Consider the following 72,089-nt stretch of genomic DNA (forward strand, 5'->3'; position numbering starts at 1 on the left):
GCACCTTTCAAGCTCTCTCCTGCAATCTCCACATTTTGAAGGTTTGGAATACGAGGCTCAGAGAAATTGCCGTCTGCTGTATGTTTGATGACCTGCCTTGCCCACCTTGTCATTTCGTTACTCTGATAAGCCTCTAAGTGTGACTGTTGTTTCTGTTACAATTTCTATTAATAACAGCTCTTGGGCTTCCCTGGTGGCACAGTGGTTAGGAATTCGCCTGCCAATGCAGGGGACACGGGTTCGAGCCCTGGTCCAGGAAGATCCCACATGCCACAGAGCAACTAAGCCTGTGCGCCACAACTACTGAGCCTGAGCTCTAGATCCCGCGAGACACAACTACTGAAGCCCGCGCGCCTAGAGCCCATGCTCCCAACAAGAGAAACCACCGCAATGAGAAGCCCGCACACCACAACAAAGAGTAGCCCCTGCTCGCCACAACCAGAGAAAAGCCCACTTGCAGCAATGAAGACCCAATGCAGCCAAAAATAAAATAAATTAAATAAATTAATAAAAAAAAAGATTTTAAATGCCAAAAAAAAAAAAAAAAGCTCGTTAGTTTGTTTACTGACTCTGAAAGCTGCTAGTTTACATTTACTACACATGTGGAGGGAGTATGGAGAGGCAGGAGGAATTGTCCACGAACAGTTGTGAGAAGAGAGGGGAGAAACATTACTTCCGTAAACTGGTTTTGAGGACTTTCTCCCAAAGCTTTGAAAAGACAGGACTGCCACTTGGGGAAAAGTTACTGTCTAAAGCAAAAAGAGGTGAAGCAAAAAGAGGTGAGGTCTTCATCCTCTCAGAAGCGATTTTCAAACTGTCCTTCACTACCTGTAAGCAGGGCACAAAAACAACATAGGGTTCCTAACCAGGATGTATTAACAATAGAATGGAATGGGTTGGAATGGAATGGAGTAGAATAATGTGAGTCATGATCCAAAATGTTTGAAAGCCACTGACCAATAAATACTTTTTTTCAAAGTAAAGGAAAACTGGGACTTCCCTGGTGGTCCAGTGGGTAAGACTCCATGCTCCCAATGCACGGGACCCGGGTTCGATCCCTGGCTGGGGAAATAGATCCCGCATGCATGCCACAACTAAGAAGTCCGCATGATGCAACGAAGATCCCAAGTGCTGTAACTAAGACCTGGCACAGCCAAAATACATACATACATACATACATACAATAAATATTTTTTAAAAAGCATCCTTTAAAAAAAATAAAGCGAGCTTCCCTGGTGGCGCAGTGGTTGGGAGTCCGCCTGCCAATGCAGGGGACACGGGTTCGTGCCCCGGTCTGGGAAGATCCCACATGCCGCGGAGCGGCTGGGCCCGTGAGCCATGGCCGTTGGCCCTGCGCGTCCGGAGCCTGTGCTCCGCAACGGGAGAGGCCACAGCAGTGAGAGGCCCGCGTACCGCAAAAAAATAAATAAATAAATAAAGGAAAACCTTTCAAAGTCAGCTGATAAATTACAGAATCCTATCAAAAGAAGAAAAGATAATAACATTTATTTATATATATCTAGAAACTTTCTTTACTTCCCAACAGGTCTCTCCACCTAGCTCCTACACTCAGTCTCAACCTTGTCTTTCAACCTCTTAAATATTCTCCAAAGACTTTCCCTTGGCCATCTCTCTGTACAATGCCTATTAGCAAAGCCAGGCTATACCACAATTTCTGTCTTCGCGCAGACAACTCTTAACTGTTGTAGCATTTGCCACTTTTTATGGGGCAAATACTCCAACCAGAGCCAATTTCAAGCTACTCACACAACTTCACTGAACACAAAATTGAAAAGAAATGCACATTCGCATACATTACATAGTATTTCCATCATGCAGAGGTAATAGAGATAAACTCAAAAGCATATTTAACAGTGAAGTGTAGTAAAATAATTAGGAAATGATGAGTTTTTAATATTTATTATCTTTCAAAATCTATTTAATTGTAGGTTTATGTAATTTAGCATTTAATAATGTCCGTATCTAAGGACTGGCTCCCAAAGCTTTGCCCCAGGACACCGCTGTCCCAGCTCGACCTCTCCCACAGGCTCTGATCCCACACTCTCTACCACCTGCTCAACAGCTCTACCCGGATCTCTTCCAAAAGAAACCACAAACTTAACATACCGAAATCTAAACTCACTTTCCTCTTTGAATCTCCTTAGCACTCACTTCTCTTCCCCTCTTGACTTCCCTATTTCTATTAATGGTGCCTCCAAATAGCCATCCAATCAGTTGTTACAGTCTTGAAGGTTCTGCCTCTGCAGTGTTCTTAGGATCTGCCCCCTCCTTTCCATTTTAAATAGGGTTACTGTCCTAGTCCGGCCCAATTAGCTGACCGACCTCTTCTCCTACCCCTTTTTCTCACTCCAATCTATTTGTGACACTGTTAGATTAACCTTCCAAATGCACCGCTCTGATAATGTAGATCTTCCATTCAACACATACACTCTGACCTGGCCTTCAAAACTCTCCTTGCTCCAGGAAATCTGGACACCTCCTTATTCTCTGTGCTTGGAATACACCTTGTGGTTCCCGATCATGTGCTTTTGCTCACACTTTTCCCTTCCTCTGGAATGTCCTTCCCACATCACACACACAAAAAAACCCTCATACCTTTTATTTAAGACAAAGTTCAAATGGCAATGACAATATGTGGTTTGGTTGTCACAGGAATACACATATAAGTTTATGAAGATCTGGAGGTTGAAAACAAACAGGAAATGCCAAACCCAGTAATCCTTTAAGGATAAAATTTTTTTGGTCACCATCCTGTATGGAGGATCTATGACACATATTGCACTAAGCACTTCCCCATTGTTATTACTAAAAGGTTTGCTGTGAGCCAACATGAGGTTTATCTCAAACCTATGGATTTCAATTATACATGCTACAGCTGTCATTCATTAACTGAAATGATCAAGAATTGTCTGTACTTTAACCATTTGGTGTTTACTGTAATTATTTCCCTCTTAATGCTCTGAACCAAATTGGCTTGAGGGGGTGGGAAAAGGTGGGTGGTTAGAGACATGGGGCCCCTGGGGCCTGGTCTGTCACCACCATTGGTCCTCATTCATCTTTGGGACACTGCTCACAGGTATTAAAGATCCACCATGTGCCCAGAATTTCTCAGCAGTCAGAAGCAAAAACGCTGGAATATACATCTTTCTTCTGTCAGCCCTTCCCCTCAGTGTTTAGAGTAAAATAAAATGCTTTAAGTGCTTACTTTCTGGAGGAGGAGATGATCATAATGATGACCAGCGTGTGATTAAGTGATTCCTTTTCTTTCAAGTTTCAAATATGAGGCAGAAGTTTAGTAGTAAAGGAAGAAGAAATAGGAGGCCACAGCCCAGCAGCCACTGGCACCAACTTTCCCATGGACCTAAGTTGTCTTGGGTTTCTGAGAGCCTGATTCCTTATTCCAGGAGAGGTGAAAGAGAATGAGGTAGGGGAAGGTGGTGAGAGGCAACAGGCAGAGGGAAAAGTGTCTTGAAGCAGCCTGACTTCACTCTAATACCGAGAGAGTCAATGACTGATTCAGAGACGGCTTCCATGAAAACTGTTTGGATACTTATTAAAAATGCAGAGTTTCCTGGGCCCTGCCACAAACCTATGGAATCGTCTAGTCTCTAGGGGGATGGCCTGGGACTGTGCATTTTTCATGGATACACTTAGTGATTCTTATTCTAAAGACTGAGGATCACTGGTTTAATGTTGTCCAACTACGGCCTGCAGGCTGGATATGGCCTTCAAGCTAAAAATGGTTTTTACATTTTTAAAGGGTTGTAAAGAAAAGAAAAAGAAAAGTAGAAGAATATGCAACACAGCCCAAAAAAAGTCTAAAACACTTGTTATCTGGCCCTTTACAGAAAAGTTTGCTGACCCCCATCTAGCACATTGCAAATAAAAGGCTGTATCTGAATTTAGATCTAACCGAGGCCTGCCACACTAAAATAACCGATGTAGCAGATCTTTAAAAAAAAAAAAAGATTTTGATACTAATGAAATATATAATGTCATCGAAAAATGCATTTGCAATAATTATAAGTGGAGGAAGGAAATGTATAAATATAGTTACAGTTCATATTCTGCAATGTCTTTGAAAATACATTTTCATCCATACAAGAATTTATAATTCCATTTGATTCTATCCTTCCACATACTTATCAGGTGGCAATATATCCCAAATTAGCCTAGTAAAATCATTGCATGCATACTCTTTATCAGACTATATTTGTCCCCATCCATATTTTTGTCACACATATGAGGGAAAAAAAATGTAAACCTAAACTCCAAAATGTCTGGGGAATGACAATATTATAAATTCTCAAAACAACATGTATGAAAATGATGCACAAAGGGAATAAAGGAAATAAAATTGAATTTGGTATTTTCTACTTAAAAGGAGTTTAAGAATCATAGACCACTTCCATCTCCTAAAAATCCTGGGAAAGAGGTGGTGAGCTCACTTTGGGAAGGGTTCAGACACTCTTACTGTGCCAAACAGGCTCAGCATTTGGGAATCATGCCAGTTAGATTCATAATAATCCCAAAGACAGATGCAGTTACTTTAAGGGTGGGTTCTAGATGTTTGTTCTAGGTTTTTTTTTAATTTGTTTATTTTTGATATGGAGAAAGAAACTTTATTATAGAAACTAGAAATAAACATTGGCTTTTAAAATATATTAACTTGCAAGTGACTTGTCTTTCAAGACTGTGAACTGAATTATCTCACAATAATTTTGTTTCAGTGTTATTTTTTTTTTCCTCAGAAAGAAAGGAATGTTAAAACCTAACTAGAAACTAACACTTTTTGATAAGGATTTAAACTATATTACAATGTTAAGAAACAAAGTTTAAAACACCAGATAAAATCTTGAAACCAAGCATGCTTCACCATTTAATAAAATTGTGACTCATTTCAGTAAGAAAATGCTTTTTTAGTAAGAAAAATGCTTTCTGAGCTAAGTTTGAACTGCCGGGGCACATGGGACACTCACAAACCCAGTCAGCAGAAGTCTCAAACTCCTATAAGATTAAAGGAAAAATAAATTAGTGTGTACAGAGAACGAAAAAAAAAAAAAATCCCCAATGGTACAAGTGTATAAACGGAAGTAAAACTAAAACTCCCCTAAAATCCCCCAATCATCAATCCTTATAAATTCAGCACTTATATTCTCCCTCTGCTTCTTCGGGAGCCCCTACTTAGATGAACACGAAGGTTTTTCGTGATTTTTATCTCGTAAAACAAAGAGTCCTAAACTATGCTCAACGTGGATACCGACCTCCGTATCACAAACTGTTGAACTTTTAAAGCCATGCAAGCACACGTGGGGTTTCCTGAGTTCTGCTGGGGGCGGGCTGTTTGGAACCCTGTGGATTTTGCAGGTGTGTAATCCAGGGCGCGCGCTGCATTCTGCATGGGCAGAGGCGTGTGGTGGGCGCCGCCTGGGCCGGGCAGGGTGGGTGGGGCCGGGCGTGTGCCCCGGTGAGAATGAAGGCATGTGACAATGCGAAGGTGGCGTGTTGGCTCCAGGATCTGGGTGGAGAGTGAAAGCTCCGCCGGGGTGCGCCATGTGTGAGCGGTGATAGCTCCAGCCCACTCGAACTTAAGTGTCTTTGGTCATCAAGTTAAATTAGACATGATCTTTATTTAAAAAAACAAAAACATAGCCAAACATCCTATGCAAACGTATGCTCCCATCCCCTACTACCTACCCCCCAATCCAACATTGCCCCATCGCCAGGGAGCTGAGTTTTAAACCCTGCATAAAATCCAATCTCAAATGCCGGAGTCCCCCCCACCCCCCCACCCCCCTTGCCGCCCCTGCGACAGTGAGGCAGAGCCCGGCGAGCTCGGTTCGGGTGCCCAGGAGCAAGCCGAGTGGGGCGACGGCGGTGCGGCCACCGAAAAGGAGGGGAGGAAGCATCAGTGGGACGTGGCGCGGCCCCGCGCGGCCCATGCCGCGGAGCGGGTTTTGCTCAGGAAAGGGCGCCGCCGCGGCCCCCGGCCGCTCCTCCCTGGCCCCGGGCTATCCGCCCGCGCGCCGCCTGGGCCTCGCAGCGCGCCAGGAGCAGCTCGGCGGCGCGAGAGCCGAAGGGGAGCGGCGGCCCCGCCGGCCGCGCAGCCCGGCGGGCGGCAGACAAGGCTACCGCGGAGGCGGTGGACAGGGCGCGTGCGCACTGCAGGGGCGCCAGATTTGGCGGGAGGGGGAGTGTCCAAAGCTCTTTGTTTGATGGCATCTCTGTTTACAGAGTTTACACTTTAATATCAACCTGTTTCCTCCTCCTCCTTCTCCTCCTCCGCGACCTCCTCCTCCTCCTCCTCCTCTTTCTCCTGAGAAACTTCGCCCCGGCGGTGCGGAGCGCCACTGCGCAGCCGGGGAGGGACGCAGGCAGGCGGCGGGCAGCGGGAGGCGGCAGCCCAGTGCGGTTCCCGCGGCTCCCAGCGGAGCCCCGCGCCCGCCGCGCCATGGCCCGGAGACCCCGGCACAGGTAACGGAGATCCCGGGCGGGCGGCCGCGGGCGGGGGCGCGCTGGGCGCCAGGCGCCGGGAGAGCAGGTGGGAAATGGTTCCCGGATCTTCTGCGGGGCTGTCAGATCCTGCGAGGACCTAGAGCCCCTGCCTTGGCAGCAGAAGCCGCTCGAGGGACTGATGAATGGAAGAGCCTATGCGAGAAATGCATTAGGACGTTGAGAAGCACGCCCTGCGGCTCATTTTGCAAGTTGCACGGGGGTACGTTCTCTCTAGGGGGAAAAAAGCACGTTCCAGCCGGGGGCAGAGCGGTGCCCACCATTCCCGGGGAGCCCACTAGGTCCCTGGCTTGATGCCGCGGGTGTCGGCGAGGGAGTCGCAGCGTAATTGCTGGATGCACTGCGATATGTTTGGACTTGGAAGTGCAGAGCATATGGCAGATATAAGGAAAATGCCGGATCGTATAGTAGCTGCAGGTAGTTCATGTAAATTTCATTCATTCTTTATGGAGGCGAAGAAGAGTGTCAGCTGACAGGCGGCTGGAAAGAAGATTGTAGGGGAGGAAAGGGTCTCTACATTTGCAACTTGTTTTAAGCCCTGGTTTTGAAGGTTCTAATCATTATTCTCTGCGAGGCTTTTACTTCTAAAGCAAACATTGCACACCCGCTCCCACGCACCCGCGACGCACATGTCAACCGCACTTGGGGAGGCTCGCCGGGTATCTTGAATGAAGTGCCCTTACATTTCGGCCGGAAGGAGGGGAATAGGGAGCGGAGGAGGAAAAGACTGGTCCGAACTGTCACTTGCTGAAGCTCCCGCTTCCACCAGTCTCTGGACTTCCCGGACTGGACGCGCCGGAGCTCCCTGCGGGTGGCCGGGTGTAGGCGCTCGCTCGGCGGCCGTCACGGTTGCCACTCAACGGAAAGGGACTGAGGCGGGCAGCACCCAAGGCCGCTGCCGCGCAACCGGGACGCAATCCCCCGGAGCTCTTCCCCTGTGCAAGAGGTCCCGGCGCGGCGCGCGCACGTGGACCCGGCCGAGGTCGCCGTTCCTCCCCGCGCCCAGCTCTGCAGCCTCAGGTCGCCCTGTCGGAGGAGGGGAGACGGGACGGACCCTCGCCAGGAGGTTTTGGGAAAAAGTCCCTGGAGGCAAAGTAAACCCACCCTCTTTTCCTCGGGTTTCTTGATTTTCTTTTACTTATTTGTTTTCGAATCAGCGATCACGGGTCCTCTTGCAGAGCTAGGAAGTTGCAAAGAGCGTGGGTGTGGGCCCCGCTGCAGCACCCTCGGCCGGGCCTGGCCGGGCGGGGAGCGGCACCAGGGCATGGCCGGGTGCCGGAGAAAAAGAGAGGCAACTTGGGGGGCCGCTGGCTCCCTAAGCTTCGTCCAGGGCCCGGCCGCGCGGGGCAGGGGTGCTGCCCCTTAAGTGGTTTCACCTTCGCCCTTGGGACTTAACAGTGGAGCAACGGAGGTCACCTATTTTTTCGAGAGCGGAAACTAGGAGGAATAGGAGAAGGAGGGAGCTGGGAAGGGGTGCTGGGAGGAGGCGCGGGGGAGGCTCCGCGCCCCGAGATCTCGACTGTCCCCGCGGGGCGGGGCCGCGCAGGTTCCCTGTGGCTCCCAGGTAGCAGAGAGGGGAGGCGGCCAGGAGGGGCGGGAGCCTTGAACCTGCTTCAGGGGGAAGAGAAACCCGGCTGCGGGCTCGAAGCCGTTTCTTGCAAGGCGAACGTCAACTCGGCAGGGATTATTAACCAGGTCAGCGAAATGAGTCTGAACCCTGTTTCTAGAATCACAGTAGCGGCCACAAGGCACTTCCTCCCGCTCCCCTCCCTTTTCCCAACCCCCAACACTTCTTTTCTTTTTCGTTTCTTTGCACGGTTTGTTTCCTTGACAGAATGTAATATTCATAGTCGTACTCTTGTAACCACACCAGGTCTAGCAGGTGGGGAGTCGGGTGCATCAAGCTTGAAATCAGCCTTTGAGAGTCTTCTGACTGTTGGGTCTGAGATCTTCTCAGAGCAGATAAAGGAAAAGTTATTTCAGCTCCTTAGTAGAAATTAATCATGCTACTTAGACGACCCGGACAATTGAGAACGAGGAAATCTCATGCAAAGCTCAAGGGCGAGACCCGCGCCTAGCCGGCTGATGGACCCAGGAGCTGACAGTGTGAGCAGCCCTGGGCTCGCCCTGCTCCCCCCATGGCCTCTTCGGGACCTGCGGAAGTTGCACACCAAGTTTTCCCCAAGACTTTGCTTTTGCACATCTCTGCTTAATTTTTAAGTCATGGAAGATGTGGAATTATCCCTTATTAGCCCTGGAAAATACCTTAGACGTAAAATCCAAGCCCTCTGTATAGGCAAGGAACTGAGGTCGTGAGAGAGAGAAAGTGATTTGTCCAAGTCACGCAGCTAGGTGGAGGCAGAACTAGCACCTTTGCCTCCAGAACCCTAGTCCTGTTTGATGTCTATTCTCTCTCACCTGGTGTAGGCTGCCCCCTATGGGCGGCTGAATTTGTTGCTTATTCCTGAGTGTTGATCTGTTGCCCAGACAGTGGTGTCCAATTACTGATTTGGAAAACCTAGTCCTCACACCAAGGGAGGGAAAGGGGGAGGTGGTGGAGGGATGAATTGGGAGATTGAGACTGACATATATACACTAGTATGTATAAAATAGATAATAAAAACCTGAAAAAAAAATATAGTCCTCAGTTCTGAAAACGTGATCTCCAGATCCACCCAAACCCCCAAAGTTGAATTCAGTTGAATCTATGACTCCACTTTCAGATTATTCTGGTTTTCTTGGTATCCCTGATATTTCACAAGGGTGCCACCTCATTTGGGGGGCTTTCCAAGGAGTTCCCTATGAACCTTTCAAAAGCTCTAGGATTATAACTTTTTTTTTTCACCTTATGATGCTTGTGCTTTTTATTAAAGGGAAACTACTGTAATTTTTAATCAGAAGTTGGTTTAGAGCCCCTTGTTGACAATGTGAAACAGGATCAGGCTCTTGTTTAAAAGGATAGGTCTAAATGAAAGATGGTTATAGATTATAAACACAGTTTAGTGGTCTTTTTTGTGGTGGCGTTTTAAGTTTGGATCACATCCTACTTGTCGCTATGCATCCTGGACCTTCAGATTGTTTCCCAAAATAATAGTTTTAAATTATAAGAACCTCAAATTCAGGATTTTGGGTAAGCATTTTTGCTTGCTTGTAAGGGATGGGTAATATATACTTGTAAGTTACTTTTGGAAGACAAAACCTGATATGAACATACATTTTCCTTTTAGAATAATGATCTGCATTATGATATTGCTTTATATCATTTTTATTGTTCTTAGTTTGATGGAATTCTCAATATTACAATGATAAATTTTAGTAAATTTTTAAAGGTAGTATAATTTTTCCTCATATCTTAAGTTTTATAAGTAAAATTATAACTAAAAGTAAACTGGCTGTAAAATGACTCTCACCTATCCATTATACGATTAATAAACATTATGTATAGAGTTACTTCAAAAGTCATCAAAATTTATAGTTTTGGTCAAGTAGGTAAAAGAAAAACCTCTTTTGAAAACAGTAATGGGTTCCTTTTAAACCCACCTGGGGGAATCCCTCAGTTTTGAATTAGGTACATTTTAAGATCTTTCAAAAACCATTCAGTCAGAGGTAGAAAAAACATGAATAAGATTCTGACTATCATGTGGCCTAATTATTCACTTGGTTACTCTGGAAACTGAGGATTGTAAACATGGCCACAAGTTGGATCAACCTGTCCTGGAGTTTTGAACTGTTTGGTATTAATGTTATTTACAAAGCAGTTTGGTCACTTGATCATTTATCCTTTCTCAGGTTCCTTTTAGATTCTCTTAATCTCCTAATCTTTAAGGGATGACTACAATTATATTGTTGGGTGCATTACTTCTTGAATTTTTTTCTCTTAATAAAACACCAGTCCCATTAGGATAACATAATTGAGGGTTTTTTTATTGTATTTGGGAAATATTACTTAAATGATGGGACATATACCAAAGGTTTTGCGAGTGTATTTATGTAAAGGACATGGGCTCTCGTTCCTTTTATTGTCCTTAACATTAAGTTTTAAACTTAAACCTTCATTGGTTGGAAGGTTGCCAATTGTGTAACTTGTCACTGGTCTAACATTAACAGCAGGTTTAAACATGCAGAGCAATAGAAAGTGCCAGGTCCTTTGCCGTATCTGTGGATACCAATAACAGCAGAACCAGTTTATAGTCCTAGAGCAACAGAGTGCCAAAAACAGTCTCGTTATGCAAGTTTTCAAAGTTTTATCTTCGTAACCTTTGAAAAGATTGTTGAGGAGTTTTGGTGTAAGTTTTGTAATCGAGTAGTTTGGATCCTCTTGTTTCAGTCCACATCTGCCCATTTTTATTTCTGCAGCATCTACAGTAGTGACGAGGATGATGAAGACATTGAGATGTGTGACCATGATTATGATGGGCTGCTTCCCAAGTCTGGAAAGCGTCACTTGGGGAAAACTAGGTGGACCAGGGAAGAGGTAACTAATCACGTAATCAAAACATGGGGAAAAACCTAGAGTGCATCCATTTATAAAAAACAAAATTTCAGCTAAACTACAGATGTTCAAACTCCTTAGCGGGCTCTCTGACTCTTATCCTAGCCTGCCTCACCACTCCCCCACATGGACACTATACCGTCCTTTTCCAGACTTTTTGCAGTTGTTTGAAGGTCCCCTCCTCACTTTGTTTTATCTGCGTTTCCTTCTGCCTATTCTGTTCTTGTCCATTTGCCCCACTAATTCTTACTACTTCTTTTTTTTGGGGGGGGGATGTTCGCGGGACTCTCACTGTTGTGGCCTCTCCCTTTGAGGAGCACAGGCTCCGGACGCACAGGCTCAGCGGCCATGGCTCACGGGCCCAGCCGCTCCGCAGCATGTGGGATCTTCCCGGACCGGGGCACGAACCTGTGTCCCCTCCATCGGCAGGCGGACTCTCAACCACTGTGCCACCAGGGAAGCCCCTTACTACTTCTTCATCACTTGTGAAGACATCACTTCTTCTGTGAAGCCATCCTTGGCTTCCCCAGACAGGTTGGATTCGTCCTCCAACCAATGGATACATGTTCTTATTTATTGTTGCTGTAACGTATATGCCCCCCCGCCCAGTAGACTGTAAGTCTGCTGAAGGCAGAGCTAAACGTCTATTCATTTTTGTGTTCCCTGAACCCAGAATCGATTGCCACAAAGTGGGATATTAACAGATGTTCCCTGAATGAATGAATGAATTGCTATTTCCAAAAACAAAACAAAAGAATAAAGCAAAACACTCACAGAACTTGTCTTGTTATAATGGGTTCATTTAACATTCTTGGTATATAATATTACACAGAGAAATATATGTGGATGTCTGTTCTGAAGGCATTCAAAAATGGATGGAGATGTGTCTCCTTCTCACCTCTCTTTGTCTGCTAGGTTATCAAATCTTGATCTCTATGGGAATGGAAAAATGCTTAGGAGGCAAAATTATTAATGTAAGAGAAAAGTTGCTTTTTCTTCAAAGTTCTTTAAAAAAATTTGCTACGAATTGTAGAAGATTTCACATTAGAATAAATGGTATTGACTCTTCTTCGGTTTCATCCTGTCCTCCTTCACTTAAACCAGAGCTCTCATTGACAGGCAGACGGGATTTCCAGTGAGGTCCATAGGAAATCCATAATTTACCTATGGAAATTGTGCACTTGGGTGATTCTCAGCGATTTAGAAGTTCTGTTTGTAACACTGGTTTCCTAATTGCTGTGACTGTGTCATAGCGAGGACTCACATTGTGTGTGAAAGTTACCTTTGCAGGAACATGAGGATTCTCTTTTGCTTGAACATGTTTAGAAAGACACTTGTGAACTGAAAGATTTCACCCTGACGTTTAGCGTCTTCTGTGTTCTAATAAGTTTGGTGTCATTTAAATTGTCAACACATTGATACAAAGGCTAAATGATTTTCTTACATCATACATGCCTTCGAGTGTAATTAAGAAAAGTGATCTTACATTTTTTTTATGTGAAAGAGGTTGAACTTACTAAACGTTAGACTAGAGCTTGAACTATTTCTTACTGAGAGTCTATCTATTGCCATAGTTCAATGTCTCTTAAGTCAAACACTGGAGTTCATTACTTTTTTCCCACAAAGTAAAATTTTAAAAGTTACCATATGTTAAACATTCAATGCGCCAGGCATTATGCTAAAGTTTTGCGTAATTAACTCATATAATCCCCAAATAACCCTGCTGACATCATCGTTTCCATTGTACAGATGACAATACTAATGTCCAGAAAAGCAAAATGATATACCCAGGTTTATACAGCTAATCAGTAGCTGAGTTAAGATTCAAACTCTGGTCTGTCTGACTCTAAATAAATCTATGCTGTAAACCAGTATATCACCTTAATATTTGTTGAATTTGGTTATTTTTGAGAGATTTTTTTTGGTGGGGGGTTGGTTCCCCTTTAACTCTAACTTGAATAGAGTTGTACAGTAAATGACTGATATCCTAGGATTACCTTTAAATGTCTTAGGATGAAAAACTAAAGAAGCTGGTGGAACAGAATGGAACAGATGACTGGAAAGTTATTGCCAATTATCTCCCGGTGAGTTAGTAATTTTTTTCTTTCTGTAAAAGGAAATCTTCTCCCAAAGATTTAAATAAGATATTGTAGGAGATGATATTAAGACATTACATATTTGCTTGTATATAAGAAGTAAGGGAGAAATGCCTTATCTGTAACTTATATTTCTTTTGTAATGCATATAATTAAAATTTCTAAATATATTTTTAAAGGATTTTTACAATGTATTTTAAACGTTTGCTTCTTATTTTATCTTTTAATTTTTTAGAATAATATAAATTAGCATTTTGATGATTTGTTGTATGGTAGATGACTAAACTCATGGCACTTCCCCCAAGTCAGCTTCTTTTAAATTTCCTATTTTTTCAATAGCCATAATTTTGGTACCCTGGTTTAAAATTTTGGCGTTCTTTTAGACTTAACATACTCCCCCATCCCCTACAATCAAGCAAGGATTAAGGAATCTGGGATTCCTTTGTTTATTCTTCTCACCGTTCCGTATGTTCGGCCCCTTTCCCTCTTCTCTGGCCAATTGCATTGCCTTCATAACTGGCTTTCCTACTTGTAGCTTTCCACTTTCCCATACATTCCAGACACCACTGACAGATGGAGCTTCATAAAATGCAGCTGTACTTTACTTTTCAAAACTAGCAACAGTAACTTCAAGTCTCACACATCAGGTAGACTGCCTGGCACATGAGGGCCTTCCCATATGCCTCAACTTACAGCCCCAGTTCTGTTTCCTACTTCCCCTCTGTAAGCAGGTTTGGTTGAATTCATTTCTGCTTTCCCTCCTGAGGGCTTCTGTCCCTGGTGATGCCACCTCCTAAAATGTTCTAGCCATCCTTCAAAGTCCATGCCAAGAGCTTTTCTGTACTCCTTCTAAGGAAACATAATTTCTCCTCCTCAGAAGATGCTCCTTTTTCCACCCCAATATCATTTTACTTTGGTCTCTTCTTGCATATGAATCAAATTCTGCCCTCTATTAGTTAATTATATATTTGTCTTTTGCTTCTTACAAGACTATAAACTCTTATAAAACAGGGCCTATCTTTATTCACCTTTGTTCTTTCTGCAATATTAACACTTGTGGTCCTAAATTGAAGCACATCTCTTAGTTTGAATGGGAATCAAGCTTGAGTCATTTAGAGTGGGTTTCCATAGAAGTCCAACATCAATATGGAATCTCTAAGAAGTCCTAATCCATGTGGGTACTTCCAAATGCAATACACTGAGGTTAAGTTTAAGTTAAATTGACAACCAGGTATACAGTACGATGAACCTTTAGTTCACATGGCAGGACTATTTCCCTGAGGAGGCAGAGCTTCTAATTTTAGATGCAACTTTGATATATTCTTTGTATGTTCTTTAGCTGTAAGTAATGGGCTCTCCAGATATGCCCTAAACTATGTTCTTGAATGTTTTCACTGCATATTGTCCGTGTGTGATTTTTATTACAGCAGTCTTCATGTGCTTATCACATCGTATCTGTATGACAGTGCACACTTTATCTTATTTGCCTAGAACCGAACAGATGTGCAGTGCCAGCACCGATGGCAGAAAGTACTAAACCCTGAGCTTATCAAGGGTCCTTGGACCAAAGAAGAAGATCAGAGAGTAAGTTCTTTCTCCGTTGGTGTGTGAATCACAATTATGAATATTCCCCAACATTGTTGACTGTTTCCCAACTTGAAGAAACAGGTAAAGTGTGCAAACAGGAAGCAGAGGACTCCATTCCCATATTTCCCATGAATGAAAGGGGATTTTTAGAAATTTTCTAAAGATCTTGTAACATGAAGAATGATTACACTGACTCATTACATAACATTAAAACATAGGTTATTTTTGTGTGTTTATCTGAAGGTGATAGAGCTTGTACAGAAATACGGTCCGAAACGTTGGTCTGTTATTGCCAAGCACTTAAAGGGGAGAATTGGAAAACAATGTAGGGAGAGGTGGCATAACCACTTGAATCCAGAAGTTAAGAAAACCTCCTGGACAGAAGAGGAAGACAGAATTATTTACCAGGCACACAAGAGACTGGGGAACAGATGGGCAGAAATCGCAAAGCTACTGCCTGGACGGTAATAATATGTCAAAAAATATATTGATTGGGAAGAATGAGGGAGTGGGTATTGAACATTCTGCTTTGAAATGTATGGTGAGTGAATTACATTTTATCGATGGTAAATGTTTCACAAGATAAACTAGATCCATAGCTTTTACAACTGGAAGAGATCTTAGAGTTTACCTGGTTGAGGACTTCCAGAATCCACCCAACAGTGAGCTTGGGCCAACTTTCCTCAGCCTCAGTTGCCCCATTTGCAAAACAGGGTATAACCTACTTTGTAGGGCCAATGCTAGTATCGAGTAAAACAAATGTCAGAGCACTTTGTAAACTACGAAACTCTAAACACATAGAAGCAAACCAAGGGTAGACAGTTTGTCTTTGGTCTGAGTTCACACAGCTGGTTAAGTGACCAGAAGGAATTTGGCTACCATTTTCCTGATACCATGTTCATTTCATTATACCACTTGGCTTAATTTTTTCTTTGGAATAAAGAAAGATTGTATTTCTAGAATTATCATACTGCTTCCAGGTTTTTAAATAATGTCATTGTTAAGCTTTCTTTTTAATGAACAAAGCACGAAAATGACCTCATTATGAGGGATATCTATGGAAGCTCATTTTTGTCCCACTTTCCCCATTTAAACAGTTTATAACGGATGTCATTTAGTTTGGAAGATACTAATTATAAATCTTACATTAAAATATTGTAGGATAGGAAATATTTTAAATATTTTTATTCTTGAGCTTCATAACCCCAAAGTGGAGAAAGGGTCATTTCAAAGAAGGCTATGGCTCTCATGGCCTATGCAGTGCTCTCTTGTGATGTTCTGAAACATTTCCTCCCTCCTGGTTCAGTATAAGCTTAGAGAATTCAAGAGGTTGATAAAAGGAGGCCTTTTCTCCCATATGGTCTGAAAGGATATGCTGTTGATTCTTCCAAAAATTTAAGGGGCAATTGAACTTCCTCTTTCTTTAGCGTACATTCCCCCACCCCCACCGAAATAGTAAAAGGGAGGCTTAAAACGGTTTTTTTGAATTGAGAAACTGTTTTCCTGAGAATTGAAAAACCTTGGTAAAAATGCTTTGCAGTTTGAAAATATATTGGGGAGTTAGCCTCTTTCCCTTCGGGATCCCATTTTGCATTTTCGCCTCTGGTTATGGTTCCATTTGCCTGGTTATGGAACCATTTGAGGTAGTTTTCAAAAGGTGGGAATTTTTTTTACTCAAAATCTCTGGCTAGTGCTATTCTAGATAAAGAGTAGACGCTGAGATGGCAGCAACGTCATTATTGCTCACCAAACTTTACTGAGTGCCTGTTGTGATGTGTAGGCCCTGCTAAGCCACACTCAAAGGAGTAATTTTCTAGAAGAGCCAGAACTTTAAGTTGTATTAGAGTCTTGTATCACAATCAGAATAAACATGAAGGGTGTTTTATTGGAAATATTCTTAACAAGGAAACAAAATGGCTAAAAGACTTCAGCATTTATAGAAAACTATATAAGTTCCATATTATGTAATTTAGAGAAACCTATAAATTTTTAATTAGGTGATAGTGGAAGCATGATTTTTAGGAGGCAGAGAAGACAGAAACAATTAAAAGGAAAAAAACACTCGTAGTGGACCAAAAGAAAGGGTCTCTGTTAGAAACAGTTTTCTGTCAATTAACTGTAATATGAATTGAAATTTTTGTTTGTAAAATGTGTATGTGATATATTTCTGTGCAGAACTGATAATGCTATCAAGAACCACTGGAATTCTACCATGCGTCGCAAGGTCGAGCAGGAAGGTTATCTGCAGGAGTCTTCTAAAGCCAGCCAGCCACCAGTGGCCACAAGTTTTCAGAAGAACAGCCATTTGATGGGTTTTGCCCATGCTCTACCTTCAGCTCAACTCCCTCCAACTGGCCAGCCCTCAGTTAACAATGACTATTCCTATTACCACGTTTCTGAAGCACAAAACGTAAGCCATTCCTCAGAATTTAGTTTAATGAGAGAGATGTTATTTTAGCTCCAGGTAATAATGATACCTTTCAGGTGCATACTTCTCAGCTTTCATGAACATGATCATGATCACGATCAATCGAGAGGGGTAGGTGTTGTTATCCCTGATGGATCCGGAAATGAGGATGTTAAGTGATTTGTCCAGGGTTACACAGCTCATAGAGATAGTACAGACTAAAACCCAAGTTGTTTGATTCTAACTTGCTGCTTCGAATCTAATTTGGGAAGTTAGCTTTTGGATGTAAATTTACTTATCAAGGTACTGCTGAAGAAGAATGGGGGTATGGAGGTGCAGTTGTATCTAATACTTTTCTCTGCTCAAATGAAAAGTGAATGTAATATTACATTTAAAGAGGAAATAGTTTGACCCTGAAATTTAACAGATGATTGTAAGTTCAATTCTGGTAGTGATCTAGCTGAAGTATCTTAATTTATTCATTCAGTAAGTGTTTACCTTCTTACTGTGAATCAGGAGCAGTTTTGTGACTGACATCTGACATCTTTTGTCTTCCTTTGAATCGGTGTGATTCTTTCTTCATTTCTTGATATTTATATTTATGGACAAAAATCTTCAAAATGGGTGGGAAAAGAAGAATAAAGAGAAAAAAATCAAGAAACTTGAATCTTAAAATCAACAATAATAAATGGTGAAACTTATCCAAGAATTCAGAGCTCATAAGCAAATTCTATGCAAAACATATTAGTAGTTTTTACTCTTCTCTGTCTGTTCCATATATTTGACTACAGACCTTCCTGACTGGTCTCAGGTGAATGAACTATCTTAAGAGGTGCTATACTCTTTCCTAAAGCTCATAATAATTCACAGAAAAATATTTTTATTTATAAACAGCTAGTGCCATCCGTTTTTACCATCAAAACTTTCATACACTCGTGAATGTATTTTAGATTATATTTTTCTTTCTGTTTTACTCTAAGGAATACTTCCTATCAGGATTGATGAGCACCTTAAATTTCTTTCGCTCTGTTGCTTTAGCTCTTTAACAATTATTAAAGGCTTGGCTAAACTTTCCAAATGGAGTTGGGTTTTATTTATTTATTTTGCTTTGTGAATTTTATCAGAAAAGCGTTTGTTTGTTTGTTTTCCTTAGTCCTAGAGCAAAACTTCAGGAAGCCAACAAGTCCCCTGAAGCACGTGTAACCATGAATGTCTCAGCCTTTGTTTGTTTTGCCTTTTTTTTAAATTTAATTTTATTTATTTTTTTATACAGCAGGCTCTTATTAGTTATCTATTTTATACATATTAGTGTATATATGTTTTGCCTTTTTGATGTAGGTCTCCAGTCACGTCCCATATCCTGTAGCGTTACATGTAAATATAGTCAATGTCCCTCAGCCAGCTGCTGCAGCCATTCAGGTAAGCCCATTTTAAGATCATTTCATGAAGAAACTCATTAGCTACTCAAGGCACAGTTCTGTTTCTTTCATCCCAACGATTATTTGCACCTGATCCACTGAAGTTAAAAGAAAAGGGGGCTGTGGGGAGGTGGGCAGAGCTCTGGCCAGCAAGCTACACTTCCGGAGTGAATTACTGCCAGAATTCTCAGGTTCTCTGATGTTAGAAGTTGAAACAATCCCTCCGTCAGCATCTCCTCTAGCCTCAGGTTTCACATCCCTCCCTTATGTCTGGGATAACATTCAGAGATTTCTACAGTGGCCAGATTCCGTTGGCGTTTGTTCCACGCCAGGGCTCTTTGGGTTCTGTGTGGTCCCTCGTGAACCTCGGGCCACGATCATTGTATTTACACTTTCCCACAAGATCTTTGTCTTTTTTTCTCCCTTAACTTTTAATTTCAGAGACACTATAACGATGAAGACCCTGAGAAAGAAAAGCGAATAAAGGAGCTAGAGTTGCTTCTAATGTCGACTGAGAATGAACTCAAAGGACAGCAGGCACTTCCAGTAAGATGTCACAGCCTACTTGATCTGGGCGGGGGATAACGCTTGACCCCAGTGCTCTTCAGTATCTTTTCCCTTATCTTCTAAATATCACACTAATCAAGACTCTGTATATCCACTAACAATGTTTAAACACTAGAGGTTGCTTGTAATAAAATGCAGTTGCTATCATGATGTGTGTTGACTAAGTTGGAAGTAGTCCTTTTGTGTTGCCATAGAAACTCAATATCCATTTGTGATTCTCATTCTTGATTTTTCTTTTCTTCAGAAGGACTGTAATCAATTCAAAGACTAGCAGAGAAAAAATGAAAATTTGCAATTTTTTTTTTTTTACAAATCTGTGTATCTGTTGGGTGCCTATTCATTCGATATTTTCTTTTTCTATTATTCTTTTAAGCTAGATTTTCATACTTTATAATTTCAAATATGATTTGATGTATGTCCAGTATATACAAGTAAAAAAAGATATATATTAAATCTCTCCATAAGCAACATAAATGTCTCTCTTTTGTTTGCACACACAAAAGCTGTGTGGACCATTACTGAATTTTGACATCTTTTCTAGTGATTGGGCAGCAAACTGGGAAAGCAGCTTGCACTTTGTAAAGTATGTAATTAACCAACAAAGAGAATAAAAGATGGGATACCCAGTAGGTATTCTGAGGAGTAGATTTCTTTTTGGTTAAATAATAAAATGATTATGTGCATATGATATTTCGACCACTTTTTAACTTTAGTTAATGTTTTGCAATTTCTCCTGTTGCGTGGTCATGCTGAAAGGAGACTTCTGTTAATTTGCTCTTCTGCTTTCCTAACCACGTTGATTTGGCAGCCCTTCACTGCATCAGTGCAATCTGTAGCATTAAAAAAGGAGTAGAAGCCACAAGAATATATGCAAATAAAAGCAACTCTAACTCTTGAATCCTCCAGCCTTTTTTGTAGGTTAGAATGAGAATAGTTCACTTCTTAATTTGCAGCAAACATTTATGATCCTATTGGAAATTATGTTAAAGTAGATTTTTAAGACATTCCATGTGAGAGTTGTACTTGGTAACATAATCCCTCTATTTGCAGTTTTAACAAAATGATGACAGTGAAGGTAATCCTATAGATGACAGGCTATACCACTATTAAAAAGCAGGGTCTTGCATTGATAGAAGGAAACATCTTGACAACTGTCTCATAGGCGCAAGTTCTGGATGATGCAACGACTTTTATCTTTCCTCTAACAGCATCTGATACCTTGTGCAACTTCATTGCTAAGTTCCTTCTCCCTTTTTCCTCCCCGCTTTTTCTTTATTCCCCCACCCCCTCCTTAGACACAGAACCACACATGCAGCTACCCTGGGTGGCACAGCACCACCATTGCCGACCACACCAGACCTCATGGAGACAGTGCACCTGTTTCCTGTTTGGAAGACCACCACTCCACTCCATCTCTGCCAGTGGATCCTGGTTCCCTACCTGAAGAAAGCGCCTCTCCAGCCAGGTGCATGATCGTCCACCAAGGCACCATTCTGGACAATGTTAAGAACCTCTTAGAATTTGCAGAAACACTTCAATTTATAGATTCTGTAAGTAGAATTTTTAAGGCAAGTTAATGTTTTTGGAAGGGGGATTAGGAAACTCCTCAAATTGTTGCCATTTTCTATGGCGAATATCATGTTACTAGCATATGTTAACGTAAACGTATGACTTTAGTTTCTGTGTATATATTTTTTCAATATCTGATTTCTTAGGCTACCCAGATAAAAAGGTAGCTTTTCACATATTTCCTTCAAAATGCATATTTTTAAAAATAGTAAAGTTAATGACCTATAAGTAGAGCTTGGGTAATAGGAATGATATTTGGATTGTTTTAAACTTGTTTTTTTGTACTTTGTTTACTCCTTTGTGTTTCCCTAAAATTGTGCTTTGCTTTTGGATAGCACATTAAGAATTATGTTCACTCGGAGCTTAAAGCCATCTTTCGATATATTTGAAGTGGTAATACGTTCATTTGTTGGCGCATGGCTTTCTCCACAAAACATTGATTACCAGTCCCAACGGATTCACTGAGACAAACCATCTCTGGTGAAACAAACTTGAATTCAGTATCACAAAAGCAGACACTCAATTCATTTCCTTTGTTTCCCAGTTGGTTAAAAAGCATTTACTGCATCCCCCATCAGACAGAGGATGAACATTGCCAAAATGTGCTATCAAAAAGTCTTCTTTTTGCTTTGAACTGCATGCAAATGATAGAGTGCCAGGAGGTCCCTGCAGCACCAGGGTAGGGCCAGCCTTGAGGCAGCATGGGAGACGCACCATGCAGTGTACCAGAACAACTGTTCATCCCGAAGCTGTTTCTCAGGAGGTCAAGCAAGTGGGCCAGGTGTTTTCTTTGCATTCAGCATCTCTTTCTCAGTGCTGTGTTTCAGGTGATGGCACACATCACGCACACACTGTCTCAAAGTTCTGCGCCTCCCACATTGTTTCAGGATCCTTCATCGCGGGGTGATCTCAGCAGTTTTGAATTCTTTGAAGAAGCAGCTTTTTCACCTAGCCAACACCACGCAGGCAAAGCCCTCCAGCTTCAGCAAAGAGAGGGCAATGTGAATAGGCCTGCAGGAGAGCCTAGCAAGAGGGCGAACAAACGCAAGTTGAGTGAGGGTTCACTTGACTTGCCCAAGCCCTTCCCTCCTGCGAGGCCCAGCACAATTCCACGGGTCATCCTTCGAAAAAAGCGGGGCCAAGCCAGCCCCATAGCCACTGGACACTCTAGTTCCTTGATATTTGCTGACGTCAGCAGTTCAACTCCCAAGCGTTCCCTTGTCAAAAGCCTACCTTTCTCCCCCTCGCAGGTAGAGCACAATTTCTGCACAGCTGCTACTAATTTTCAACAGACACCTGACCCTTAATAATCTAGAAACTAATCCTTTGGAACAAATGACTCATTACTGTTGTCTTCACTGATTTCATTCCGTTGTTGCCTCTGGCTGTTGCTAAGTCATACTGCCTCCCAGAGTGTAGGCTATCTGTAGACGGACTGATGATTTTGTCATAATTCTCTCTCTGACTTTTTGGTGATTCTAAAGAGAGTTAGTTGCCTGGGATGTGCTTTTATTTCCTTCAACACTAGAGTTTAACATTTCTATTTCTTCCTCTTCTCCCATCCCTTTAAAAACTTTAACAGATTTTCTGCCTCTTTGTTCAGTTATTGTTATGTGATTCACTGACCCAGGGGAGGAGGGAACCAAATTATGTTTAGATAACATTTGAGCTGCAACGAGAAAATTTAAAGGTTCCAGTCCATCTTTAAGTGAAAAAGTTTTGGGAGAAAATGAGGAACAAATGCTTAAGAAAAACAACATATGTTTTAATTTCAATTTCTCAACATTGGCTCTTCTGAGTCGTGCCATAATATTTTATTGGCAGTTTTTGCCAATGAATGTTATTTCGTACAGCTTTTTTAAGGCATGGAAATTATAATTTTTTATCAAAGACTTGTGTTCCTTAATTATGAAAATAATTGAAGCTAAAGGATAATTTGGCACTTTAAAACATTTTTCCAATTATGCCTGTTGAGTCTGTTATAAGAACAACTTAGGTATGAGCAAATGATATGCCCACTAAAAAAACATCTTCTTTTTTTGCTTGTATTTTCCAAACCCTGTTCTGAAGTATATTAGTTCTACAAGACTTTAATGATGTTCCAGAAAAACATCTAAATATATAGGTATATAAGTTTGGGAAACACTGAATCAAACAAAATTAAAATGGTTTCTTTACTGCAGGACCTCTCAAAGTTTTTAATATATGGATGTGCATTGTGAATTTCCAGGAGGAGATTACAATATGTGTGTTTCCCAAATTTGTTTTACCTTGGAACCATTTGAGGAACACCTATTACTTTCCCAGAACATCAGTGTTCTGAGAGATACAGCTTAAATTATTCAAGAATTTTCCACATAATGTCAACTTTATATAATAATGGTTCCTAGATCATTAAAGAGAAAAAACAAAGTATGAAAGAAAAAAATGATTACTTTCCAAAAAAAATCACTTTAACGCCTTTAATGTTAATAAGAAGTGCATCTCATTCTCTTTAATGACAAGTGTCCTTATTGAGAATGTTTTCTTAGGATTTTGCAAGTTTTTCAGCATTGACTCTAGATTTTATTTCTTGGAAATCATACTCCAAATCCCGGGTGCTGAATTGAAATTAAACACTATGTGCTTGTTAACATCATTGTTATCTCATATAATGGGCCAGTAAAACATACCTACTTGTTAACAACATGTCATTTTTAAATTGGGCTGACTAAAGAATCACTGTTTAATGTAAGTATATTTTCTTTCTTCCCATATTTAGTTCTTAAACACTTCCAATAACCATGAAAACTTAGACTTGGAAATGCCTTCTTTAACTTCCACCCCTCTCAATGGTCACAAATTGACTGTTACAACACCATTTCATAGAGAGCAGACTGTGAAAACTCAAAAGGAAAATACTATGTAAGTCCTTGTTTCAAGAAAAAAATTATTTATTTTATTTACTTATATTTAATTAATAGAATATAGTCCCCAAATGTCTGATCTATTTATATGTATGTAATTTTACTGATCCACTTTTATATACACAGTCATGTGTATCTCCACATTGAATATGCCTGTCCTGGGCATGTTAGGACTACCTAGAGGTAGAAGGTAGGAGAATAAACTAAATTACCTTTTGTAGTTCATTTCAAAATTTCCTATATATGGGCTTCCCTGGTGGCGCAGTGGTTGGGAGTCTGCCTGCCGATGCAGGGGACATGGGTTCGTGCCCCGGTCCGGGAAGATCCCATATGCTGCGGAGAGGCTGGGCCCGTGAGCCATGGCCGCTGAGCCTGCGCGTCCGGAGTCTGTGCTCCGCAACGGGAGAGGCCACAACAGTGAGAGGCCCGTGTACTGCAAAAAAAAAAAAAAAATTTCCTATATATGCAAAGGTAATTTTAAAATAACTTTTCCGTTCAGTTTTTCTGTTTGTTCAATAAGTCCTTTTCTTCTTCACCAAAAACAAGCTTTTTCAGCCTCCTTTCCTCTTTGATTATAAACTTAAGAATAAGAATGAGTATGGTTCTTTACTTAGTTCATATTTTTTTAATCTTATTTTTTCTTTTTGAAATTTATCTATAGATAGGACCTCTTTTGCCATCCCCAGGAAAATTATATGATTAGAAGCCAAGGAGTGATTAAGTAGTCATTTATAGTCAATAAAGCCTTAACCAATTCAAAGAAATGGGAGAGAACATCAATAAGAATTATAAGAAACCTTTTAAAAAAGCAATTTTATTGTTTCCAATATAAAATACACTTTAAAAGGTTAACATATGTTTTCTGTTGTGGGTAGATAAGAGATAATGAATAGATAAAATTGATTTTTAAATGACATCAGATCTTCACAATACTTATGGTCATTATAAAGGCTTAGGGGTACTACATGTGTTTTCAGAATGATTAAAGAAAGATGAGAAATATTTTAATGCTCTTAGTTTTGTGGTATGATATTTTGAAATATGTGATGTACATATTATCTTTTCCCTAACAATACCTATATGGTTCATCATCATACCCTATTCCATATCAATGAGTTTATTGTATTCAGTAGAAAAATATTAAATTTAATAGGTAGAGAAATGTAAGGGACATATGTTCTTTTATATTTAACCAAAACTTGTTTTCCTTTTAAAGTTTCAGAACTCCAGCTATCAAAAGGTCAATCCTAGAAAGCTCTCCGAGAACTCCTACACCATTCAAACATGCACTCGCAGCTCAAGAAATTAAATACGGTCCCCTGAAGATGCTAGTAAGTTCTCACAAAGTTCTTGGGGTTTAGTTGGTTTATTAGCACAGACAGAAATTTTCCTCTGATACAAATGTACCCAATCATCCCTTCAGCCTCAGACACCATCTCATCTAGTAGAAGACCTACAAGATGTGATTAAACAGGAATCTGATGAATCTGGAATTGTTGCTGAGTTTCAAGAAAATGGACCACCTTTACTGAAGAAGATCAAACAAGAGGTAAACACAAGATTCTTTGGAAGGAACAACCCTGCTGTTTTTGTCCCTTGTGGGCAGCTTGATGTGTCTGGGGCAGGGGGGGAGGCACTGTGTAACAACACCACTTTTCAGAAAAGATTTTCATGTAAGATGCAGTTACGAGGTACTGCCAAGCTGTAGGCATGCAATCTTGCATTTGGGAAGCCGAGCCACTTCTATTTCCTTCCTGTTTGAACAGAAAACATGTGAGAGAGTATAAAGGAAAGAGAAGGAAGCAGTTTTGTATTGTACTTTTTAAAATCACTGATATATAGGTGGATGGATGACTGGTTGATACATAGATATTTAATTTTTGGACATCATGGAAAATTGAAACTAATTAAATTAATAGTATCTATTTTTTTGGTCTTTTTGATTTTTTTCATTCTAATGAGTGTGGCATTGCACCTCATTGTAGTTTTTTTTAATAGCTCTTTATTGGAGTATAATTGCTTCACAATACTGCATTAGCTTCTGTTGTACACAAAAGTGAATCAGCCATATGCATACGTATGTCCCCACATCCCCTCCCTCCTGAGCCTCCCTTCCACACTCCCTATCCCACCCCTCTAGGTAATCGCAAAGCACCGAGCTGATCTCCCTGTGCTATGCTGTTGCTTCCCACTAGCTAAATGTTTTACATTGGTGTCAAGAAGCATTTCCAACAGGTTCGATACAGTGCCTCTTGAATTTATTTTCATATAAGGATAAGTGGTTGAGAGATTGGCCATAGATTTACTTTTTCTTCAGCTTTACTGAGATATAATTGACAAATAAAATTATAAAGTATTTAAAGTGTACAATGTGATGTTTTGATACATGTGTACCTTATGAAAGGATTCTCCCCCATTGAGTTAATTAACATATCCATCTCCTCACATATTTACCTTTTTTTCCAGTGAGAACATTTAAGTTCTACTCTTTTAGCAAATTTCAGTTATACAATACAGTGTTAGCAACTATAGTCACCGTATTATACATGAGATCCCCAGACCTTATTCATCTTACAGAAGTTTACTCTTGAGTTTAACAGTTTCATGGGAAGTTCTAGCTCTAGAAACAACAAAGCACTTCCTGTTTGCTTTTAGGTGGAATCTCCAACTGATAAAGCAGGAAACTTCTTCTGCTCAGACCACTGGGAAGGGGAGAGTCTGAACACTCAGCTGTTCACACAGGCGTCGCCTGTGGCAGATGTGCCCGTAAGTTATGACATGTTATGAGATGTGGGCGGCTCACAGAATTCTGTGTGTGGCATGTGGGACCACTGTGGTTTCGGCATTTAGTGCATCATACTTCTGAATATTCTCTCACATGCTTATTTTCTTATGATTATTAATGTTGAATATAAAGTGAGATTTTCTACACGTGTTGGAAATAGACTGTGTTCCATTGCAGACTTGTTTATTTTCTTATGATCTGAGTCCTTGCCAATTAAAAAATCTGCTGCATGTATATACACATTTCCATGAAAAGAGAATATTAAGTTTTACATTTTCTTTTAACTTACTTATTTGTCTTCTAAATGTAGTATAGGGTTTCCCCTGCTATCTGAAAGTAGAGCATTCCTATGATACCTTTAGTAGGCCAAAATGACGTAAAGCAAAGAAGCAGTTTACCTTCGGACATATCTTGCTAACAGGTGCAAAAATTAAATAAAATTTAAAAAAAAACAAAGAAACAAATGTAACAAATAGAAGCAGACTCACAGATACAGAGAACAAACTAGTGGCTGCCGGAGGGGAGAGGGGTGGGGAGAGGGATGAAATAGGTGAACCGGATTAAGAGGTACGGACTCCCAGTTATAAAGTAGATGTCACAGGGACGTAATGTATAGCACAGATAAGATAGTATTTTTTAATAACTGTGTATGATATGTGATCTATAAAAATATCAACTCACCATGGTGTACACCTGAAACTAATATAATATTTTAAATCAACTATACTTCAATAAAAAGTGAATAAAAATAAGGAAATTGACATAAAGCACAGGTGCTCACACAATTCAGAACTATGGGGCTTGATGCTGAGATGCTGAGTGTAGCGCCTGGGGAAGGAGCTTGGTGGTGCCACCCTAACTGCCCAGGGTGTGTGTTGCCTCTGTAACAGTTGTGGCTGCAAAAGAAAAGCAAAAATTCTCTCCAGGTTTCTTTTGGTTAGCAGTTAGCGAAAATATTAGGTACTAATATAGGACTTTCATAAAAGCAAAGTGGTGTGAAGCGAACTTTTGAATAGCAGGGGATGCCTGTATTTCCTCCTTGCTAAGTTGTCTCCTGTTTGGTTTTATGTAGCATCTAGCATAGTGCTAATCACAGTGTCTATAGTAAATTCCCTTTATTGTACCCGATATTGCATTGCTTTGCTTACCACCTTTTTTTTTTTTTTAAACTAACATAATAGTTAACCCTGTTAACTTTTTTTTTTTTTTTTTTTGCGGTACGCGGGCCTCTCACTGTTGTGGCCTCACCCGCTGCGGAGCACAGACTCCGGACGCGCAGGCCCGGCGGCCATGACCCACGGGCCCAGCCGCTCCGCGGCACGTGGGATCCCCCCGGACCGGGGCACGAATCCGTGTCCCCTGCATCGGCAGGCGGACTGTCAACCACTGCGCCACCAGGGAAGCCCTACCACCATTTTTTTAATAGACTATTTTTCAGAGCAGTCTTATGTTAACAGCAAAGTTGAGCAAAAGGTACGGAGATTTCCCATATATCCCCTGGCCTCACATATGCACAGCCTCCCGATCATCAACACACCCCACCAGAGGGGTATATTTGTTACAACTAGTGAGCCTACATTGATACATCATCACCCTAAGCCCAGAGTTTATGTTAGGGTTCACTCTTGGTGTTATTCGTTCCATGGATTTGGACAAATTTGTACTGACATTTATCCACCACTATAGTATCGTGCAGAGTAGTTTCGGTGCCCTAAAAGTCCTCTGTGTTCTGCTACTATTCATCCCTCCAACTTCTGGCAACCACTGATCTTTTTACTGTCTCTAGTTTTGCCTCTTCTGGAATATTATATAGTTGGAATCATACAGTGTGTAGCTTTTTCCAGCTAGCTTCTTTCACTTAGTAACATGCTCTTACATTTCTTCTGTGTCTTTTCGTGGCTTGGTAGTTTTGTTTTCTTTTGTTTTGCCCTTGGTTAACCATCGATTTTAAAGTTTGTAACTTGTGAATGATTGCCCTTTCCTCTTATGAAGAATCAAAGCTAATAGCAATTGCTAATATTTATTCAGTGTGTTCTAAGTGGTGAGTAATAGTCTAAGAGCTTTAGATACAATAACTCATCTAATCCTCACAAGGTTGGTAACATTATCATTTCTATTACACCGGGGGGAAACTGAGGCACAGGGAGGCTTAGTCACTTACTCAAGATTGTATAGCTTATAAGTGGCGGTTCTGGGTTAGAACTTTAGTCTAGTTCTATATTCCATACTTTTCACCATTATATTATACTGCCATTAATCTGTAAGTCAAAAATATTTCTTTACCAATATATAAAATAAACATTTCTCTCACCAGAGTTTAGTAAATTTTTAAAAGCACAAATTTATTAATCCATTTAGCAGATGTATTTTGAGTGCCTGCCTCATGCCTAGAACTGTGTGGGACCCTGAAGCTTTTTGCTTTAGTGATGTTTGCCACAGTGGGATTAGTGTTAGTACATAGTTGAGTTCTCGGTTTAGCTCATTGGGAAGAGAATTTCTGGCAAATACCTGCATTTTTTTCCTGCCAATGTGTGTCAACTCATAGTAATCTACTCTCTAAAGTGTTAGAATTGTGTCGGCTCTCCTATTATCCAACCTCATTTAAATTTCAAATTATTCTCTTTCCCTTTAGAATATTCTTACAAGTTCCGTTTTAATGACACCAGTATCAGAAGATGAAGACAATGTTCTCAAAGCATTTACAGTACCTAAAACCAGGTCCCTGGCGAGTCCCTTGCAGGTAATTATTATTCCAACATTGGTATCTTAAAAGTCATTCACTAAAAAAATTTTTTTTTTTAAAAAAGAAAAACATTTTAGACATAGAGGAGTGATGCTTTTAAACAACTCCCAATGTCTAAAAAACTCCTAAAATTCCTTGTTGCCACTCATATGAGACTCACTGGAAATTTTTAACTAGAGCAGGCTCCCAAAGCCTGATGAAGTGAAACATTTCTTACTGTGACTGAGACTAAGATTGTTAATTACACATGTGTCAATACCTCCTTCTTCTACTTTTAAAGGTTTTATAAAAAATTGGCATAGTTTAATTTTAGTTTCAAAATTTTTTATGTTTTCTACTCCCTCACTAAGCCATCAAAGCTCAGACCCTGTTTAGATTTTCAATGAAGTTTGAAATTAGATAGTTAGAAAGGAATTACAACATATTTGACTATCAGAATGACAAACTCAACTGTCAGTGTTATGTGGCTAATCTGTAGTTGAACATCTGCTCACGGGTTTTAATATCGAAAGAGATTTCCCTTTTTTGAAGGAGGTGTATGTTGATGAAATACAACAAATTCCAAATTAATCCCGAGCCAAATGTAAATAAGAATGCAAATTTGTTCCCTTAAATTATTTAAAGCATTTCCCAACATTCAATAGCCCAATACCCAGCCACCTGCTGAGCCCTCCCCTCTATCCTCCTGTGCTACACTGAAGGAAAAGCCAAAGCCCCTGCAGCATGCCGAGAACCTGGATTAGGAAGTGGAAAGTCACAGCTGTCCTGTGAGGGAAAGGCACTGTTTTAGGCAGTGTGATTTGAAAAAGTGTCCTGTTCCTGGAAGGGCTTTCCCATCACTGTAGTAGGCCTTCTCTCTCCAAATTGTGAGACTCTTAAGACTACCTCCTTTAAAGCATTTGTGATATTTAGCATTATTTTTAAGAAAGACAAATACAGCTGGAAGGGCTGTAGGCACACTTTGTGTCTTAATTCCATCAGATTGCTCTCCTTGTGGCTTCTATCTGATCCAACTGCTTTGATGAAAGGCGACTGTTGACTGGAGTGTGGACTAGGGAAAGTCTGTCCTTGCGGGGAATCTGGAGTCCTTCCTGAGTCAATCAGGCTTGGGTAGCCATGTGAAGAAGACTCAGAATATGGCAAAGAACTGGAAGATGAGGAAAAGAACAGAAGGGGGACATATGGGGGACAAAGAAAGGGGATTAGAAGGATTATAACCAGAGCATAGAATTTGACTAGTGCTATTAGTGCATTAATTAAACTAGGTTGAGTTTTATGTATATTTTGTAACATAGGCTAGGATCTGACCGATATTTATAATAGTATAAAAAAAGTGCATTCTAAGTGGCAAAGTGCAACATATATATATATTTAGGGACAGTTATCATTATGTAGGTTGAAAACCCCTGGTTCTTTCCCTAAAACTAAATCCTAAAGCTTTTGGCCTAACAAAATAGTGTTTAGCAAAACCTAAATCTAAACCTTTATGCAGATATAAATAAAATATATCCAGCCAAACATGGTACAGATATAAAATATATGTATTACATAAAATTTGGCAAGAGTGTCAGATTTCTAAAAAATAGGTTGTCTAATTTTTACCTTGAAGATTTTAATGATACTAATTAAAAAAAAATCAGTATGGAACTTTATTATCAGCATATTTATATTTTATTTGATGGAAATATTACTTATCTTTGAAACTCAGTATTAAGTAGTAGGTCTATTTTTTTAAAGTCTATTTAATTTATTTATTTTTGGCTGCACTGGGTCTTCGTTGCTGCGCGCGGGCTTTCTCTAGTTGCAGCGAGCGGGGGCTACTCTTCGTTGCGGTGCGCGGGCTTCTTATTGTGGTGGCTTCTCTTGTTGTGGAGCATGGGCTCTAGGCCCGCGGGCTTCAGTAGTTGTGGCATGCGGGCTCAATTGTTGTGGCTTGCGGGCTCTAGAGCACAGGCTCAGTAGTTGTGGCGCAAGGACCTAGTTGCTCCGCAGCATGTGGGATCTTCCCGGACCAGGGCTTGAACCCGTGTCCCCTGCATTGGCAGGCAGATTCTTAACTACTGCACCACCAGGGAAGTCTAGTAGCTCTGTTTTTATTAGTCAGTATTTTCTAGTATATTGGTGAGCCATATGTGGCACTCTACAGATTCTGACACTGTATATTGAGATTAAGCCACCTACGTACATCACGTGGTGAAGGTAACATTTGTCGGCTCCACTAAACTAAATAATTGAGACCTATAAGTTGATTTTGGAGTCAATGCTTCTATCTACATTATATGGTTTTAGTGATTTACACCACTCAAATATATTTTAATAACCTGCTATAATAGATAACTAATTCATTTTAAGAATGAATGAGTGAATGGCACGCACCATGTATCTCCTTCATTTTGTGTCATGGAAACGTAGCTTCTCGTACCATAGAAATATGTGATTTCTAAAATGTTTCAAACTTTTGTGATAAATATCAGAAAATGCATCAGGTGATTCTAAATATTTAAGCATATATTGCCTATATTTCATATAACCCTGACTCAACAATATTTATGTAGGTAATTTTAAGCAATTTGGTAATTTTTTATTAAAACCATTATGCTTTATCATATATTTCCATTGATAATTCAATTTGACCTAATTAGGCAGATTTCTCATGAACAGTATTGTTGAACATATTGTGCATTTGTTAAATGATCTAGCTATTCAACTTGAGTGCTTTATATAACCTAGAAATTTTGTCATTTGTACTTATAATAAATCAAATGTTAAATGGGATTTTAACCAAACAATCTAGACATTTTTGTTAGAGTGCATTTAATTAAAACAACTAAATATGACTTCTAAAATATTTTAAATTTCCAAAACTTCTAAAATGTAAAATGTCATTTGTATAGTACAGTTGATTGTCTATCCATCTAGTTGACTAAATAAATTTACTTAAGTACAAGAAAAGTTTATTGAAGACTACACTAACTGTGCAATTCTGTGTTCTGTCATTTCAATGGTAATGATCCTTGGCTTAATTATAGCTGTAACACTTTAGACAGAGTAGTTACTGTTTTGAGGCCCCAAATATTGGGGCTTTATAGTTCAGCTTCTAATGCATATATAAATGCATGTGCTTATACATGAATACGTGTAATAGTTACATTTCCTTCCTCTCTTCTTGGAACCAGCCATTTCCCTAAGGTGCTGTGATCCTTTTAGTGGGAAATGGTATGTAGAGACCAAACTCAGGGTGCTAAGTATGCCCATTTTTTATGCGGGTTGTCATTGAGAAGCAAAGAATTTTAATAACTCAGAGCTTTCCATATAACCCCTAGTCCGTAAGCTATAATGTCTAGAGGCTATTATAAACCATTATGCACAGTGTTATATTTGGTTTTGAAATTATTTATGCTTGATCTTTTTTTAAAAGGAATTTGCAGCAGCTGCATAATAGTATAATAGTTGGATTTCTTCTTTTTTTTAGTTGCCTTAACTTTAATTGTAAAAACAAACAGGGACTCTTATAATAAAAATGTCCTGAGACATTTTTGATATTTGTGTCTTTCATGCAGCTCAGAATATGTGAGATTTTCAGACCATTGTGCTGTTTTCCTCACGCTGTATGGTAGTAGAGAATGGAGTCTAGAAGCTTATACACAAATGAGGAAATAGACATTCAGCCTAGAAAGCTTGCAGTTTGGAGCAGGAAAGGCAGATTCACTGTGGAACACTACTGGATTCTGCTGTTCGAAAGTTACCCTCAAAGAGCCCAAGGCAGACACACACACATACACACACACACAGCTCCCTCAGCAAGGAGAAAAGAACTGCCTGTTTTTCTCAATGTGCTTTCAATTTGCTTTACATTTTGAAATAAATACATTATGCCAATAAACATTTCCTAAGGTAGACATTTTCATTGGTAGATCTGAAACTGTACTTAAGTTATAAGCCTCAGAACTTCTGTATTTTTCTCTTAAATTATAATTTCCTTTTATTCCTGTTTAAAACCCAAATGTAAAAGATGTGTTCATATGCTTTTTACTCACTCACTTTCCTCTTTTTTGTAACCACAGAATGACAGCCTTAAATTTTAATTTCCTGACTTGGCTTGTCCTAGCCTTACTTTTTAAAAACAGTGAGTTTAATTTGAGTAAATTTCTCAAGCCATTAATACTTAAACACATTTGCACAGCATCAAAGCATCTTACGATATTATTGCAAGCAGTTGAAGCTCACTTCTTCAGTTCCATGTGCTTTGGATGGCTTTTTGCATGATTGGCATTGCTAAGGAGTGTAATAAGCTAGCATGCAGGCAACAGGCACCTGGGTTCTAGTCTAGACATCAGCAGTTTCTAACTGCATGTTTTTAATTCATTAACTTCTTCAGATGAAAATGCTCTCATTTTAAATTGGGGACTATAGTTATTTCCTCCACTTATCATACAAGGTTTCTATGAAGATCAAATGGATATAATATTACTTTCAAAATGGCAGCACAGGGCTTCCCTGGTGGCGCAGTGGTGGAGAGTCCGCCTGCCGATGCAGGGGACACAGGTTCGTGCGCCGGTCCGGGAAGATCCCAAGTGCCGCGGAGCGGCTGGGCCCGTGAGCCATGGCCGCTGAGCCTGTGTGTCCGGAGCCTGTGCTCCGCAACGGGAGAGGCCCGCGTACCGCAAAAAAAAAAAAAAAAAAAAAAAAAAAAAATGGCGGCACACTTGCCAATGTACATTGGTGGTACCTATTTTCAGACAAAGGGTATGCACTGTCCCTGTCCTTAGAAACATAGGCAAGGAGGCCTCACTTTGCACTCTGGTGTATTATTTCCTCTCACATGTTCTTTCTCATTCCTTGCTCCACTCTGGCAGAACTGTGTCAGTGGGTCACCAAAAGAGATTGCTGATTCAACTGATTCCTGAAATAAAGGTAGTCAGATCTCTTTGGTGTTATGGAGATGAAACAACTGATTTACTGGTCTTCTCTATTTTTCTGCTGCTTGTGTTGGCATGTCAACTGACATAGAAACAGTCCGTCTCCATGTGACATAGATCTTTCCAGGCATTTCTTAGTGTTAGTGTGCTGTTGTTGACCTACTCCCCTGGATACCTCTGTATCCATTTGGTTCTCCCTTGGGTCACTTTTTTCCACTTGCCCTGGCAAGATTTCACATAGCTGTCAATAATATTTCAGTGACCTGCTTTCAATATATCTTATATAATAAGCAAGTTTACTATGTACAGTTTTTGGGGTGAACTGAGAAAGGCTAAATGAGTGGGGAAGGCAAGTTGAGCTCAAATTCAGAGTGTTCTATCCCAGAGAGTACACAACCTGGATTTTTTTTTGTTTGGTTGGGTTTGGTAAACACTGTGATATTGAATCTTCCTTGGGCCAACAAAGATAGAATTGCTTTAGAGCAATTTGGCACTTATCTTAATCTCAATAGTTGAAAACCAATATGTGACTAAGGAAAGAGCTATTCTTCCAAAAAATTGTGACATCTGAGGCTATGTGATTACAACTGTTGGGAAGTCTATCAACATGTAAGATGAAAAGAACCCTAGAGACATTGGCGACAAACTCCAAATTTGGGAAAAGTCCATCCCTATTAGCGATTGTTAACTTAGACGTGGGTGGGATGTGGAGGCACTGGTGGATGGAACACCCTCCATCACCATCTGGACCTTTGACCCACGCTAACTTTTAGGTCTCTTTTCTATGAAAAGTTAGCAACTCTGAAGTTGGGAGCATTTAATTGTTTTGTGCAGACATAGGGAAGCATTTATGCGTGGGAAAAGTTTGATAACCATTAACCTTACCTTAGCCACACTTCATCTCAGGTTTATTCTTGACTCTCAAGATACAGCTAAAGATTTCAACATTATCTCTTAGATAACTAATACATTTTAAAGGATGCCCCACTGGGAAGGAATTCTGACTTTTAGAATTTTAGTCCAGAGTAATTCTTTTCTTCAGATAGGTTAAATGGAATTATCAAATAATTCTTAGTCTTTTGGACACTATTTATATCTGCCTATTATTTTAAAAGATGAAACAGAAAAACATAACACCATCTTATAAGTTGTTTTGTTTTTGCAAAATCATTTTTTTATGACTTAACGCAAGTTTCTTATGAGGCCTGTGAACTGTAAAGCACATGCCCTGCCAAGGCTACTGACAGCAGCAGCTACTATATGAAGCTGCTCTATGAATATAACAACAATGGCAGTTCTTGTTCAGCATGATGAAAAAAACCATTCATATTCTAAGTGAAAATGTGGAGATAATTTAATTCTGACAGAAAACCACCTGTGGACATGGTCTTGTCTCATTTTTTGTCTTCTGTTTTATATAAAGGATCTGCGTATTTATTTAAAGTGCTTCAGCAGGATATCCCAGTTAGACCTCTGACAGTCCTTTTTCAGTTCACTTCTGCCCAGGGGCAATTAAAGGTAAATTATGGGATAAGTAAGATAACTCGCGGGCAAGAGGAGGAAGATGTGCAGTAGGATTATTAATGTTGTAATGAATTAGGGTAGAGGGACATGTCTGCAACAGCACCATGAGTTAGTCATTTAACAAGAATTCATGTGCCGAAATCTGTAATTCTTTTTTTTTTTTTTTTTTTTTTTGCGGTACGCGGGCCTCTCATTGTTGTGGCCTCTCCCGTTGCGGAGCACAGGCTCCGGATGCCCAGGCTCAGCGGCCATGGCTCACGGGCCCAGCCGCTCCGCGGCATGTGGGATCTTCCCAGACCAGGGCACGAACCCGCGTCCCCTGCATCGGCAGGTGGACTCTCAACCACTGCGCCACCAGGGAAGCCCAAAATCTGTAATTCTTACTAATCCTTTAGTGTAAATGAAACTAACATTTAAGGAGAGGGAATGAGGAGGGTGCCCAAGGATATATATGACAGTATTAAAAAACATCCTCCTAGCACGAAGACATTTAATCCTCCTTTGTCAGAACTATTCCATCAGCTTGAAAAGTTGGCCCAGGGCCCCAGGGCTTCAAGGTAAGGAGGGAGAAAGAAATAGCAGGAGGAGGCAGCTGCCCTTTTGGCTGGTGGACCTCAGCATTTCCTTTCTTACCCGAGTATTCGACCTTCTGCTCTTCCTTTACCTTCACAAAGTAGGTATGTGTCTGCTCTGACCAGTATTTCCATTCATGGTTGTAAGAAGTGCTTGCTTTGTACTCTCACGGTGCGGAAAAGGAGCTGCCCACTCACGTTCGCCTTTTTGTTCTGCGCTCAGTGGTTCTTGCACACAGTGGCTACTGTGTCTTGGTGTCTGTCTACACTGGGAGGTTCAGGTGTTCCAAGTCGTCTTGCCCTCCCTCAACTCTGAGCTTCAGGGCTTAGGTGCCCCTCAAATGCTCTGCTTTCTGAAATTCGGATAGTTCAGTCAATTTGATTTATTTCTTCATAAATTTCATTTTGACTTGGGGGAAGCTGACTGTTTGAAAAGTGTTTTCAAAGTACTAACTAAAAATATATGGTACCTTCTTTATATTGATCTTGTTTTAAATATCTGGTCCTGGAGGAAGAGCCAAACATGAATAAGTGATGAGCCATCTGGGAGATCCAACAAGAACACAGTTAAAGTCCAAGTTGAAAATATACTAAGCTGATAACTGTGTTAGATTCTCTTGAACAGACATTGGGAATCCCGAATTAAGTACTATGTTGTCAAGGATCAGAACTTGACTTTTACCAAGAGGCATTGTAAAAGCAAGCATGAGATTCTTTTAATATAGGATTTTAGGATACTTAATTTACTTTAATATAGAAAATTAATCCTATGTTAATTGAAGCACGGCTAAGTAGAAAAATTCTTAACCAGAGAAAAACAGAAACAATCCTTTCTTCCTTGCTCCTCACTTTTATCTCCGTTTTCACCTACATTCTCCCTTCCCCTTCATTTGTTTGTATGTATTCTTTTGAAATATGTATTTTTGGGTTTTGTGTGTATCTTTGTTATTTTTTGCTTACATATAAGATATTAGCATATTAAGATATTTTATTCTGCTTTTTTTTTTTTGCGGTACACGTGCCTCTCACTGTTGTGGCCTCTCCCGTTGCGGAGCACAGGCTCTGGACATGCAGGCTCAGAGGCCATGGCTCATGGGCCCAGCCGCTCCGCGGCATGTGGGATCTTCCTGGACCGGGGCACGCACCCGTGTCCCCTGCATCGGCAGGCGGACCCTCAACCACTGCGCCACCAGGGAAGCCCTCTGCATCTTCTTTAGTCACTTGCTTTTAAGATCCATGTACTTTGTTCTGTGTACATCACTGATTCTAAGCCCTGCATAGTACTCATGATGGACAGCCATCATCTTTAACTATTCACTCTCAAATGGTAGTTAGTATATGTCATATTGCTATTGTATGTCACATTGTCATATGTTAGGATGTCACATTGTTATTATATGTCACATTGTCATGTATGTTCTATGTGTGTCACTACAAATACAAGCTCAAAATTACAATGATAACATTAAATTTTATTTTGTTAATTGGATTCCTTGTGTCAATTAGGTGTTTCAGTGCTGCACTGAAAAATGTTAGCAACAACATGTAAGCAGTCGACTAAACTAAAATATGAGACTTGGATGGGCAGATAACACACCAAAGAAATATGTACATGTAACCCACTTCCTTCAAACTAGACAAACATCATTTATTCAGAACTGTATCAAAGAATGCTTAAACTACTCTGGTGATTTTACTTAGTAAAACATTAAATGTGACTCAATGGCAGACGTCAGCCCAGAATGCCTTGTCATCTTTGTCCTGTCATTTTTGTGATTCACCGTTCTGGGAAAATATTATGATAATCAATCTTGCCTATGTAGTATTTCAAGTTATGTATTGAGCCTCTGAGCCTTGAGAGTAAATATGTGTAAACTTGGATGGTGCCTTTACATTGGCAGTGAGATGGCACGACAGACTGGGCAGAAACTGGGTAATCTACTTTGTGTCCTGTGAAAGTTTACAAGTTAGAAACATGGCACTGTAAACCTTATGTCACTGAAAATTTATTCCAGACCCTAGGCAAGGAAGCCCCATCACCATACAAATACCACGTTCATTTGGAATTGTCTTACCTATTTGCTAAAAGTCTGATGACTTTGACACCTCATCTAAGCACTTCTTCCTGCATTCCAAGGCCCTGCTGACCGGACCCTACAACTTCCCACTGATAAGAACTCTAATGGAAGCAGCGAGTTAGAGCCCGGATTCACATTTCTACTTCATCACTTCTTAGCTGGGTGACTTTAAGGGTGTTGCCTCAGCCCTCTCTTCCTTTAAAATTGCCTGCTCTGTAAAACATGTGTAATGAGCCATACTTATGCCACTGGTGTTTTGTATGAGAATTAAATGAGATGATACATGTAAAATACTTAGAAGCGTGAGTGGTGCGTAGTAAGCACTTGTTAAATGTTGTCATTTAATCCACTGTGTCCCTTCCTCTCTGTCTCCCAGTCCCTCCCACAAGCAATGTACAAACTGCAGCTTCCTGACTCTTTCATGTTATTTTCCCACCTGGGTTACCCTCTTTACCACTTGTCTATCTAAACCCTGCCTATTCATGCCCTTTGCCTAGAGCATGGCCCTGGCTGCTCGTTGGTGTCCCCTCTCCTCCTCCTCTGGCCGTGGGACCACAAACCTTTCATCTGCCTGTCATCACTCCACCGGTTTCACATGTGTTCATTTTTTCTCTTAAAGGACAGCAGAGGCCTTTCTTTTCTTATTCTTCTTTTGTCCATGAAAAGCATCCCTCTTAGATATCAATACTAGGAATAGTTGTGCTTTTTAAAACCACTGATTTCGTTTTGAGCTTACAGACAGCAAATCTTATATCTGCTTGTGTTTCTGTTTCCTTCTTTGCATTGACTGCTAGAGAGCTCAGAGCCGTGCTTGGAGTTTACATCTTGCCGGTGCATTATAGTTCATGGCAAGTGTTTTGAATACAGATCTCACCCTTCTTCGTATTATTTATTTTTTCCACATTTCTCTGTGACCCTGCCTTGTCCACTTTTTAAACTCTCTTTGCTTATATTTACCTTGTAAGCATCTTAAATCCTTTTGGGAACTAAGTAGGGCACAAATAGTACATATTTTGGTTTGAAGCAACATGGAGGGAAGGCAGGAGCCAGGGCTCGCAGAAGACAGACACACGTTCAAAACCATTACTCTGGTTACCCGTAGAGTGGCCTTGGGCAAGTTATCCTTACTTTCTGAGTCTCCATTTCCTGCCCAGTTTAAGAGAGAATGAACCTCCCACCCAGGGTAGTTGTGCTGTGTAAATGAGATCATGTGTGTGAAGGATCGAGATGCTGCCCATGAGATATTAGTTCCATCCTGTATCTTTAAAAAGTAAGCTATCCAAGTAAACCGATATTTCTTAATTAATTGGTATTTAATTGATAAATATCCATTTTAATTGATAAATTTAAATTTTCATAACTCAACTTAATCAATTTAATTGTTTAAAAAGATATACTATGTTTAGTAGGTGTTGATCAATTCCAGCACCTACAGGAGCTTCTTTGCTGGGTGGCTCAAGCACTCACCAGTTTGCTTAATAAGTAAATGCCCACAGCTCACCTTAGGCACCTGGGGGATTAGACTCATTCCTGTCTCCAACTCTGTAAAATCTCCTAATAGACAAAAGGCACTCAAGTGTGAAGATACAGCTGTATCTTATCATACTGCTTGGAGTGGGTTTTCTCTCTTCGCGATAAACAATTTCTGATAATTAATATCACTTAAGAATGCTGGATTCCTGGTTGTCAGAGGGAAGATTTTATCTGACAAAGGCTCCCTGGTGTCTACTACTTGCTATCTGGAGGTCACCATTTTTTTCTGCTGGCCCTGCTGGGGCTGGGAATCCATTTGTGAGCTAAAGTGTGTGCTTCCCGGTCTGACCTTGCCATTGCCTTCTCTCTCCCCATTAGCCTTGTAGCGGTGCCTGGGAAACTGCATCCTGTGGGAAGACAGACGATCAGATGACGGCTTCCGGTCAGGCTCGTAAATACGTGAAGGCCTTCTCAACCCGGACTCTGGTCATGTGAGACGTTTGCAGACAAGCATTATGGTTTTCAGAACACTTCAAGTTGATTTGGGATATAGCATTCCTCTACATGAAACTTTTCATGAATGGGAGAAGAGCCTATTTTTGTTGTGGTACAACAGTTGAGAACAGCACCAAGTGCATTTAGGTGGATGAAATCGTATCAGATTTCACCCAACTAAACGAATTTTTTTTAAAAAATTAATAAATAACAGTCTTACCTAAATTATTAGGTCATGAATTGTAGTCAGTTAGTATCTTACTGCAGATTTAAAAAAAAAAAAAAACATAAAGTGATTTATCTGTATTTTAAGAGGACCAGTATTTTTTCTGTGATAGGGTTTTTGAAATTTTACACAAAAAGGTACTCCAATATTTCACTTTTCTCAATCACTAAACACAATGCATTACTATAAATGTTGGCTTAACACCATGGAATAAGTAATCAATATTGTAAATGCTCATTTATGGTTAATAACATTGGAGGTACATTTACTGTACTAAACCATTTTATGAGGGTTTTTTTGTTAGCTTGCTTTAAAAATTATTACTGTATGAAATAGTTTTATAAAAAATTATATTTTTATTCAGTAATTTAATTTTGTACATGCCAAATGAAAAAAAATGTGTTTTGCTGCTATGGTCTTAGCCTGTAGACATGCTGCTAGTATCAGAGGGGCAGTAGAGCTTGGGACGGAGAGAAAAGAAACTTGGTGTTAGGTAATTGACTATGCACTAGTATTTCAAACTTTTTTATTTTTTATATATATATATACTTTTTTTCCTTTTGTAATACATTGGAAAACTTGTTTGGGAGATTTTGCATTTGTGGTTGTTTTTTGTCTTTTGTTATTGTTGGTTTATAAGAGCATGCACTGCACTTCTTTCTTGGGAGATCTGTGTTGTTGAAGTCCTATGTTTTGTTTTGAGTTCAGCCTGACTGTTCTTTAATTCAGGGGTTATGTGTTTAATCAGCATTCCCCGTGGTCTCTAAGTGTATAGTCTCAGAACTGCCACACAGAACCTGTGTTTGCAGCTGGGGTCGATAGCCAGTTGCTGCCTTAAGAACATTCGGTGCAAGATGGTCGGCACTGAACTTTTGATATGACAGTGTACTTACTGCCTTGTAGTGAAATAAAGCTGTGCCCTTATTTTACCTACTTTTGACTTCTGTCTTACTTTCGACTGTGGACAATAGTTACAATTTTAAGAAAATGGAGTGAAAGCAGAGCACTTTCCTCTGTTAATAATTTGCACACCATCTGAACTTCACTTGAAGAAGCCAAGAATTATAACTTTGGAGAAAGAAGGACAAGCAAACCAAGTTCAGTAGTTCCCAAAATAATCACGTGCAGAATGACAGCTGGGAAGAATCGTCCAGAATCTATCATTCAGGGTTCCAGCAGCGTTTGAATTAGAATAATGCAAGGAGAGGTCGTTTACAAGGGTACTGATACCACGGATGTGGGCAGCGGGTAGCAGGACCACAAAGGGTAGTGCGTGCTCATGGATGCAGGCCTGAAGGACACTGTCATGTGGAAGGGGAGAGTCATGGAAAGCAGGAGCTCTTGAGAGGAGCAGCGACCTTTGGAATTCTCACAGAAAGAGAGCCAAGGGTAATCCCTAACTTTATATTCCCTGTCCCTCCCATCTCTGCCAAGGGTCCTCATTGGCAGAACCAACCAGAAGCTAGAAGGTACAGGAGTACCTGGATGCAAGGCAGCTGATCAGCCTCCTGGGGCAGAGCCAGAGGACATTTTTCCACTGGGGTAAGGACAGGGCGACCCAGCCGAGGCATCCATTCTGTCCAACTTCCACTGGCTTCCATCTCTCAGCTCAGTGTTCTCCTCACTGTGCTACAATATCCCTTTCACATAGTTTCCTTACAATTTCCTTTAGTCACTCCTTTCCAACTCAGATTTTGAATTCTCATATGCATGATGCACTTGGTGTTCCTAGAGCCAAGGATCTGTTGCCCCTAATTATTAGTCTTTAAGACCGCTTAGTATTCTTTGATTGTCTTTCTAATAGATAATAACACATCTCAGTGTTAGGAAGCTTATTACATTCACACACCCGCAGAGTCTTTTCGAGGTGCTAATTCTGCCACTTACTAGGAGCTTGAACTTGAACAAGTCATTAACCTCTCTGAGCCTTTTTTCTCCATCTGTAAAATGAGTTCATTCCTACAATGCACTTTTGTTAAATAATGCACTATACAAATGCTCGTTATTACATAAGCTTTCCATAATTAAGTGATGCATGCTGTGTGGTGTGTCAAATGTTCATCTCATCGATAATGTGCATTGCCAATTGCAGAGTTCAACTTAGGGGTCATTGAATATCTATTAAAATAAATTAATGGCAAGAGTGAATTCAGCATTATATAGAACCAAAATATTTACTTTTGAAATAAGCACATAACCAAATAACTAGAGACTAAGCACCTAAACTAATGAAAAGAAGTGTAAATTTAGGTTTTATGTATAAATACATTAATGTAGCACCCATTTCACAAGCATCTCTAAAACCTTTATCTGTCCTAGACATTTTTTTAATTCTCCTGCTGTCTACCGCAGAGATTCCAGTACTAAAATAAATGGAAACAGCATTACTTACTACCCAAACAATGGTTGTCCTTTTGAGTCACTATGTGTAAAGTTTGAGTCCACATGTGCACATCCGGAGAACAGGAGAGACACAGAGAATATCCTAAACTGTCTCTCAGCCATTAATAGGGCTGATAATCCAAGGTGAATAAAATGTACAAGGAAGAACTTATTCTCTTTAGAAATTATACAACATTAGAACTGCAAGAGACCTTTAACAACATGAGGGACTTCCAATAAGAGGTTCTCCACACTGCTTTATTGAAAGAAAATCAGTTTTGGAGCCCAAACAGTCTTGTTTTAAGTTCAGACTCTGCCCTTTACCAGCTCTGTGACTTGGTAAGAGTTTTACTTAATCTCCCTAAACTTTACTTTACTTATATTGGAGATAAAAATACATCTCAAGGTTGTGGGGTATTGTGAAGATCATATGAAATAGTAAATGCATTCTTGCATCTTTGTAAAATGTTGTCATGCTTATTGATGACATAAGTCACTATAATGACTATCGTCAAAGAAAAAGCAGGTCTGTAACCTAGCAATGGAGAAGTAAGTACCACTGAGGCCCACATCCTTGATTGTGTGTTATATCTACTCTTTGTATTAAAATTAACTTTAAATCTAAATTATATCTTTTCAAAATACTCCTAATCATTCAAAATATTCCTAAACATATTTAAATATATGTTTCTCCTTCTTGTACAACTGTATGTGGGAAATATGGGGTATATTTTCCTTAAACGCATGGGTTTCTAATTCGAAAAAGAAAACTATCTAGTAGATAAAATGTGACGGGCAGATCTGTTACACTGCACTTAAAATACTTACAAGTTTGGTGCTTATTTTTCTCCTTTAATCTTGCAATTATAAAATAAGGTCTTCCTTATTCATCATTTTTAGAGGGTAAAGGAAAGAAATCAGCCAAAAGGCAAAACCTCTTTTAAGAAATGAAGTGAAATTGTATACAATTATACGTAGTAACTTTGGGAATTACAGTAAGAGGAAGCTGAACTATAAATCTTAGGGAAATTAGCGTTTGGGCAACAAATAGGTTAGAATTCTTTTTAATTAACATTTGACACAAATGTTCTTGATGCTAATGTGGAAACTGGAGAGACTGATATCTGCCTTATGGACCATGTTTCTCTTATTCAACTAGTATATGTTCAGCACCTACTGTATGCTAAGTGCTGTGTTTGAAGTTGGGGTTAGAACTCAGCACAACATAGATTAAAAAATCCCGGGACTTTCCTGGTGGTCCAATGGTAAAGAATCTGCCTTACAACGCAGGGGACGTAGGTTCGATCCCTGGTCAGGGAACTAAGATCCCACATGCCCAGGGCAACTAAGCTCTGGAACCCGTGCACCACAACTAGAGAGAAGACCGTGCACCTCAATGAAGATCCTGCGAGCTGCACACGACCCAGCCAAAAATAAATTTACAAATAAAATAAATAATAAATAAATCTAAAAAAAAAATTCCCTGCCTTCTGTGAGCTTATGTTCTGATGGGAGAGACAGATGCATAAGTGGACAATTATGGTATGTTCGTATAGGGGTAACAGAAACCAGTGGAGAGGACCAGATCTAGACTTGGGGGAGCCACACAAGTTTCCATGGAAGAATCTAGCAGGACTGACAGACAAAGCCAAGCTAAAGAGGGGGGCAGCAGGGTGAGGGTAGCATCTGAAGTTTACTGGAGAAAAACACCCAAATATAATGACTTGTCTTACTTTAAATTCATGATGACAAATTGCAAATGGACACTTAGGCAATGGTACTGCCTGGAGATATTCTCTAGTGTATTTTTCTTCCCTCCCTCTGGGCAACCATTTCACACCACTTTCTCTCAGCCCTCTCCATCCCATCTCCATCCAATTCCCAACTGATAACCTTGACTCATACACATCCATGACAAAATATAAGTATTCACCATCCCACACCAAAGCCACCCACAGACCAGCACATGTACTGACATCCTTGCCTTCCCTCTTGTTAGCATGGACGAACACTCCTGGCTGCAAACAAGGGCTGGCCCTTCCATTTGGCCTCTGCAACCTTTATATCCTCCAGGCCTCATCCTGCAGATACTATCTTTCTCCTATATGCTAGTGTCTTCCTCTCTCCCAAATCATTCTTATCACATTAACATGGTCTACATCTCCCAGCAGTAAAAAGTAACACTCTCTTTATCCCATATCACCATCAAAAAGCCCCATTTATCTGCTCCTCTTTTCAGCAAAACTGCTTAAGGGATCTTCTATGGTTTTGGTCACCACTTCCTCTTGTTGCTGTCCTCCCGCAGCCCATGCCACATGAACTTTCATCGCCCCTACTCCATCATGTTCACCCTCGTCATTGTCACCAATGGCCTCCATGTTGCCCAATCCGGTGGTTACTTCTTAAGCCTCATTTTACTTCACTCATTGGCAGCCTTCAACAGAATCGACACTCCCACTTTTTTTTTGTTCGTTTCTTTTTTTGGCCGAGTTCCATGGCATGTGGGATCTTAGTTCCCCGACCAGGGATCCAACCTGCGCCCTCTGCATTGGAAGCACAGAGTCTTAAACACTGGACCACCAGGGAAGTCCACTCCCACTTTCTTGAATCACTTTCCTCTCTTGGCTCCAGGGTACCCTCTTGTGGCTTTTTTCCCTTCCTCACTGGTTTCCTCTGCTTGCTACTCCTTCTCCCTTTGGCCTTGAAGTGGTCCTTTCCACCTTCTCTCTACATCATTCTTTCCAAGGGATTTCAAGACTGCTGTTGCTTTAAGTACCATCTCTATCTTCAGCTCTAACCCTGTTCTGAAAGTCCAGACTCCTGTATCCTATTCCATGTTAACATCTCTCCCTCACCCATAGGTATCTTAAACTTAGTATGAACAAAACAAAACTTGCAATCACTCAATGCTTCTTTTTTTCTCATTTGCAGTAATTAGGCCTAATTTTTAAATTAATTTCTTCATTTCTCAAGCCAAAAATTTAAGTATCATCCTTGATGTCTCACCCCTCTTACACCCAAGGGCTCAGAAAGACCTGACTACTCTTACCTTGAAAATATATCTTAATGTGTCCACTTTTCTCCATTGTCAGTAATGGAATTATTAGCAATAATACAATATGTGTTAAGTGCTGACTACATGCTGGAGAAGAAAGGAGAAAGAGGGAAGGTTCCCAGCAGAGAGAAGAAGACTGGTGAGATCTGAGAGGTCAGAATGAGGAGAAACCGAATGGGAAACCTGGGGGAAAGACATGAGGCTGGAGAAGGAAGTCATATAAATATTCTGCAAGCGTTTGGACTTAGTCCTTAGAGATATGGGTGGTCATTGAATGATTTTAGTTCAGGGAAATAAAATGATTAATTTACCCCTGATTTGTAGAAATAATTCTGTTCAAATCCCTTTTTTATACATAATATAAACTTAAACCTCATGTTAACAGGACCAAATGATTGCAGTCTGAATTTTATACCCAGTTAATTGGATTCTACACAGTATATTTCCTACTGCTTCTTAATTTCAAAAGAATATGCTTTAATCCCAGAAAATCTTATTGAAAAATATCCTTTGATCTGAAGTATATCAAGGCTGTTTTCATAGTTTATCTTATATAAAGTAATTAGTTAAGGAAGAATTGTTTGGAAGAATCGTTTGCATCAAACACTTTTCCCCTTTAAGAGCAGAATATTTTCAACCAATAATTTATCTAAAATCCTCCTTGTTGTTTTCAAACACTAAATCTTCAACAGACTTTTTAAAATATGGCATAGTCCTTGATTTGCCTGGTGTTTTGCCCGTTAAGGAATCCTGCCAGTATTGCTCTCGAGGGTATCTTCAGCTTACTTTAACATTTCTTTTATTACACTCCTTAATCTAGAACATATTCTTATATTCCAGTGGTTTTCAGACTTCGGGGGCATCAGAAACACACTGAGAACTTACTTAAAATGAAGATTCTTGACCTCGCCCACAGGGATCTGATTCATGAGTCAGGTGTAGACCTAGAAATATTTCAACAAGCTTCCAGGTGATTCTAAGGCAGGTGGTCTTAGGGGATCACACTAAGGCCTTAGGAAAAGCCTTCTAGTCCCCCAACCCTGTGCTTTCATTCTAACCCTCCCCATAGCGTTCAATTCCAGTGGAGCCCATAATTCTTCATTAAAATGCCCACTGGTCTATAGAATATTTGAAAAATATTAAGCCCATAACTATAACAAGGGTTTCTTAAATCCAGAGAATTACTATGTGACAGATATTGTTAGTTAACGCTAACCTTGGCCTTCAGATCCACCTTTTGTTTGATTTTTACAAGATGTGGGGAAGCATAATTTTATACACCGTGTATCTGAACCTCTTTAATAGTATGATTCTATTGCACAAGATCTATCAAAATGGATTTTAAGCTCAAGAAGTTTAGCATATTAACACAACAAAACAACAACACTATTTTAATCCAGAAGTCCCTGGTTCTAAACCAGTCTCTAATGAACTTACTGAAAATCCTTGTTCAAGTCACTTTACACCTCTGTGCTTTGGGATTTCTAGTTAAATGGAGGAAGTATTTAATCCTGTATATAGTTACAAAGCACACAGAGGTCCTCAGATCAAAGACAAATGAAATTCAAAGAAAGCTTTAGTAACCCAAAGACACTGGAGTACTTAAGATTGTTAGGTTTTCCTGATGGAAAACATCCTCTGAACTGAATTTGAAAATTAATAAATCACCCTTAGCCTGTGTTTGGGAGCAGATGTTAAGGACAGAGCTACGATTTTCTTTTATTCACCTAAAGAATGTAAATTCATCCACCTATTTTTTATTGGTCCCAATTACCTAATGATGGGAAGACTCTTTCACCTTCCCTTCCTTGGTCAATTTCTGAGTCAGTGCAAGCAGTGAACAATGACCAGCCTGAAGCACACTGGAAAGATGGTTATTGCATAAGGTCATGGCCACTTGGCTTTACTCAGATCATCCCAAATCCATTTCTCTCCCCTATTTCAAATCTTCCAAAATGAAAGGACATTAGAAACATGTATTCTGGTTGAACATAGTGTATTGAAGACATGAATTAATGACACTCCATCAGGAAACTCCACCAAATGACAAGAGGAGACAAATAAGGGGCATAAATATACAAGTCAAAGAGAATAGAAAACAACAGGTAAGAGATATTTGCCAAGAATCTAAGTCACTTATCCAACAAATGTAATATTTGTTGAATATTTATTGAGCACTTCTCATGCAAGGCAGAGTTCAAAACTATACATAATTTGATATACATAATTTTCAAATAACTGGCAGAGCAATATGGTCTTGGATACCCCCAAAGTACTAAGAAAATGGTCTATTTCACATTTTTCTCTAAATCTTCATAACCATAACCATATTTCTCTAAACCTAAAATGTCCTTTTTCATGTTTTAACATTTTACATCAGGATATGTTTTTAACATGGTCTGATTTTTTTCTTTCTTTGAAAATTGCTATTAAATCTGTACAGCCATAAAATTGATGATACCATAAAATAAAGGAAGAGTGTGGGATTCTTGGAAAGAAGGAATTTCAGAAAGAACTCCTCAGCTTTTTTCTTTTAAATTTAATTTTACTTTTTTTTTATAGAGCAGGTTCTTATTAGTCATCCATTTTATACACATCAGTGTATACATGTCAATCCCAATCTCCCCATTTATCACACCACCCCCCCCCCCCGCCGCTGCTTTCCCCCCTTGGTGTCCATACGTTTGTTCTCTACATCTGTGTCTCTATTTCTGTCCTGCAAACCGGTTCATCTGTACGATTTTCCTAGGTTCCACATATATGCATTAATATACGATATTTGTTTTTCTCTTTCTGACTTACTTCACTCTGTATGACAGTCTCTAGATTAATCCACGTCTCTACAAATGAGCCAATTTCATTCCTTTTTATGGCTGAGTAATATTCCATTGCATATATGTACCAAATCTTCTTTATCCATTCATCTGTCGACGGGCTTTAGGTTGCTTCCATGACCTGGCTATTGTAAATAGTGCAGCAATGAACATTGCAGTGCGTGTGTCTTTTTGAATTATGGTTTTCTCTGGGTATATGCCCAGTAGTGGGACTGCTGGGTCATATGGTAATTCTATTTTTAGTTTTTTAAGGAACCTCTATACTGTTCTCCATAGTGGCTGTATCAATTTACATTCCCACCAACAGTGCAAGAGGGTTCCCTTTTCTCCACACCCTCTCCAGCATTTGCTGTTTGTAGATTTTCTGATGATGCCCATTCTAACTGGTGTGAGGTGATACCTCACTGTAGTTTTGATTTGCATTTCTCTAATAATTAGTGATGTTCAGCAGCTTTTTATGTGCCTCTTGGCCATCTGTATGTCTTCTTTGGAGAAATGTCAATTTAGGTCTTCTCTCCGTTTTTTGATTGAGTTTTTTGTTTTTTTAATATCAAGCTGCATGAGCTGTTCATATATTTTGAAGATTAATCCTTTGTTGATTCGTTTGCAAATATTTTCTCCCATTCTGAGGGTTTGGTCACCACTTCCTCTTGTTGCGTCCTCCCGCAGCCCATGCCACATGAACTTTCATTGCCCGTACTCCATCATGTTTTTGTTTATACTTCCCTTTGCTGTATAAAAGCTTTTAAGTTTCATTAGGCCCCATTTGTTTCTTTTTGGTTTTATTTCCATTACTCTAGGAGGTGGGTCAAAAAAGATCTTGCTGTGACTTATGTCAAAGAGTGTTATTCCTGTATTTTCCTCTAAAAGTTTTGTAGTGTCTGGTCTTACATTTAGGTCTTTAATCCATTTTGGGTTTATTTTTGTGTATGGTGTTAGGGAGTGTTCTAATTTCATTCTTTTACATGTAGCTGTCCAGTCTTCCCAGCACCACTTACTGAAGAGGCTGTCTTTTCTCCATTGTATATCTTTGCCTACTTTGTCATAGATTAGTTGACCATAGGTGCGTGCGTTTATCTCTGGGCTTTCTACCTTGTTCCATGGATCTATATTTCTCTTTTTGTGCCAGTACCATATTGTCTTGATTACTGTAGCTTTGTAGTATAGTATGAAGTCAGGGAGTCTGATTCCTCCAGCTCCGTTTTTTTCCCTCAAGATGCTTTGGCTATTCGGGGTCTTTTGTGTCTCCATACAGATTTTAAGATTTTTTGTTCTAGTTCTGTAAAAAATGCCATTGGTAATTTGATAGGGATTGCATTGAATCTGTAGATTGCTTTGGGTAGTATAGTCATTTTCACAATACTGATTCTTCCAATCCAAGAACATGGAATATCTCTCCATCTCTTGGTATTGTCTTTAATTTCTTTCAACAGTGTCTTATAGTTTTCTGCATACAGGTCTTTTGTCTCCCTAGGTAGGTTTATTCCTAGGTTTTATTCTTTTTGTTGCAATGGTAAATGGGAGAGTTTCCTTAATTTCTCTTTTAGATTGTTCATCATTAATGTATAGGAATGCAAGAGATTTCTGTGCATTAATTTTGTATCCTGCAATTTTACCAAATTCATTGATTAGCTCTAGTAGTTTTCTGGTGGCATCTTTAGGATTCTCTATGTATAGTATCATGTCACCTGCAAACAATGACAGTTTTACTTCTTCTTTTCCATTTTGTATTCCTTTCATTTCTTTTTCTTCTCTGATTACCAGGGCTAGGACTTCCAAAACTATGTTGAATAATAGTGGAGAGAGTGGACATCCTTTTCTTGTTCCTGATCTTAGAGGAAATGCTTTCAATTTTTCACCACTGAAAATGATGTTTGCTGTGGGTTTGTTGTATATGGCCTTTATTATGTTGAGATAGGTTCCCTCTATGCCCACTTTCTGGAGAGTTTTTATCATAAACGGGTGTTGAATTTTGTCAGAAGCTTTTTCTGCATCTATTGAGATGATCATATGGTTTTTCTTCTTCAGTTTGTTAATATGGTGTATCACGTTGATTGATTTGCATATATTGAATAATCCTTGCATGCCTGGGATAAATCCCACTTGATCATGTTGTAAGATCCTTTTAATGTGTTGTTGAATTCTGTTTGCTAGTATTTTGTTGAGGATTTTTGCATCTATATTCATCAGTGATATTGGTCTGTAATTGTCTTTTTTTGTAGTATCTTTGTCTGGTTTTGGTATCAGGGTGATGGTGGTCTCATAGAATGAGTTTGGGAGTGTTCCTTCCTCTGCAATTCTTTGGAAGAGTTTGAGAAGGATGGGTGTTAGCTCTTCTCTAAATGTTTGATAGAATTCACCTGTGAAGCCATCTGGTCCTGGACTTCTGTTTGTTGGAAGATTTTTAATCATAGTTTCAATTTCATTACATGTGATTGGTTTGTTCATATTTTCTATTTCTTCCTGGTTCAGTCTTGGAAGGTTATACCTTTCTAAGAATCTGTCCATTTCTTCCAGGTTGTCCATTTTATTGGCATAGAGTTGCTTGTAGTAGTCTCTTAGGATGCTTTGTATTTCTGCCATGTCTGTTGTAACTTATCCTTTTTCTTTTCTAATTTTATTTTATTTATTTTATTTTTTAAAATTAATTTTATTATTATTATTATTATTTTTGGCTGAGTTGGGTCTTCATTGCTGCACGCGGGCTTTCTCTAGTTGTGGCGAGCGGGGGCTACTCTTCGTTGTGGTGCGCAGGCTTCTCATTGTTGTGGCTTCTCTTGTTGCAGAGCACGGGCTCTAGGCGCACGGGCTTCGGTAGTTGTGGCGCGAGGGCCCAGTATTTGTGGCTCATGGGCTCTAGAGCACAGGCTTAGTAGTTGTGGTGCACGGGCTTAGGGGCTCTGCGGCATGTGGGATCTTCCCAGACCAGGGCTCGAACCTGTGTCCCCTGCACTGGCGGGCTGATTCTTTACCACTGCGCCACCAGGGAAGTCCATCTAACTTTATTGATTTGAGTCCTCTCCCTCTTTTTCTTGATGAGTCTGGCTAGTGGTTTATCAGTTTTGTTTATCTTCTCAAAGAATCAGCTTTTAGTTTTATTGACCTTTGCTATTGTTTTCTTTGTTTCTATTTCATTTATGTCTGCTCTGATTTTTATGATTTCTTTCCTTCTGCTAACTTTGGGTTTTGCTTGTTCTTCTTTCTCTAGTTCCTTTAGGTGTAACGTTAGATTGTTTATTTGAGATTTTTCTTCAGGTAGGCTGTATAGCTATAAATTTCCCTCTTAGAACTGCTTTTGCTGCGTGCCATAGGTTTTGGATCATCGTGTTTTCACTGTCATTTGTCTCTAGGTATTTCTTGATTTCCTCTTTGATTTCTTCAGTGATCTCTTGGTTATTTAGTAACGTATTGTTTAGCTTCCATGTGTTTGTGCTTTTTACGTTTTTTTCCCTGTAATTGATTTCTAATCTCATAGTGTTGTGGTCACAAAAGATGCTTGACATGACTTCAGTTTTCTTAAATTTCTTAAAGGCTTGATTTGTGACCCAAGATGTCATCTATCCTGGAGAATGTTTCGTGTGCACTTGAGAAGAAAGTGTAATCTGTGGTTTTTGGATGGAATGTCCTATAAATATCAATTAAATCTATCTGGTCTATTGTGTCATTTAAAGCTTGTGTTTCCTTATTAATTTTCTGTTTGGATGATCTGTCCATTGGTGTAAGTCAGGTGTTAAAGTCCCCCACTATTATTGTGTTACTGTCGATTTCCTCTTTTAGAGCTCTTAGCAGTTGCCTTATGTATTGAGGTGCTCCTATGTTGGGTGCATATATATTTATAATTGTTATATCTTCTTCTTGGATTGATCCCTTGATCATTAGGTAGTGTCCTCCCTTTTCTCTTGTAACATTCTTTATTTTAAAGTCTATTTTACCTGATATGAGTGTTGCTACTTCAGCTTTCTTTTGATTTCCATTTGCATGGAATATCTTTTTCCATCCCCTCACTTTCAGTTTGAATGTGTCCCAAGGTCTGAAGTGGTCTCTTGTAGACAGCATATATATGGGTCTTATTTCTGTATCCATTCAGCAAGCCTGTGTCTTTTGGTTGGAGCCTTTAATCCATTCACATTTAAGGTAATTATCAGTATGTATGTTCCTATTACCATTTTCTTAATTGTTTTGGGTTTGTTTTGGTAGGTCCTTTTCTTCTCTTGTGTTTCCCACTTAGAGAAGTTCCTTAGCATTTGTTGTAGAGCTGGTTTGGTAGTGCTGAATTCTCTTAGCTTTTGCTTGTCTGTAAAGCTTTTGATTTCTCCATCGGATCTGAATGAGATCCTTGCTGGGTAGAGTAATCTTGGTTGTAGGTTCTTCCCTTTCATCACTTTAAGTATACATGCCACTCCCTTCTGGCTTGTAGAGTTTCTGCTGAGAAATCAGCTGTGAACCTTATGGGAGTTCCCTTGTATGTTATTTGCCATTTTTCCCTTGCTGCTTTCAATAATTTTTCTTTGTCTTTAATTTTTTGCCTATTTGATTACTATGTGTCCTGGCGTGTTTCTCCTCAGCGTGTTTATCCTGTATGGGACTCTCTGCACTTCCTGGACTTGGGTGGCTATTTCCTTTCCCATGTTAGGGAAGTTTTCCGCTGTAGTCTCTTCAAATATTTTCTCTGGTCCTTTCTCTCTCTCTTCTCCTTCTGGGACCCCTATAATGCGAATGTTGTTGTGTTTAATGTTGTCCCAGAGGTCTCTTAGGCTGTCTTCATTTCTTTCCATTCTTTTTTCTTTATTCTGTTCTGCAGCAGTGAATTCCACCATTCTGTCTTCCAGGTCACTTATCCATTCTTCTGCCTCAGTTATTCTGCTATTGATTCCTTCTAGTGTAGTTTTCATTTTTGTTATTGTGTTTTTCATTTCTGTTTGCTTGTTTCTTAATTCTTCTAGGTCTTTGTTAAACATTTCTTGCATCTTCTTGATCTTTGCCTCCATTCTTTTTCCGAGGTCCTGGATCATCTTCACTATCATTATTCTGAATTCTTTTTCTGGAAGGTTGCCTATCTCCACTTCATTTAGTTGTTTTTCTGGGGTTTTATCTTGTTCCTTCATCTGGTACATAGCCCTCTGCCTTTTCATCTTGTCTATCTTTCTGTGAATGTGCTTTTTGTTCCACAGGCTGCAGGATTGTAGTTCTTGCTTCTGCTGTCTGCCCTCTGGTAGATGAGGCTATCTAAGAGGCTTGTGCAACTTTCCTGATGGGAGGGACTGGTGGCAGGTAGAGCTGGCTGTTGCTTTGGTGGGCAGAGCTCAGTAAAACTTTAATCCACTTGTCTGCTGATGGGTGGGGTTGGGTTCCCTCCCTGTTGATTGTCCTGAGGCGGCCCAACACTGGAGTCTACCCGGGCTCTTTGGTGGGGCTAATGGCAGACTCTGGGAGGGCTCACGCCAAGGAGTGCTTCCCAGAACTCCTTCTTCCAGTGTCCTTGTCCTCACGGTGACACACAGCCACCCCCCCGCCTCTGCAGGAGACCCTCCAACACTAACAGGTAGGTCTGATTCAGTCTCCTATGGGGTCACTGCTCCTTTCCCTGGGTCCTGATGCTCACACAACTTTGTGTGTGCCCTCCAAGAGTGGAGTCTCTGTTTCCCCCAGTCCTGTCAAAGTCCTGCAATCAAATCCCACAACTGCTGGGTGGGTGACTCACAAATTGGAGAACACTTATACCACAGAAGTCCACCCACTGGAGTGAAAGTTCTGAGCCTCACGTCACACTTCCCAATCTGGGGGTCTGGCAACGGGAGGAGGAATTCCTAGAGAATCAGACTTTGAAGGCTAGTGGGATTTGATTTTATTGTGATTGTGCCCCTTCTGCCATCTCATTGTGGCGTCTCCTTTGTCTTTGGATGTGGGGTATCTTTTCTGGTGAGTTCCAGTGTTTTACTGTCGATGATTGTTCAGCAGTTAGTTGTGATTCTGGTGTTCTTGTAAGAGGGAGTGAGAGCACATCCTTCTACTCCACATCGTGAACCACTCTCCTCCTCACCCTTTTACTAGTGATGAAACAACAGGTATTCAGCATTCCTACAAACTTTTTACACTTTTCCCATGCACATCAGCACCACATGCTTAACTATGGCCCATGGGTTGGTCCATGTCCAAACCACTCCAGGGCAGGAACCCCCTTTTATCTCTAGCATCTAACCCAATTCCCAACATGTGGTAGGTGCTCAATAAATACTTAGAAACTCCATAAAAGAACATGAATATCCCTGCAACATCTTACCCTTGCCCTATCAGTATGACTGTGGCCAACCACTTCATCTCTCTGGGTCTGTTTGCTCAGCTACAAAATGAGCTTTGGATGAGCTAAGCTGTAGACTCCTTCCAGCTCTAACCATCTCTGAGTAGGAGAGGTCATTCATTAAAATGTTGCAAAGGGAAACTACAGTGATTTTAGAGGACTTATTTGACGTGTGCATTGTTTATGAAGGTAATGCATTTAATAACTGTTATGGGCTGAATTTATGCTCCCACCCCCATGTGTGTGTTGAAGTCCTAACTCCCAGTACCTCAGAATGTGTCTGTATTTGGAAATAAGACCTTTAAAGGGGTAATTAATGTTAAATGAGGTCATACCTGTAGATCCTAATCCAATATGACAGGTGTCCCTACAAGAAGAAGAGATTAGGACACAGACACACACACACAGATCATGTGAAGACACAGCCAGAAGATGGCCATCTACAAGTCAAGGTCTTAGAAGGAAACAACCCTGCCAACATCTGGATCTCAGACTTCCAGCCTCCAGAATTGTGAGAAAATAAATTTCTGTTGTTTAATACAATCAGTCTGTGGTACTTTGCAGCCTAATACAATAATATTTGCTCAACATTAATTGTGTAAGAAGGGAAAAGGGGTTTCCACACTTTGGGACTCCTCCCATCTCTGTCCCCAAGGCTCACAATTGCTGCCTACATGGGAGTCCTTCTATTCCAAGGAACTCAACAGTAATACATCATATCACTTGAAAGCTACTTGACATATGGAAGCTCTCTTTGTGTCTTATGGCTGATTTGTATAACTTTACTTAAGTCAACTGGCAGCTGTTTCATCATGCAAAAGTCTTAGGCAACTCATATCTAGCACTGTTATGGAAAATTCATAATGTAGAACAGGGGTTGGCAAATTATGGTCCCTGGTCAAATCTGCCTGTTTTAGTAAATACAGTTTTATTGGAATACAGCCATGTCCTTTCATTTGCATATTGTTTCTGGCTGGTTTCCTACTACAATGGCAGAGTTTAGTAGTGGCAAGAGACACCATGTGGCCTGCATATCCTAAAATATTTATTATCAGGCCCTTTGCAGAAAAATTTGTGACCCCAGCCCTCGAGGAAAAGTAATCAAAAATCACAATAGCAGCTCCTTTTTTGGGCTGTGCCACACAGCTTACGGAATTTTAGTTCCCCAGACCAGGGATCGAACCAGGACCCCGGCAGTGAAAGCACCCAGTCCTAACCACTGGGCCGCCAGGGAATTCCCAGCAGTTTCATTATTAGTGGTGAAGATAATGGATTTTGCTTCAGTTAAACAGATTGAGTTTATTATAATTTCTTCATTTCTGGGCCTTTGTTGGCTATATGCCGTGACCGTTTTTGTTTGGGAGTTGAGAGCATCTTATATGTTAAATCATATATAATTGCTGACATTCGACAGAGTTTGATCTATAACTATGGTAACTTCATGTGACTCAATCTAATACTTCAGCCTCCTTCAGTGTGCTCAGTTTCAATTCCCCTTTCCCTTTGTAGCCTTCCAACTACCTCAGTGGTTCTCAGTCTTGGCTACATATTAGAATCACCTGGAGAGCATTTAAAACATTAATGCCCAGGCCACAGCCAGAACTGATTGAAGCAGAACTTCCAGGAAAGGAACCCCGCATTTGGTATTTTTAGAAAACACCCCAGGTGATTCCAATGTGCAATCGGGCTCAAGCAGTTCTGAGCTGAGCTTTTGGCAATACCCAGGTGATGTGTGTTAAGGACTCCTTCCGCCGAGATAGAAGAATGAGGGCAATTGTAATGAACGACTGAGGTCATCACTACTGCAAACCTAAACCTGAGTTAAATCACCTGGAGGGCTTGTGAAAACACAGATGCTGGGCCTTATCCTCAGAGTTCTAGATTCTGTAGGTCTGGGGCCAAGCCCAAGAATTTGTATTTCTAACAAGGTCCCAGGCGATGTTGATGCTTTTGGTTCAGGATCCACACTTTGAGAACCACTATACCATTACTATCTTCCATGGGCACAGCGCCTAGCTCAAAGTAAGTCTTTCATGAATGCTGTCAAACCAGATAAATGGGAGAATTGTGACAGAAGGTACAGCTGATGATTTTCTCTGTGCTAGGTGCTGGAGATATAGCAATGAACAACACAAAAAGCCTCTGTCCGCATGGAGCTTATGCTCTAGGGAAAAATACAAAACTTTAAGGGTGTATATGAATACTACAAAAGGGAAACATGGAATACTGTAGCAGCAAATAGAAATCCCCTGCCTAATGGTTCCTAGACCTCTGAAAAGCCCCTTTTAAGTTACATGTTGCCAAGCTCTGTCATCACTAGGTCAGCTAGAATCCAAGAACACAACACTTACTTGGGAAAATGGATGGAGAGGGAGAGAGAGAAAGTCAGAGAAAGAGAGAAAAGAGAAAGAGAGAACAAGAATGAATGAGAGCCCGTTGATATATTTAAAAAAGAGCAAAAATGTATTTGATCAGGAGTCAGATCTAGGTTCCTATTTTGGTCTTGTTACCACTGCGTTAGTCAGCTCAAGCTGCCATAACAAAATACCACAGACTGTATGGCTTAAATGTATTTTGTCACAGTCTGGAGGCTGAAAATCTGAGATCAGGGTGCCAGCATGGTCAGGTTCTGGTAAAGCTTCTCTTCCCAGCTTGTAGATGGCCACCTTCTCACTGGATCCTTCTACGGTCTTTCCTCAGTATGTACATGTGGAGAAAGCAAGAGATCTCTTTTTCTCTTCCTCTTCTTAAAAGGCCACCAATCCCATCAGATTAGGACCCCACTGTATGACCCCATTTAACCTTAATTACCTCCTAAAAACCCTACCTTCAAATACAGTCACATCAGGGCTTAGGGCTTCAACATATGAATTTTATATAAATTTTGAGTGGACACTCAATATTTTGTTAGTCAGTGGTTGAGTCCATAGCAACCACTGACTACAAACATAGGTTTATTTAATCAACTATAAAATTATATTGTTTCTAATATAGCTGAGATCCTAATACTTCCTAGGAAGAAAAACATGGAGGTGTGAGTAAAGATGAGATGGCTCATTTCTCTGCTTCTCTCACACGCATAGAGCTTCTGGAATGCTGGCACACCTTATATGAGAGAAAGTCGTCATTTTCAGTTATTTGAGCTGCTTAAGACTATAAAGACCAAAGACATACTCAGACTCAGGAATGCAAAGAGCTAGATATCCCAGATGGTTGTCTGGGATATCAAGGCAGTTGTGACGGCCCAATTGCCCCAACTAATCTTCCATTCCCATGGGTCAGTTGCTGTTCTCTCCCAGCCACTCTGGTTCTATAGCCCTTCCCACCATGAGTGCTCTCTCCAAGTCCTGGTCCATTTCTCTCACAACAGATATAGCCTCATGTTATCTCCATAACCATAAAATGACACGATTGGTTTTGTCCTGGGCTTAATTTTTTAATTCTTTTTCACAAACTGTTATCGGAAACCCTCATTTTTCAAGCAAAGTTCCAAGTAATCTTGTGCATAGGGAAACCCATAAGTAATGTACTACATCAATAATAGACTTAGGTCAAGTAGATTTTTTCCTTACCCTTCATACTGTCTAAGTTCCTCCAGAATTCCCTCTTTCTATTCCTCTAAATGCTCCCCTCTGAGTGCTCTCCTGGTAAGCAGTGACGTTTTGCTTAACTGTGTATCCCTGAACAGGATGGTTGTGGTTTTAGTAGCGGGAGGACTCAACGGGCTTCACTTACTGGAGAAATTCCCAGCAGCCAGGGCACGCAGCCACAGAACTTCCCACGTGATTTACAAAAACTCTCGGCATACACTGGAATTTCTGGGGCTCCCAAAGCCATAAATTTCAAATCCATTTGTAAGACTGGTTCTCTTTGGTTCAATACTTGTGTTTAGTGAATGGAATAAAGCATGAAGTAGCATGTTCCAGGGCCAAAAAATCAGTTATCAGGCTATGTGGGCATTATGGTTTTAAAACAGTAGTGGATGGAATATTTCCAGGGCCCTTCCTCCAGACCCCTAGTAGCACATATTGACCACTTGTCCTTAACATCTAGCTGTGTCACTCTTCTGGATTTGCCTTGCCTCTTCTCTCCATCATTGTACACGTTTTTTAGCTTTTTGTGTTCAGTGAACTTTACCCTTAATCTCAGGCACCTGGCCCCTTTGGCAGAGTCATAGGGTGTTCTCCTGTCCTTCTATATCCTGTGATTCCATGGTTCCCTTCCCTGTCCTTTATTTTTGTTTATATCACTATTGAGAAGAAAGTCCCAAGGGTAAGAAGAAAGACAGAAAAGAAGGACAAAAGGAAATAAAGGAAGAGAAAAGGGCCAACATATGACTCAGAATTAGAGCTGCAGTAAAGGAACATCCTCTAGGCCAGTGGGCAGGAGTTGCATTCTTGCCAACCCTTCCCATTAGCAGGCAGGCAATGCCTCCATTCAGACCATGTAAGTCATTTTGAAACTGATTGCAGCTGGAGCTTTTATTGGCATCCCTCTTTTGAAGTTGACTTTCAGATCATCAGTGGTTTTGTCTGCAGACCCTGGTGCCAAGGTGAGGTGACAAACCTTTGTCCACAAAGCAATGTTCTTAGCAATGTTTTGTCCTGGGCTATGGAGCTATCCGATTAAGGGTGAATATAAAAAGATTGGTTGGTGGATGGATAGGAAAGGATAAATGAGTAGGTGATATGATACAGCAAGTATTATAAAATGTTAATTATAGAATCAAGGCAGTGGGTGGGTGCATGATTGCTTTAAAATCGTTTCAACTTTTCTGGATGTTTAAAATATTCACAAATCAAATATTGCCGGGGAGGAGGGGAGATGAGCACAAAGCTAGCAGTGAGGTTAGTAGTAGACTATAAATACTTGAAAGCTGAGCCTGCAAGTAGGACTGTAGAGGTGTTTTTTTTTAAATTAAATGATATATTGTTATAATTAATCATTTCCCTACTCAGTATTTTCCAAATTAAAGACATGGATGTTATGCAAGAAGAAAAGTTATTACCACTTTAAAGAACTTAAATGAAACATACTATCAAATTTCAAACAACTGATCATTTATTAACACAAAGAAAAAGTATGGGTTTTGGTGTCAGCTGGTAATGGGAAAATGCCATGACTCTACCATTAAGTCAAGTGACAATCTCTCTGAGCCTTGGTATTCTTGCGTATAAAATGGGCTGGGAGGGCAGGAGTGAGGAATGATGCCCACGTCTTACAGTTAAAGAGTTATAAATGTTACTTAGAAAAAGAAATCAACTATTAGAATTACAAAGACTAAAAAGACTTTTATGTTATTCAGATGTTTCAGACCGTCCCACCCCACACTGCACCCACCAATTTGCCCAATGCTATCTAATAGCATTGCTGGAGCATTTTGAAAGCTTAAAAGTTCAGGAGACTCTCAATTAAACTTAACCTTTTTTCTTCTGAAGCACCTGGAACTCATAACACATTCAATGGGTTTTTTTCACTCAGAGAGAAAAAAATAGATGGAAATAAAATATTGTGACTTTTAACTGTAGTTCTTAAGTAATTACACAAAATCTATGTGTACCTATCACAGAAAGAAATTTTGCCCATTATTGAAACAAATGAAATACACTTGCAAAGTTCCTGTGAGACATCTTTGTCCCAGGTCCCTATTTAATGTTGCTACTAAAGAATAGGGTGGGACTTGCCCTTTTAACCTCCCTCAGAAAAGAAATGGAACTGTGATAGTATAACAAAGCAACCCCAAACTTAGTGTCTTAAAATAACAGCCATTAACTTTTTCTTGGGAACCTACACTTCTGCTTATCTCAGCTGTGTTTCCTCAAGTACCTGAAATCCAGCTCTGCTTCTGGATTTGTCTGCATGGGGTGCTGGGCTTGTTTACCTGGTGGCTCCAGAGAGTTCCAAAAGAGCAGGCCAGCAGGCACAGTCTCTGCAGACCAGGCATGATGTCACCTCTTTTGCATTCTGTTGGTCAAAGCAAGTCACAAGGTCAGTTGAGAGTCAAGGAGAGCAGAAATAGGCTCCCCCCACCTCTTGATGGGAAGAGCTATCAAGTCACATTGCAAAGGGAGCCAAATAATTGTAGCCATGTTTTCAGTCTATCAAAGTAATCACCACATTCATCACTGTTACCCGGAAAGATGCTGCTGAAAGTGTCAGCACATCCTCTTTAAAGCAATTGTGCAGTCGTGGACCAAATCCTCTGTTTCAGGACTGACCGTCAAAAGGTGAGAGGCCGGGCTTCCCTGGTGGCGCAGTGGTTGAGAGTCTGCCTGCCGATGCAGGGGACACGGGTTCGTGCCCCGGTCCGGGAAGATCCCACATGCCGCGGAGCGGCTGCGCCCATGAGCCATGGCCGCTGAGCCAGCGCATCCGGAGCCTGTGCTCCGCAATGGGAGAGGCCACAACAGTGAGAGGCCCACGTACCGCAAAAAAAAAGGTGAGAGGCCTGAGCTATGAAAAACCAATGTGCTTACACCTGCCAGAATGGCTATTGTCAAAAAGACAAGAAATAACAAGTGTTGGCAAGAATGTGGAGAAAAGAGAACCCTCATGCACTATTAGTGGGAATGTAAATTGGTGAAGTCACTATAAAAAACAGTACGGAAGTTCCTCAAAAAATTAAAAAAAGAGCAACCATATGGTCCAACAATTCCACTCTTGGGTATAAATCCCAAGAAAATGAAAACAATGATTTGAAGATACATGAACCCCAATATTCACAACAACATTACTTGCAACAGCCAAGATATGGAAGCAGCCAAACTGTCCATGAACAGATGAATGGATAGAGATGTGGTGTACATATACAATGGCGTTTTACTCAGCCATAAGAAAGAATGAAATTTTGCCATTTGTGACAACGTGGATGGACCTGGAGGGTATTACGTTTAGTAAAATAAGTCAGACAGAGAGAAACAAATACTGAATCTTTCTCACTTCTATGTAGAATCTAAAAACATAAAACAAATGAACAAATGTAACAAAACAGAAACAGGCACACAAATACAGAGAATAAACTAGCATCTACCAGGGGGTAGAGGACTAGGGGGAGGGGTAGGATAGGTGAAGGGGATTAAGAGATACAAACTACTATGTATAAAATAAATAAGATACAAGGATGTAATGTATACCACAGAGAATATAGCCACTATTTTATCATAACATTATATGGAGTATAATCTATAAAAATATCAAATTACTATGTTGTACACCTAAAACTAAGATAATACTGTAAGTCAACTATACTTCAATTTAAAACACCAAGGCAATAATATCTGAATCTTTTATAATATTACTTTGGACAGAGAATAAAAAGCAATTGATAACCTGATGGCTAGTCTCTGAGTCTCTTGATGTCAAGAAACTGATGTCTTGATGTTATGGTTTATCTTTAAATAATCAAAATTAGACCTCACGCAGAAAACAGAGTTATACCTGCATTAGACACAAAAGTATCTTTAGTAGTTTACCAGCACATTAACCTGCATGGTACAGAGGGCACTCCAGCAGGATCTTGAAAAATGGTTTTTCTCTAGATGAGACTGAAAGGCCTGGGATGCCTGTTTTCCAACGGCCTCACCTCAGGGGCTGTATTCCCATAGAATATTCTGGATTTCTTAGCTGGAAATAATCTTTCTCCCCTCTTACACAAAGCGCTTTATCTCTCTTTTAATGCTTAAACTTTCTCCATTATCTTTTATACACATAGCTCTTCTTCCTCCCAAGATTTGTTTGTCATATCTTCTTTTTTGTGTTCATCTTTGTGTCTCTCGTAGCACTTTATAAAGTGCCTCTTTGATATTGGAGCTAGCAGGGCCGCTCTTTAGTTGTACTGGGCATTCATGGCTGGTGTCCATTCTGATTGCTCAGTAGCCATGCTGTATCATTCGTAAGGACACACACACACACACACACACACACTCTCATTTAATTAAAGAATCGGTGGGCATTGAATGCATCATTATAGGGGATTATATACTCCAAAATGCCTTCCTATTACAACATAACGAGATCCTATACAAATTTCCACAAACATACTTTCTAAAGAATATTTTTTAGCCTCACAAGAAAGTGAAAGGAATCTCTAAACCCTCCACCCAACTCAACGAAGACAAAAATAAGATGATGAAGAAGTAGCAGACAACATCCAAACAGTGAGCAGCAAATAATTCCAAAAGCTGAAGTTACCCTAGGAGAAAATACCCCAGCTATGGAATGGGGAGGCTTCCACATTAATCCAAGACCCTCAAGGGGTACTAAAATGCTTCTAAGTTGGTAGCCATGGTAGACAAAATTCTAAACGTGACCCCTCCCACAAGATTCCTGTGCCCTAGTTATTCAATCAAACGCTCATCTAGGTGCTGCTCTGAAAGGATTTTGCAGATGTAATTATAGCCCCAAGTCAGAGATTCCATTGGTGGGCTGGAGCCAGACAGGTAAGCCCTATAAAAGCAGATAATTTTCTCCAGAAAGTAGCAAAAGAGGAAGTCAGAAAGCATAATGGGGATTCACGCCCATCGTTGGCTTTGAAGATAGAGGGGGCCTTGGGCCAGGACCAGAGAGAAGTCTCTAGAAGCTGAGAGTTGCCTCCACCTGACAGCCAGCAAGGAAATGAGGACCACAGGGAAGAGAATTCTGCCAACAGCCTGGACGTGCTTGGAAGCAGGCTCTTCCCCAGAACCTCCAGATAAGAGCTGAGTTCGGCCAGCACCTTCAGCCTGTGAGGCCCTAAGCAGAGAACCCAGCCAGACCTTCTGAAATTGCTCACCACATAACTGTGAGCTAATAATTAGGTGTTGCTTGAAGTTGCTAAGCCTGTGGTAATTTGTTATGCGGCAACATATGACTGCAGTTTAAAGGTGTGAAGTTTAAAGAGGAGAGGGAATATGAGTAGTCTATTCTTGAGAACTGGTCATAAGGAAAACGGTCATTAGGCAAAACCAAGTTTCAGGTAAGGCACAGAAGTGAGGGCAGCGTTAACGTTTGCCATGCGCTTGTCAAAATGAGAAGATGATGCGTTCAACAGAAAGATGCTGACAGATACCGTTATCAAGCGTAGGGTCTGGCTTACTTTCTTTTCCTTTTCTCCTTCTTATTTTTTCCTTTTGTCTTTCTTTCTTTTGTAAAATCAAGGGATAGCTAAATATAAAGTTACATTTTATAAAGACAGCTTTTCTTTTGTATCCTTTCAGTTTTATTGAGATATAATTGAAATACAGCACTAAGTTTAAGGTGTACAGTATAGTGATTTGAATTCCATACATCATGAAATGGTGACCACAATAAGTTTAGTGAATATCCATTGTCTCATATAGATACAAAAGAAAAGAAAAAGAAAAAAATATTTTTTCCTTATGATAAGAACTCTTAGGAATTACTCTCTTAATAATTTTCAACTATAACATATGGCATGTTATATTTAGCATGTTGTATGTTACATCCCTAGTACTTATTTATCTTATAACTGGAAGTTTGTACCTTTTGGCTACCTTCGTCCCATTCACCCTCCCCCCACTCCCAAGATGGCTTTTCATAAAGCAGAAGATAACACAGTCAGAGGGAAATAAAGTTTCCCAGGTCTCAAAAAGTTCCCAAACGTCTGTTGACAGGGATGGAATTAACTACCTGAACCACAGCTTCTATCTCAACCACACCTTGGGGGTGTCCTGAGATGCCTCAAGGACAGCTGGAGGTGGGGACTGTAGCATTTCAGGGTTGTCTCCCCAGCTTTCTGTGGGTCAGCTTCAGACTCATCCTGACAAGCTTTCTACCTCCCAACTCCAGGAGTGAAAATCTCAGGGAGAGAAACTCATGGACCGTGCAGGAGTCAATGCTGGCTTGGGTCAGGTTTGCTAGGAGCAGAGCCTGTGAAGGGGCTATGTGTTCAAGTCATTTACAGTGAAAGTGCTCTCAGGAGAAAAGGAACGAGGGAGCAGGGACAGGCAAGGGGAAAGAAACCAAACAAGGGAGTGATTTCAAGCAAAATTCCAGCTTCAGCCTGATCCTACTGGGAGCTCTGGAATGCAAACGGCGCTCAAAATTTGTCCAGATACAGGGCAAGTTTGTGGCACTTTTCAACTGACCAGCTGGTCATTGGCTAAAGGTCACCCCATTCCAGATGCTTCTGACTCTCTGCACTTGCTTGCAAATGTGTGAAAGCAAAGCATCTCCAGTAGCCCAAGACAGGCCTCAGAAGAGAGTCACAGATGCAAGCCCTTAGATACAAAGTACATCAAAGCCAGGACACAGGTACATAAAAATAGGTACCAGAGGGGATCGGTGCAAAACACCAAGCGTGTCTGTTACATGTGGCTTTCTCAGGATCAAGTGCTACGGTCAGTGCCTTGGGATTTGATGTATCTTCATTTGATTCAGGGACTTCCCTCTTGCACAGTCATGGTGGCCAAGTATATGAAGTTACATAAACGATGGCTGCTGCTATATAGATCTCATGATTAGAGATGGGGAAAGGAGAAGTTCCCCCAAAAGAAATATGATAGATAAAATATAATCTTTTGCCATAGCTACTCCCCAAAGATTAAGAAGAGTGAAGCACTTTCCACCAGAATTCTGCAGATAACTTTGAAGCTTCGAAGAATTTCGGTATTGAGGTCTAACACAAGGATACAGAATTATAAAGGATGCAACATTCTGTTCTTTATAATACTTGTTCCTTTAAATAATATTTACTTATGGAGATGTCATTTAAAATGAAGAGTTTCTAATGGAAAGAAAAAGCTCTGGAAAAGGTCAAAAAGCATTCATAAATAAAATGTATTTGCAGTCATAACAATGTTTGAGTAAAGATTGATTTCTGGAGAACTGATCTGGCATATTATTTTCGTTATCTTGATCTACATTTCAGGAAATAGAACATACGTGAAATTTGTTGCTGAAAGTAGTTTTTTTCCTAGAAAACCATGTTTATAGCTAAGAGGGTATGACATGTCTTTCTGATTTTAAAAAAGGCAATTTTGAAGTTGGAAAATAAAGACAAATATTATGACTTACAGTTGATTTCAAAAGAGTACACATTTCAAAACAAAATATTGCAGAACATCGCAAAGTAAATGTTCGCTCGGCTTACTCAAAAATCTGTAATAAGGCAACTGCAATGAAAGATTCATTGAGAATTTATGTAAGATTCCCGCAGAACACATCAAACAGTATGGAAATCTGACAGATGCTTGGATTTTATTGAGACAGTTTCCACAAGATTATAAGAGCTTCTTTCTAGTTTATAAAATGCATGGCCAGGCTCAGGATGACACTGCTAACACAAAGGGAAATTCAATGGAATTGTAGAAAAGTACCAAGAAAAACCAAGAGTTTGGTTAGGTTCCCATGGTTATGTTAAGTCCGTTTTCTGATTTATTCTTGCTCTCCTGGGTTCTAGATTTCCCAGTGCCCTTTCTACTTTTCAAGGCTAACTCACTCCCTGTGGCCCTGATTCTTTACATTTCCCTCAAATATGGATCTGGAAGCCTCTCCTTAGGTATACTTTGTATTGGCCTCTTAGTTCATGTCTTCTTCAGGTTGTTCTGAGTAAAAATTCACCTAACCCAGTTTGGTTCAGGTCATCTGTTGCTAAAATACCCCAGTCATGACATGCCGCCTTATCTCAAGGATTACAAGAAAGACTTTCTCAGGTGTAAAGAAATCCCAACATGATGTTTTTAAATTCGATAATATGATTTTAAATTTTCTTTCCAAGAAGGAATAGGTAAAAATATCAAAGAATATTCTACAAAAGAAAAAGACTAAGAAGGGGAGCCAGTACTGCCTTATATTAGCCACAATAAATACATGTGTAGAGCTGGGCTGCGATAACTTCACAGTGATAAGAATTTAATATATCATAAGGCAAGCCTCATAAAATGACCAGGAAGAAAAGGGATAGTGGTTAGTGATTAATGACTGGAGCAGAAAATCCATGTATATCTGAATCGTACACTGTGTAGCACAGTAAAAACCCAAATATTTTAATGTATAGAAAAAGAGTTTAATATTTATCAAATATCTAAATGCTGGATTGCTTTTGATTACCTTAGAAGTAAAAGACAATCTAAAAACTAGAAGTCTATAGATTTAGCTAAAGAGACTTTGCAAATCTTTACATCTCCATAAAAACATCTTCCTCAACCAAAGTAAACAGACATACAAAAGGCTGTGAAAAGATGGATAGAGCACATATGATAAAGACAGCACATTCTTTACGACTGAAAAACTTTATACAAATTGGTAAGAAAAAAAAAAAATCCCAGTAGATGAATGATTTGAACAAGAGGAAGCATAATTAGCAAACAAAAAGACTTAAAATTATGAACCTTGTTAAAAACTTAAAAGATACATAAAAATAACAATTAGGATTTTTGAACAATTTAAACATACTGTCAGAGGAGGCTTATGGAATGTGGTACACTCATCTACCACTGCTGGCAGTGGGAATTGCTACAAATATTTTGGAAAACAAGTTAGCACCATATATAAAGAACCATAAAACTCATCATTTGCCTTGACACAGTAATCGTACTTCCGGAAACTTGGCATAAAAAAGACAAAATAAATAAGAAACAGTGGGACTTGTGACGGGCAGAAAGGAAAGAAGAAAAGAGGGTAGGAAGTTAAGAAGTTGGAAGGAAGAAATAAAGGAAGAAAACACTAGGGCATTAATTAAATTGTGGAACAAGGCAGTTTATGACATACTATGTAACCTACAAAAAGCAAGTAAAATGCTTACTATGCAATGTTCAGTAAAAGAAAGCAGGGTATATTCTTTGGCAGATACTAAACTAGCTATTATGTAAAACCTGAGCATGTGTATCATTAGCATTAGAAGGGAATTTTAAAAAGTGAAAGTAGTTGAGATTTGCTCTATCTTCCAAATTTTCTTTACTGTTACTTTATATTTCCTTAATAAAAGTAATAAAGCATAGGTAATGCTGAAGAGAAAGCTGATGCAGTCACCAACTCTTCATTGTTCAAAGAACAGCTTTTAATGGACCCTAGAAATTTCTGGAATAGGGATAACAAAGAAAAAAATAGGAAAAAAAAATTTTTTTTAAATAGATTGATTGATTTTTTTAAGCCAGGAGATGCGTCGACTTTCTATATATACATGAGAAAATTATTCAGGTAAATGATTGTTCTCATTTCCATGCAAGCTTCAAAGAATCTTCCAAGTAGGGATTGAGTATTGAGTCACTTATTGGCACTTTGTTGTATGAATCATCACCATCAAATAATAAACTATTTATTTTTATAAATAATAGTTTATTTAAAAATAGTTTATTTATTATAATAGTTTATTTTTATAAATAATAGTTTATAATAAATAATTTATTTATTAGTCATTCCATTGTACATGCTGCTTCACTGGTCTTTGTCTGATAACTGTGCACTTTACCCTAGTTACAAAGATACTTTTTCTAAGAATATGGGAAAATCTGACCTTTTGGATACGCTTTGTCCCACCTCTCATCCATTTTACACTTGTCTGATTGCTTTAGTTCCCCACTTTGGTCAGAGGGGAGGGAGCAAAGGGATTGACTGCCCTGCTGTAGGTTTTTCCAACTGGTATCAGGGAACAGGCTTTCCTTTTTAAAGATAATAATAACATGGTGGGATTTTTCTTTTGTTTGGTTGACATTTCTACACTTTCCATTGTTGTCAGCCTGGCAGCCCCAAAAAACCCCTCGAACAACCCCGAAGCCACTGCTCTGGCTTGGGATCAATAGGCAGCAGTGTTTCCAAGCTGACAACTTTAGGTGGAAGGGATGTCAGAGTCACAACCCACCTGCTTTTGCCTTCTCCACTGTGAAAACTACAAGTGCCCACCTCCGTTTAATACCAAAGTCCAAAACTACAACACAAGAAAGAGGTTTCTAGTTCCTGCCTCCTCCTCCTCCTGTAGTGGCAAAACTGTCTTTCTGACGGGTTATTAAAATCTTTGAAGTTGAGATGTGGGGTTTTTTTTTGAAGTGCTCACATTCTTGGTTTTCGAATATCTTGAAAGACCAGGTACAACTGAGCTTTCTGAAGACAGCATAGCTCCAGCCCTGGTCTCCCAGAATGCCACTGAGCCCTGAGGTGGCGATTCTAGAAAGGAGCCCTGGAGAAAGCAGTGGCTGTTAGCTAGCAAGGTGTTACTGCAGTAAGAATTTCATAAAAATAACTACCTATGGCCTCAAAAGTACTTTCAGTGCAGTTCTTACCCAAGACTGACAGATCATTTGCTCTTCTTTATTACAGAGCTGATATGACGTGGCTCTTGGTTATTCACTCCCTTAATGAAACTGATATGGATAATAAATTTAGGGCAAGATACCCGACTGTCAATACAGTGCTGCGGCCAGGATCAATTAAAATCCATGTACACAACCGGTCAAAAAAATGCAAAATTGTGTTTCATATAAGGAATATTGGATGCAATTCCTTACCTGCCTCACCGAGGCCATTTTTTTTATACAGGTGCTTTTTCCCCATTATTTTAGTTTTTTTCCTTATCCCATTTGTAAACATGTCACAACATACCAGGTACATCTAGGAAACAAGAAAAATTTCCAAATGGAATCATGACACTAAAGAGAATTAAAAGCAGTTTTAAGAAATCTTAATAAATATCATTGCAATTTTAGAAAAAAGAAGTTCAGTTCCCTAGGACTGACCGCAGGATGTCCCTGTGACATCTTGGCAAGTTTTACTGGTGGCCTCTTCAGCAAGGGCTGGCCCGTCTCATCTTCATTCGGGACCCTGACAGTTGACACATGGGCTTTCCTGGCTCCAAACTCCTGTGCCCGGAGTCACTTCCACCAAGCTCTCCCTGAGGGAACGGCAGAGAAGAGGCCACGAAAGGCAGGAATCCCCCTGGATCTTGAAATGTTAGGGCCTGTTTCATGATGATTTCTTTTCTTGTTTATGTGTTTTCCTTGATGTAGCTGGGCCTCAGTTTCCTCTTCTGTAAAACGGAGATAATAACTCTTCAAGTGATGGCTTTGAGGAATAATGAGGTTCCGATGAATAAAGTACCTGGCACAGTTTATGGCCAATGCAAAGGACTAAACAAATGACAGATAAAAATAATGAAAAATTTAAACTATGATAAGCTGGTTGTGATTAAACAGTTCAGTGGGAAAATCTGCTTATTTCCTACATGCGATAGATACCATTATAGAAATCTTCACTCTTTTGCAGTAGGTTCCAATACATGAATTTATTTTCATTTCATCTACCTAAACCTAAGAGCCCTTGAATTAATATCAAGATGATGCAAAAGTATATTTTATTACCAGAGCCCAGATCTCTTTTTCTTTTTTAAAACTAGAACTGCAGGATCCAGGAAAAGCTTAAAAAAAACACAGAAACCTATTCATTTACTCCCATATATATTCTATTTCTTCCAATTCCATCCCACAATAGTCATACAGCTTTTGTGTGAATAAAGGAATAAGGGAGCATCCTCCCTGATAATCTCCCTCATGTCTGGTCTTGGCTCTGAATTATGAGAGTTCTTCGCCAGTAAGTCTGACCTCTTTCCTCCCCTCTCATTTTGCCAACCAAAGCTTAGTCTCATATCCTCACTGATAATTTACAAATTTTACAGAGCCTCTGGCATTTAGAATGTCTCATTCTTTGATGATCATCTTGCTATCAAAGCTAAGTTAGATTTAACATAAATACATTTTGTAATTAGCAGTTCTGTGTTTTTAAACTCCTTTGGATATTTTATTTTCTCCAGAAAAGTATTCTTTGGTTCACTGTCATTACATCTGACTTTACATTCAAATTCTCTCAATAGTTAAAACTTAGCAGAGAGTAGGGCGAGGACTTACAGAATGTTGAGAAGTAAATTATTAAACGAATATTCTTATTTCATTGAGCTAGTTCTAGAAAGTAAAAAGGGGTTAATTTGTGTTCCCTCACACTTATGCAGGACCCACTGTAGGCAGAGTTCTATTTTGGTGACTGTGGGAAATCACCAAAAATGTGGAAAAAATGAGCCTTGAGACTCATGTAAATTTTAAAAGATGGGGATTTTCAAGAGATCTATTTGTCCAGGTTCTCTATTTCTAGGTATGTTTATGGTTGTGTCAATAAATAAGCAAATGTAGCTTAGTTTTCTCCTGTCTGTGGATTGGGGGATGCTAATATTCAATCACCACAGAGGGTTGTTCTAGAGTGAATTAAGAAGAGTAGCGTGTGTGTGTGTGTGTGTGTGTGTGTGTGTGTGTGCGTGTGTGTGTGTGTGTGTGTGTGACACTTAACCAAGGGGCTACATAACTTCCAGCATCTTTCGCAAAGGAGCCTCATTCCACCTCTCTGGCCTCTGACCTTAGAATTATCTGTGTGCAGGCCTGCCTTGAATCAGGAGGTAGACACGCTAGGGAATTAAAGGATATGTTTGCCAATGTCTGACACATTGTGAACAGATTTATCGGCTGGTGAAAAGGATTTGGTCTTCTAGGAGTTCCTTAGTGGGCCCAGCAGGCCTATGGGGGTAGAGCCTGCATAGCCAGTTCTGGCCATCAGGCCTGAGAATGAGGAGGGAGACACTCCCAGCAAATAAGCGAAGCCTCCCATAATGAAATGTGACAGTGTTCCCACTGGTGGGAGGCCGCGGGGGGGTGGGGGTGGGGGGGGAGTGTTGGTAGTTAGGGAGGGATTTGCATAATTACATTCACCTGAGGGACTCCATTTACCCAACAATGGGTCTCATTGTGGTAAAGCCAGCAGCTGGCCACACGGTTAGAACAATGTGAGCTGTGGCCTTGTTCTTCCAAAACAAATGCTTGGACTCTGAAAAATGAATTAGCATTTGGAATGATACACAGTTATTAATAGTGCAGATCTTAGCATGATGTGTAACAGTCCATATTATGAGGCATGTATTTATATGTGATACATGTATTACTCCATCCTATAGCAGAAGGATTACATAGCATTAAAAATATCACATTTATGCCTATACTATCTACAGCTTCCATATACATATATATATATATATATATATATGTATGTATGTATGTATATGTTTGAGACCTATGTGTTAAAGTACCCATGAACAGAGTGAGATGACTTTTCTAGTAGAAGTTTTCTCCTGATGTTTGGAAAAGAACGATGTATTGAAG

General features: G+C 39.9%; 1 protein-coding gene across 3 annotated transcripts; it reads left to right on the forward strand.

The window, feature by feature from the left end:
- Positions 1 to 6,266: 6,266 nt before the first annotated feature.
- Positions 6,267 to 41,325, forward strand: MYB (MYB proto-oncogene, transcription factor). Of its 3 annotated transcripts, none has more exons than XM_029224218.1 (16): positions 6,267 to 6,495; positions 10,891 to 11,008; positions 13,039 to 13,110; positions 14,614 to 14,706; positions 14,953 to 15,173; positions 16,885 to 17,119; positions 18,455 to 18,535; positions 18,976 to 19,080; positions 20,397 to 20,651; positions 21,558 to 21,920; positions 23,432 to 23,574; positions 24,793 to 24,907; positions 25,000 to 25,125; positions 26,232 to 26,342; positions 28,994 to 29,101; positions 40,049 to 41,324. In XM_029224218.1, the coding sequence occupies exons 1-16, from the start codon at positions 6,473 to 6,475 to the stop codon at positions 40,163 to 40,165; spliced, it is 2,286 nt and encodes a 761-aa protein (XP_029080051.1). In that variant the 5' UTR covers positions 6,267 to 6,472; the 3' UTR covers positions 40,166 to 41,324. The 3 variants fall into 3 exon arrangements, with proteins under 3 accessions (XP_029080051.1, XP_029080053.1, XP_029080052.1); XM_029224220.1 differs by having other exon boundaries at positions 6,274 to 6,495; positions 20,397 to 20,603; positions 40,049 to 41,325; XM_029224219.1 differs by having other exon boundaries at positions 6,274 to 6,495; positions 18,976 to 19,071; positions 40,049 to 41,325.
- Positions 41,326 to 72,089: the final 30,764 nt, after the last annotated feature.

Source organism: Monodon monoceros, unplaced genomic scaffold (genome assembly GCF_005190385.1).
Source record: "Monodon monoceros isolate NGI ecotype Baffin Bay Population unplaced genomic scaffold, NGI_Narwhal_1 Super_Scaffold_15, whole genome shotgun sequence".
Taxonomy (NCBI): Eukaryota; Metazoa; Chordata; class Mammalia; order Artiodactyla; family Monodontidae; genus Monodon; species Monodon monoceros.

What these genes read in the sequence shown, in the direction of transcription:
- MYB (XM_029224218.1), top strand. Translation starts at nt 6,473, where the DNA reads ATGGCCCGGAGACCCCGGCACAG. An exon ending in AAGGACAGCAGGCACTTCCA is followed by an intron (nt 19,081 to 20,396) that starts GTAAGATGTCAC and finishes CCCCCTCCTTAG; the next exon opens with ACACAGAACCACACATGCAG. An exon ending in CGCCTGTGGCAGATGTGCCC is followed by an intron (nt 26,343 to 28,993) that starts GTAAGTTATGAC and finishes CTTTCCCTTTAG; the next exon opens with AATATTCTTACAAGTTCCGT.